Here is a 72,089-nt window from a genome sequence, read left to right on the forward strand (position 1 = left end):
TCCTTTTGAAAGCATTTGTCAACCACATTGACTTTTTATTGTACCTTTTGCCTCATTTTATGCTTGTCACTTGATGGTCACTTTTAATATAAAATTTCAAGTTCTGTTCTAGTAAACATTTTTTGGGGTAATATATCTTTGATAATTTACTTCCTGAAATTGCTGGGTTTTTTTTTTCATGAGACCCATTAGCTAGACAGTGGATCTCATGTACCAACTCTCTAATTTTCTTATTTTTCCTCTGTTATTGCTGATCATTTTTAATTTTTGTTCTACTATCTGACACTTGACTCAGAATTATCTTCCTATCCAACTATGTTTTTTTTAAAGTGTAGCTTTCATCTTTTTAGTTGCAAAAACTGTTTTTATTTATTTCTTACATTCTGTTCTTGTGTATAAATTCAATATTTTATATTCTCTTGTTGACTTAAGTTTATAAGGGGCATTTTCAAAGTTTTATTCTAATGCCCTTGAGTTTTTTGTCCAGTTATTTCTTTTCTTTTTTTTAGATTTTATTTATTTATTCATGAGAGACAAAGATAGAGATAGAGATAAAGAGGCAGAGACACAGGCAGAGGGAGAGGGAGAAGCAGGCTCCATGCAGGGAGCCCGATGTGGGACTCGATCCCAGGCCTCCAGGATCACACCCTGAGCCAAAGGCAGGCGCTAAACTGCTGAGCCATCCAGGGATCCCTTTTGTTTTTATTTTAATTCCAGTTAGTTAACATACAGTGAAATACTAGTTTCAGGTGTACAATATAGTGATTCGACACTTCCACACATCGCCCCGTGCATTACTCCTTAATCCCCATCAACTCCATTATTCCCCCTGACTCCTTCCTCCCCTCTTCCAGTTATTATTTTTTTTTAATCTTTCTGTTTCAGGTATTCAGGCTTTCTTCCAATGTCTGATGAAAAATGACTTCCCATTTATGTTTAGGGATGAAACATCAAAAAGCTGATTGGAGGTTCAATGTTTGTGACGGGGACTTATATCAACTACGGGTTTTATTTTGTGGTAACTGGTAGAGTTCTGCTGTTTTGTTGGAGGACTCCAAACAATCGAAACTTTATGTATTTCTCTATCTCTCTTTCTCTATCTCTTTCTCTCTCTCTCTCTCTCTCTCTGTGTGTGTGTGTGTGTGTGTGTGTGTGTGTGTGTGTGTGTTTTCCTGAAAAGAATCAAACAGACTCTTGCCTGTATTTGCAAGTAGATTGCCCTGGATAGAGTCAGAAGGAGGCTGATGGTCTCCTGAGCTTATGCATGAATTTTCACCTAAACCTCCTGTTTTCAGATCAGCATCCTCCACCTACCATCTATCAGGGCTGTTCCCACAGTCTGGAGCTCTCTTGGTTTGCTTTCTCCAAAGAATAGATATTCTTTCTCTTTTAGGGAGCAGATATAATATTGAGGTATGATTGTTTCTTGTATATACTTGCACCTAATTCTTCTGTTTTTATTCCCTTGTCCTACTGTCACTTTCTTTGATATTTTGTGACTCCAATTCCTGAGTCTTTACAAAGTTCTATGGCATGAGTTGGGTTGCTCTTCATTGGCATCTTCTCCTGCAAACATCCACATCCTTCTTCATTTCTTTAACAACTGGTGAATATACTCATGATCTCTTTCTCATTGCAGATGTCTACATTAGCTATTTAGTGTCATGTAACAAATTACCCAAAGCTCAACTGATGAAAACAACAAATATTTATTATATCTCAGAGATTCCGAGGCTCGGGTATCTGGGTGTGGCTTAGTTGGGTAGTAGCAGCCTAGGGGTTTTCCTGAGATTACTATCAAGCTTTCTGCTGGGGCTGCCACCAGCGAAAGGCTCAAATGGGGATGGAAAACCCATTTCAAAATCACTCATATGGTTGGAGGCAGACCCCTTTCTCACTGTTGAGCAGAAGTTTCAGATTCCCCCCGTGTGGATATGGATCTCTCCACCAGGATGCTCACAATATAATAGTTTGTTTCTCCTGCAATCAGAGGTAAGAGAGAGAGAAAAAGAAACCTTATCTTTTTATAACCTAATTTCAGAAGTAACACCTCTGCCCTATGATATTGGTCAAACAGACCAACCTTGGTAAAATATGCAGAGACTACAGAAGTTGTGAATGTCAAGAGGCAGGGATCATCGTAAGCCATGTAAGGTAGCCTCCACAGTTTATTTCTTTTTTATGCATTTACTTTGATTTGTGGAGTTTGAGAAGAAGAAAATATAAATGTGTGTGTTCAATTCATCATATGTAACCAGAAATATACCATAGTTTTTAAAAGCAGGACTTGTTGAGGGAGACACGGGGCTTAGGTCATCAGTGGGAGAAAATTGCCACACTAAATGGTTCTTAGATTCAGGGCCATCTACACAATGGGAAGAAAAAAAAAAGAAACTTGAAATACCAAGCAGTCAAAAATATAACCAAATTTATCCAATGCCAATTAAATTACTCATAGAAATTTGACAGTTAGATCCACATCCTACCTGCTATTCTAAAACCCTGACTAATACAGATGAAATTCTACCTGCAATTTCTGTTAAAGGAATGCTGAGCATTTAAACTGAATTTTCTGGGACTAGCTGTTTTCTGCATTTTTTACTTTTTATGTTGTTAAGAAGAAAGCTTTGGCCAGGGGCAATGTTCTGGAATGAGAACATGATATACAGATGCTTTTTTTCAATGGTATGAAGAGAATATGTTCTTAATAATGCAAAAATTGCAAATTGATTGGTTAAGTCAGCCTTTTTTAAGGTTGGGACAAGGGCTAACAGGAGGTATAATATTTGATGAAGCCCATTTGCAACCACTTCATTTTAGCAGTGGGATGGGTGACTAATGTAATAAATGCAAAATAGATGCATGGATTTTATATAATCTTACCACAGTGACAAACATTATGTTACCAAACTATCAACTCTTGAACCTTTAGTTTTTTTATGCATCACATTTCCATCGGTTTCCAAGAATTCAAGTCACATTCAATGTGTACCTCTAGCTAGCAAACTACCTATAATAGTGTTCTACAGTGTTTATTTTATGCTGCAAATAGAAGAATACATTTATAGAAAAACTGCCCAATTGACATAGTTTCTAGTGAAACTGATTTATATGGTTATCATTTGAAAATTTGTATTATTTAAAATATTGACATGCATCACTGCATGACTCTGCCAGGGTCTTCCAAGGCTGAAAACACAGATGTAATTGTATGGGGTATATTTCTACCAACAAGTTTATTATTATACTACTGTTCTTAATAGAACAATTCTATTATTATACTACTGTTCTTAATAAATTAGGAATCCGTTCACTGGTCGTACACATACATAATTCATGCACATGTGGATGTTATGTTAACATAAATGTAGACATATGTGAAGTAGACATGGTCACAGACTTATGTAGGAATAGAGAGGATATCTTGATTAATAACTAATGCATTTGTTCCAGGTAATTCTCAATGGTTCTCAGTGGCTCATGATTCACTAATATGATGGCTTTAATAGCTTTAAGAAAAAGGAAAATAATGCCTAGAATAAAAATTCTTTCTCAGTTTTAAATTTCAAAATATAATTTTAACAATGTCCATAAGGTAAAAAGGAGACTGAGTTGTATGATCTTGACAGAGCAAAACATCTTCTAGTTATTCTATACATTTTGAGAGCAAAAGCTAGTGTTGTACTTACCTTTAAAATTAAAAAAAGAAAAGTATGACAGCATGTCCCTACAAAAGAAAACTCTGATCATGCATTGAAGAGGATCTAAGAGAATATGGTTGGTTTCTATGCAGTGATGCTCTGAAAAGTGTCCCATCACCCTCAATCTCGTTGGATTGAAATTCAGATTAAAAATCTGTGGTTGAGAACAAATAAAATCATAAAATAAAAATAAAATAAAATCTTGCTTTCTAAGATCTTTCTGAAAAGACCTTTCACCCTGGAGCGAAGTTTGTAATCTGGCCAGAGTAGAATGGTGAGCACCTAGGTAGATGTGGTGAGGGAAACTCATAGCTAAAATTCCTACATATCAAAGGATCACAGACATATTTGAGAATGCCAACAGATAATAAAAGGTGTGTGAGGCCAGCATGAGGAGGACATAGTAAACATATTGACAACCTGAGTTATAGGTAACCTGTAACATTAGGAGCGAATACCAGCTAATGACAAAGGAATCAGTTGGTGCTCTGACGGGCAACAGCTGTCAATGGCTTAATTTTTGTAAGATTCAATTTGCTCATTTGTACTGTGAATCTAATAATAAATACTTGCTAGAGTTGAGAAAAAGATTGCATACATTTACATAAATTACATAATGCTTAAGTGACTCATACAGTGGTTGTCATGTGGGAAATACTCAATAATTGTCAGTTCTTCCTTTTCATTCCTGCCTGCATGTAATACTCAAAAACATGATTATAGTGTTATGCTGCCGCTTTTTGTGGCTCTTCCCTTTCCAACAGATTTGCTAGAAATCGAGATGCTGAAACTTCGGTGGAAGCCTTCAAAATGTGCTCCAGTCTCCACCATCCTGTATGAAATAGTCCTACTAACACTGAACACAGTTTCAATTATTAACTAATTTCCCAAAAAAGCTTCCCGGAACATTTCTTCTATTTATTTATTTATTTATTTATTTATTTATTTATTTATTTATTTATTTTACATTTAATCCTTAGTGATAAATTTTTTGGGGGGGTTTTAAATAGAATTCTATTTTAAGAAAGAGTATGTGTGCATGAGTAGAGGGGAGGGGCAGAGGGAGAAGAAGAGAATCTTAAGCAAGCTCCACACTCAGTGCAGAACCCGATGTGAGACTTGATCCCATGATCCTGAGATCATGACCTGAGCTGAAACCAACAGTCTGAGTTAACCAACTGGGCAAACCAGCGCCCCAGTGATAAATTGTTGAAAGCAAATTAGTTTTGTGTATGCTTGTAAATCTGCAGTAATATATCATCAAGGGGTGAAAAGTCTTTCAGGCAGATTCTCACAGGAAGCGAAAATCTCAATTAAGTGAAGAAATATTAAAGAAATATCTATTGCTGGATCATAGGGAATTTCTATTTTTTATTTTTAGAGGAATCACCATACTGTTTGCCATCATGGCTGTACCAATTCACATTCTTACCAATGGTACACAAGAATTATCTTTTCCCCACATCCTTGGCAACACTGCCGTATGATCCAACAATCTCACTTTTTGGGTGTATACACAAAGGAAATGACATCAATATCTCAAAGAGACGTCTGCACTCACTCCCATATTCACTGCAGCATTATTCATAATAGCTAAGTATGGAAAAAAACCTAAGTGTCCATCAGTGGATGAAAAATGTGGCATATATACAAAATGGAATACTATTAAACCCCGAAAAAGAAGAAAATCCCACCATACATAACAATATGGATGAACTGGAGGAGATTATGCTAAGTGAAATAAACCAGAGACAGAAAGACAAATACTGTTATGATCTCATTTATCTGTGGAATCTAAAAATATCAAAGTCTCACAGGCAGAGAATATTAACAGTGGCTGTAAGGGGTTGTAGGATGAGGGAAATGGAGAAATGTTGGTCAAAGGGTGCAAACTTTCAGTTATAAGATACATATGTTTTGAGGATCTAATGTAAACCATGGTAACCATAGGTAATAAGACTATCATATAATTGAAATTTACTAAAACAGTAGATCTTAAGTGTTCTCACCATTTCAAAAAAAGGTAACTATCTAAGATGATAATATTTTCATAAAATTGATGGTTTTACAATCACTTCACAATATATACATATGTCACATCATCATGTTGCACATCTTAAATATGTACAATTTTGTCAATTATACCTCAATAAATCTGGGAAGAAAAAGAATCACCTATTTACAGAGATGTGGGTAGACCCAGAGGAGTCTTCAAGGAATGGTGAAATGCTCATTGACGAGCAACACTATGTAGCCCTAGCAAGGGGCCGTCCCTTAGAAGCTGTGGCCATAGGTAAAGGGACATATGCACCACCAATATGGCAGCCCAACTGTGAAGAGCCAGAGAAATAAATATCTCTGTCTCTTTCTTTCTGTCGTCTTTCCTGTCAGTGCTTCCCCTTGACCAAGCCCAACCGGAAGCTAAAGATCCAAGGAGCCCAGGTAAAGCAGTATTTATTGCAAGAGAAGCATCCAATGCAGAAAGAAGGAAAAGACAGGGAATGGAATCTAGTCACAGAGAGAAGAACCAGCACGGTAACCAGGTTGTGGGTGTGGAAATTCACTCCCTATTTTAAGAGTCAGAGCATCTGAGACACAGAATAGCTCATTCACAAAACCAGAAATAGACGATTCATCTAATAATTTCTAGGACATGGCTGTATCCACTCTGACTGGGATGTGCTGCTTGGCATTTTGCTTTGTGGCCTTTTAATGGATGGGTGTATCTTAGAAGATTTGTATAAATGCCTTTGGTCTGGGTGGTCAATGAAACATTTAACCAAAGACTCACAAAACTCATCATATTTGTTTCTGGAAAATGGACATACTTTAAAATTGTGCTTATTCACACCAAGGCTTGAAAATTTTTGTTAGGTTTTCAAGTGTGTCTCCAAAGACACAAAAATGTTGACACAATCTCTTTTTCTATGACCCCACCTCACCCACCCCCCCAAAAAAACTGTTTATTTAGTACTTAAGAATGAATGGAAGCATCGTACTTAAATATAAGCATTTATTAGAGTATGCATTCTTATTTATTCACTTTTGCACTTTTATAGACTGACATGGAGTAATTTTAATATTATCAGAAAAATAAGAGAGTTCAATTTCATATTATTAGTAAAACCAAATTTAAAAAATAGAGGCCACACTTATTTGGCGTATCTTACCAATGCTTAGATAGTTTTATTGCCTGAATATGTGAAGGAAAGAATTAATAGCTCAAGAAGACAACCTGAAAGTATATTATTTTTCTGCTGGATGTCTTGAGTGATACAATGTATCACTTTCAGTACAGTCCTCCTGTTAAAAAAAAAAAAATCAACATTGGGGTAGCCAGGTTATATAAAGATAGTGATTATATAGCGGAAAGCAATTGCAGATATATCAACCCATTACCTTATACATATGATGCAGGATTTCTTTTACTTCTATCAGAGACAAGTTTGGTACCTTTCTAACAGACCAAGCCATGGTATATCAAATATTTATATTGTCTATAGATTGAGGAATGTGATTTGAGCCATACAAAGTTTTAATGTATGTGGAAACAAAATTGGTTATGTGACTAGGTACGATATAATTTTATCATTCCCCAAGAATTTTTCTGAGCTACGTAGTAGTTAAAATATTAGAAGATTAAACTACCTGCTGGCATTGATTAGTAAGAGTCTACGGGATTTTAGACCATGCTTTTCACTTTGATCTTAAGGATTTCCAGTCTATTTTAATTCCTCATCAAGAGTTCTAATTCGTATCCACAGCTAGAGAGAAAGCATCCCAAATCCTCCTATCATTTAACCTTTCTGTACTGTGTTTCTGGTGAGAGATGATGACTACATGAACTGCTTATATGTGTCTACTAGTGATTTTTCTCTCATGATTTCAATCAGTTTAACATCTTTTGTGGTGTGTGAAATAGCTAACTCAACACTGATTCTACACTAAAATATACCTCCTATGACAGTTCTGAAAAATATTTGAATTCCACCGAGATTTGTTTAAAACCCTACAAAAATAATTACCTCTTATTAAAAACACTGGAGGAGTTGGGCTTTGGGGCAGAGATGAAGCGGAGACTGAAATTCTGTAATAGGGTGAGGATTCAATAAAATGTTATCTCAAACTAACAGGCTCTGGCAACTTTTCTTTTTTCTGCAAATTCTGTCTGTGGCATTACTGCAATTAGGCCAAATAGGTGTCCTCTGCAATAATGATCATGATGGTACAATGACAGATGGCACACCACTGGGACCCAGGGCACTGTCTGGAAAGGAGCATGAAATTTCAACTCAGTCTCCCTTTGTCTGCTATGGCCTCAGTAGTCTTGACTTTCCTCCTCCTCCACCTCCTCTTTTTTTTTTTTTTTTTTTTTTTTAAACATATGCCACAATCGTCTAGGTCAGAAGGTGGCAAACTTTTTCTGGATAGCACCAGACAGTAAATATTTTTGGCTCTGCAGCCAGTCTCTGTTGAAACTACTCAACTCTGCTGTTGCGCACTGAAAGCAGCCGTGGACGACTGCTAAATGAATGAGCCTAGCTGTTTTCCAATAAAACTTTATTTACAAAAGCAGACAAGGGGCCAATCTGGCCTGCGGTCTGCAGTCGCCAGCTCCTAGACAATGTCATTCTTATCTAAAGTATTGAGAATGCAGAGAAAAAACTTGTGTGTGTGTGTGTGTGTGTATGTGTGAAGTTAAAACCTCTTTTATTTGTCATTAAAAAGTAAAGCAATTGGATTATGACTGCACAGAAGCATATAAGCACCTGGAAAGAGACCTAAAAATGCTCTTCATGTAGCATCTGCATAGTGGAAGAAATTGTAGAGACCTTTCTGGGTGTATTCATTTGGGCTACCGCTAAGCTTTGCCATCATCTTACACATTTGAAAGATCCACTAGTAGATTCTGGGAGTCTTGGATTTTTATCTCCTCTGATAGTGTTAGTTACCAGTATCTTTGGATCGAGTCCCAAATCCCACACCTGTTTCCATCATAGCAAAATCTGAAGCCATTTTAAATTGGGAGTTATTTAGGATTTTGTATTTGGCCTTCATGGAGATGAATGAAAAGAGTTTGCAACAATGGAATCGGTTTGTTGTTTTATGTTGAGAAATAATTAACCCCTATACTAGCTTCACTTTTTCCTGATGTGTCTGTTTTTCACGCATTGGAAAAGAGAATGGAAATCCTAGCCCAGCCCATGACAAATTTCACTGTCTTGTGCTATTTACTTATTGTCCTTGAACCTTAGTCTTCTCAGCTGGCACGCGAGGATAATAAATTATTTTACAACGTGTAAATGAAGTTTATATATGTAAAATGCTTGGAAGAGTTCCTTGCATGCAGTGTGTTAAATAAACAGCTGCTAATATGTTTAATTGGCTAGAAAAAAAAAAAAAAGATCTATCACTGGATGACATTATCATGGGATAGCATCCTGTTTCATGATTAGAAGATTTAAAAGTAAGAAATTTGTGGCATCATGGCCCCTGAAGAATCTAATTAAATAGAACTCCTTTCCCTATCAATGATGAGCAAGATTAGAGACGCAAATTAGGTGTGGGATTTTTGACTTCTGGTATTTAGGTGTTCATGGTCTCTCTATGTTGATGGTGACTTTGACCCTAATATTGGGGAAGGTGTTCTAAGCCCTGCTGTGAGTCACTTATCAATTAACTCACAAAGTCACCTGAAAGTAAAGCTTTGCCTATGGAGGCAAAGTGCTTTCCCAGTAAACAGTCACTTACGCGTACATTCTCACGGGCTTGTTCCAGATCTCCTCGCCACCACCACCCACAAGAAATAAACAGACGCAGGTGACTCCAGTGTACCTCGCAGCAGCGTGTGGGAATCATTACTTCTTCTCTTCCCCAGAGTAGACGAGGGACACCGACAGTTTGTATTAAAGGCAGGGCAATGACTGCCTATGCCACGAAGTGTCCCATTCACAATTTTGACAAGGAATTTCCTCAAGGGTTACTGGTTGTTTTGTCCATAATGCATTGCAGTTTACCTTTTTTTGGCATTTATGTTTTGTAGGTAATTTTGAGCTGGAGAGTCTTGAAACCATTTGACTTGTGGAAGAAAATTGCTTGGAGCACTATGAAAATATCATTGAGACCATGTGGTTTTTAAACTCTTTTGCACTGGACTCTGTTTCCCAATTATTTCCAGCTGTGTCTAGCCACTAAGCATACCTTCACAGTCTGACTTTTTTTTTTTTTAAATAGTTGTGAAGTGCCATTATTCGTTTATTTGTTCAAGTGAATGTCTAACGTCGGGTAGAGGTGGATTCAGTTCTATGCAGAGCTATCACCACTCTTTCTCCTGGAGCTTCATGCCTCTCTGTTTTCCCTGATTTTCTATTTCTGACAAGAGTAGGAAGTAAAAATAGAATGAAGTCTCATTAATTCTTACTCCACTCGTTTTACTCTTTGGAAATATTGATGGCGATAAAATGTCTCTTACGCTACCTATGGAAAGGAAGGATGCATTTTACAAAGGAAAGGTCATAGCTAAATAAGTATATTAACCTCCTGTTGGGATCATTAGTTTCCTAAGTCACTAACAGCATCAACTTGCCCATGAGTCATATGCATGGATTCTTCACCTGACCTACTTATAAGATTGCTAATCAGTAATTTCTGTGGCTTGCCATTCTATTTTTCCTTAAAAGTATTCTGAAACCTATACCCCTCACCTATTTTGCAGTGCTTTGAACCATTGCCCACCCCACCCCCCATCCTTGAATTGACTAGACAGACCTTCACTCATTCAAATTCCGACAAAGATAACCTTCTTCGGTACATGAGCCAAATGTACAAGTATCAAGAGTACAGCTCGGTTACCTATTCCCAGGGCTGATGTTGAAGATACATAATGACTGGGAGAGCATGGGCAACAACCAATCAGAAACAGATGCCCTGTCCAATCAAAAGGAACACCAGCCATAACCACCAGCACAACCCAACAGGTGCTTACCAGCTGCCAGTCAGCGTTGCCTGTTCCCAGGGGAGGTCCACAGCTGCTTTCAGACCAAGGAGATTAGCAAGGGACAGAGAATACAAGTAATAATGTGCCTTCTCTACGACTCGATTTTGTCAACATCTCTTTATACTTCACTTGGTCCTGTTTTAACCAACTATGGCATTCCCATAAAACCAAGACCTTTTTTTATTAACTTCCTAATCCTAAAAAGAATTTGAGTCATTATTTGATGCTGTGTAATATTTCCAAGGGAAAAAGGGTTCTCCCCATTCCCAACTTAGAGCATGCTGAGATATTTAGAGGCAGGGTGCGGGGAGTTTTACCTGTATTAGCCTTACCTGGATGGAATGATGTCCTCAGTGTGACTTCAGCACTCTGTTTAAAGTTGGTTTCAGAAGTAACACAAACATATAAAAACAAAGGCTTAAAAATGCATTCCAAAGAACATCATGGATTGTTTTTTTTAAGATTATTTATTTATTTATTCATGAGAGACACAGAGAGAAAGGCAGAGACACAGGCAGAGGGAGACACAGGCAGAGGCTCCGTGTGGGGAGCCCGATGTGGGACTCAATGCCAGGACCCCAGGATCACGATCTGGGATGAACAGATGCTCAACCACTGAACCACGCAGGGATCCCCTCATGGATAGTTTTTAAATTATCTCTGCTTCTGCTCCATTAGTGAAAATAATAGAAGTCTATCCACATAAAAAAATATCTGATATTAAGTACGTGACTATATGCACACAGGATATTTATTTTTATACCCATATGAGTGAAGCCTACGCATAATCTGTATGTTATTTGTCTAAATTTAGTTTCAGTTCTCACAGAAAATTCTATATGGTGCAGAAAATAACATTTATCCCTTATGATAAATTTAGTAACCAAAAGTTGGCAGACTATTAATAGATGCTAGAGGTCATTGCTCTCTTGCAACCACTAAAAACATGTTCTCTGTTATAAACATTTGAACAAGGTTTAAATTTGGTAGATTATTTATAAAATGAGAGCTTTACAGACATTCCTCTCCGACATCCTAGGAGAACGGTCATCTCTTCCATCTTCTGTATTCTAAGAGATGTACGATGTGCTAGAAGCATGTCTCTCAAATGCCACATATGCTGGGAAAGCATAAGCAAATCTCCTTCCTAGTCAGGCATTCTGCAAGCCCACGCATTCCACAAATCACAGTGAAATGACCCATTTATTCATTCTTTTGCTTATTCATTCCACATAATTTTATTGGGTGTCTTCCCAAATAAAATTTGGGATCCTGATGCTGTTTTGATGAATACAACCTCACCTCTGTCTTCTAGAAGCATATACTCTAGACGCAAAGGCAAGACACATGTAAGTAGAAATTAATCTGCATGGAAATGTATGCTAGGATCGCAATAAGGACTAGATGCTATTCAAGGACAAAGAAAGAAAAGTTAAATGTTTTAGGGAGATGGGGAGGACTGCAGTTGTCTGCTGAGGGCTCCTGAACAGGACATTCTGAAATAATAAAAAATAGCCAGGAGTGCCCAGGGGGCTTCAATTGGTTAAGCCTCTGATTCTTGGTTTCGGTCGTGAGGTCGTGATCTCAGGGTCATGGGATGGAACTGCACATCCAGCTCCCTGCTGAGTGGGGAGTCTGCTTGAGATCTTCTCTCTTCCTCTCCCTCTGCCCCTCCCCTCTCAAATAAATAAATAAATCTCTGATAAAGTGGCCAAGCCATTGGATGAGTGAGAGCCTGCAATGCACCTCAAACTGACAGAATTTCATATTTTGTTATCCTCTAAGGTGACAATAAAGCTTCTCTGAAGTGATTATGTACGTGAAGAAAAAGAGGATTTAATTCACAAAAAAAGTTAGCTTCAGGTCCAGGGATACATTATGTCCTGATACAGGATTCCATCAGTCGCTTAGGTGGGACCAGCGCCCGCCAACATGTGCAGTCCATGGAGATTGTCCCTGGCTTTTGTGCCCTACCGTACCCACCCTTTGGTCCTTTTCTCCTTCCTAACCTTCTCTTTCCTCTTCTTCAGCTTCCATCTTAGTCTTAGACGTGAAGATGCAAATTTAATCCATGGAGTTTTCTTCCTTTATATTTAGTTTGCATGAAAATATGCTCCAGGGAAAGCTTCACATTTATCACTTCAATATTTTCATAAGAATCTGATGGCCTGGGAGTGCCTGGGTGGCTCAGTGGTTGAGCGTCTGCCTTTGGCTCAGGTCATGATCCCAGGGTCCTGGGATCGAGTCCCACCTCGGGTCCCTTGTAGGAAGCCTGCTTCTCCCTCTGCCTGTGTCTCTGCCTCTCTCTCTCTTTGTCTCTCATGAATAAATACATAAAATCTTAAAAAAAAAAAAAAAAGAATCTGATGGATAAAAAATGTATTCCCACTTCCTGGGATTCCAGGTGCTAATAGCATGGCTTTTAAGGAAAGAAGTAAGAAAAATTGTTATGATAGTTTAGTTATTATCAATGAACGTGTTTGTGCTCAGGCACGTAATATGTATATAAGGTACATATAAGGTGTATATAAGGCATAGAACACACCTCTGTATATGATCGACTAATAGAAGGCTGCTGTTTTAATTATTACACCCCTCAGAACTTAACATCATGCAAAGTGACTTGCAAGTGATTGTTTTTCACATAGAAAAAGTCCATTTCTTCCATTTTCTTTCAGAGCTCCCCACTGTTTAAAAGAAAATTAAACACAGCAAAAATTTCTGTCAAATACTCCAGAGGGGCCTCCAATTCTTTTCTCTTCTGGCTATGCTGCACAATTTCAGCGAGCACTTTTTGGAAAATGGTGTGTGTGTTGGGGGGGGGGGGCGGGTGGGAGCGGAAACTTTGAACTCAGTGGAAGACAGACACAAAATGTCTCAAGCACTCTAATTGTTTTTCTGGGAAATTTAGTAATTATAGAGAAGTTCTGTTTATTTTAATGGCTTCTTATCACCACATGCAACTCACTTAATGACCACATTTTCTCAAGGGACCTCCATGACATCATCGAGTAGCTCCCGAGCTTTCTGATTCTTTAAAATACTGTCACAGCCAATTTTCAGCTTTGCAGAGGATTGTGGGATTCCTGGAAAGGCTCACAAAGCTCCCTTACAGACATACATGTACATGCATGTCCATACCTGCACCATGTATGGTATTTCATAACACCCCATGCAACCGGTAAAAATAAAGCATTTAATTGGTTCACAATTCACAGGGCAGGGAGATGAAGACTGGGATCCCTTTAAATCACTGCTGTATCTGGAGGGCCTGAGGGGGTGGCTGCAGACCAGGCCCTGAATGAGAATCTTGCGCAGAGAAATGATACCAGCCACGTGCTTTGTCCTGTGCATGGCACAAGTTTGGCACACGAGAGTGAGTACGTGAATGGAGGCCTGATTGAGTGAGGGTTGATTTATCAGAGGATGGGGAGTGGGGAAGATGTACAAAGAGCATCCCAATCTCTGGGGCTGCCCTGCTTGAGGACTGCTCTTCATAATGGTTCATCATATTACTCTGGAGGTGGTTCCACTTTTCACCAATCATCTCTGCCATTCAAAGTTTTATGCCAAGAGCGTGGCATCTCTCACGATGGCCTTCTAGCACTGGGACACCATGGCTTGGAGAGATTAGATGGTTCGGGGGAAGGAAAAAAAGAAAACATTTCACCACATTTAAATCACATAACACCTTTGGCCTCTTATTTCTCAGCTTTGAAAGAAGGACCCTAGATTCTCTCTAAGTAGATGACAATTACTCTGTGCAAAGCAAATCAATTCCCTTTCCCACGGAGATCTCAGTCTCCCTGTGGCTCTTCATTGGCTCTCCCTGGGCTCATGCCTGCAAGTGTGTGCTTTCCATAAAACGAGGAGATAAGGGACCCAGCCAGAGGCAGCCTGGGGCGGGGTGGGGGTGGGGGGGCTGTTGGGCTGAGGGGTCAGTGAAGGTTGTGGCTTTGGAACCCTGACCCCCCGCACAATGTACAGCATAGCCTTAGTGATTTTCTCATTTCCACTGAAAGCACTGGCCCGCTTGCGACGGGAATATCAAGTGTTACCACGGGTTGCTGCAGCTGTGAGCCATTATTTCCAGTGGCAGTGGAAATCCATTGAGAGATCTCCTGGGAGATTGTGCAAAATGGTGTGGTGGGTTTAATATTAACCCTTGCCACCGCTGTAGCTAAGACTTCCGGCAAAGCCCGAATTTTACTGGTCAGCTGCTGCCAAGTTTTAGAAAAAACAGACTTCATCACATGCACGCTTGAGTTTGAGATGGAAAGCAAGTGCCTTCTAATGCAACACTAGCCCCTTGGAAGCCTTTTGTCTCCGTTTGACAGTTTCACACCCCACAATGTCTGTTTCAGAGAGGTCTAGAAAGCTCTCGAGGAGGGGAGAGCCTGTGATGAGGAATACATTCGGACGAACCCAATGCCTTTTTCTTTTATAGTTCAATATGTGCCTTACAAAAATACAACACTTTATTACATTACCAGGCACACTTACTTTTTTTATTTCTACAGCTTTTTTTTCTTGTTTCTTTTTTTTTCTCCTCCCTTACTTAATTTGAAAGGTCCCTATTATTTCGTTTCATTGATTGTTTAGGGCCATTTGCATTCTAGACCCTCTAGATGACAGTTTTCTCTTTGAGGCGCACATTTAAGTGAATAATAAAATCGTGAAAACCACACGAATATGACCAACGCAAGAATCGGTGTGCCACTACAGCATGTTGATGGGAGGCCACGTAGTTCCATTTAGACGTAATTTTTATGATCGATTAGCTGCAATTCATTAGTAGACACGGTCATATGATCTGATGTCAAAAGACAGCAGTCCTGTGATCTACAGCAGGATTTCTCAACTTTGGTACAGTGACATTTGGGGTGGGATAATTCTTTGTCACGAAGTTGCTGTCCCGTTCATTGCAGGTTGCTTTGGAGCAATCCTTTTGGCCTCCGCCCTCTAGATACCAGGAGCATCCTTTCTCCTGGATGTGATGACCAAAACGTCTCCCAACATTTCCAGCTGTCACTTGGGAGCAAACTCACCTCGGTTTGAGAACCACTGCTTTAGAACCAATGCTCAGAAGGAAAGAACATAACACATTTGTTTAAACTATAAACAACATCCTCATAGTGTAGGATATTTTATACCAGGGATCTAAATCCCTGATCACAAATCCTTAATTGTTCTGATCCCTATCCAGTCTTCACGCTCTTTTTGGTCTCCCTTTGGTGGACTTCAAAGAAAAACATCCTGAGCTCTTTCCTTACCCATGGACTGTTGAAATCTTCAGGTGGTTCCCAGCTTGGCTTTTCATTTTCACTTAGAATTAAAGCCTTCAACACTGTAACTTAGCTCCCAGCTGCGGGCTGACTCTATCTCAGCCCGGGACTCTCTCTTACTCGCTGCTATCCAGGGAAGCACCAGGTGGGGGCAGATGGAGAGCCCAGGCTACCCAGAAGTCACCAGAACGTTTTGCTGCCTCTTCCTCAGCATGGAAAGAGGCCTTGAGCACCAGCTGGTGTACCCCACGATCAGCAGTAGGAGACCTGGTCCCTGTCACTGTCCACCAGAAAAGCATTTCCCATACACCAATTCTTATTCTTGAGAGATCTTCATTCCAGTGTATCCTTGGGTCTTTAAACATCGATGGCCCTTCAAGTTGGAGGTCCTGCCACCAGCTACCATTGCTCCTACCCAGGTTGAGATTTAGATTGCTCTGGGCCTAGAGTTCCTCAACACTGCTTTTTGTAAGATCCTGTATTCCCACAAGGACATAACATTGTTAAACAGCAATTTCAGCTGAAAGTTAACAAGGTTTTAAGGTAGTTAAAAAACTGTGAAAGCCTGACTCCCAGTGTGAAATACAAAACCTGCGAAATTCAAACATGCAGGAACGCTTTCATTTACTCGGAGTATGATTAAGGCTGAAAATGTTTCTTTGTTTAAAAAAATAAAAATAAAAATAAAAATCCATAGGCCGGAGTGTAAAGAAATGTAGGATTCTTCAAGTTGCTATTTCTTTTTTCCTTTTCGAATTATGAGCTGAAAAATAGTTCAGTGCATATATAATCAGGTGTTTTTATTTGTATACACTCTCTGTATACTCTCCTTGTACTCTAAATCTCTCTCTAAATGTATGTATATGTATATATTACACTTTTATATTAAGCATAGTTATGCAATTGCGCATATGAGAAGACCTCAGCAGGTTAAAGGAACACATTATTTTTTTTAAGAGAACATATGATTATGTTCTGATGGAATGGATATTCGAATTTGCATCAAAAAACAGGATTCGGTTCTCAGCTTGCTCTGGAATAGAATAACTACATTATTTTATCAGCATTTCAGCTAATTCTAAGTTTTCTCATACCTAATGCTAGAATCCAAATTCCCTCAACATTCTCTGCATGCTCCCCAAATCATAAAAGGCCTCTTAAAACTGCAAGGTATAGAAAACATACAGAAAATAGATCTTTATATAGATATACACCTCCATGAACTAAGTATCCTAAAAATTTGTAACGGCAACTACTACATGAAATGAATTCTGTATTCATTCTGCATGGGGTGAAGTATACAGTTATTTTACAAGCGGTACAAAAGTTTTTATATTATTGTGATAAAGTGATCCAGCACACAGTTTTTTGAAAACTAGGATTTCTGGAAAGTGAGGTGGGGGGGAAACAGCTCTTTTCACCAACAACACTTTCTCTTAATATGAGCTTCCCCCAAGTTCATTAAGATTTTAAGTATTGTGTACATAGCATTCGAATTTAGTTATTAGGAGTATGATTTTGAATAACATAATGAAATATCTGATCTATCACTTGAGCTTTGTACCGTCACAGAAATAGTAATTCAGGATAGTTGTGGGTAATGAATATTGATAAAAATGGCATGTATTCTATCTTTCCTTAACAAAAAGGGTCAAAATAATTTCATTATGCACAAAAATGTATTCATCTGTAGAAAATATTTATATGAAGGGAAAGATACAAACTTCACTTTTCTTTATTCGTGTTTTTAAAATAGTCTTCAAAATATTTATTTCATCCCTAAAAACATGCAAATTTTTCTTTATCTTTTATAGTTTTTATTGCAGTCACTATTTATTTGGACTAGTAATGAATCTAATTTAAAAGATACAGAACTAAAAAAAAAAGGATACAAAACTTTCGATTTAAAAGACTTGGAATTGTAAAATCGTTTTTGACTTTGGAATCAATATACTGAAGTGTCAGATAAATCAATGATCTACAAAGAAAAGGAGGTAAATAAGCTAAGTCCATATGATGTGACAGTAGTTATTTAAAATCACAGCCAGAAAGTAAAGATCTGGGGAAGTCTTCGAAGCATATTAGGTGAGGTAGGAAACTTAAAAAACTCTATGGTTGGTATAATCCAATGTTATTAAATATATTTCTACAGATGATAGTTCGAAACGTAAAAGCACATGTATGTGTGTATATATGCACATACGTATGTGAAATATATATTGATATATATGTGAAAAATACACATCACATCATGTGAAATGTGTATTTTAGGTCCACGTGTGTGAAAAAAATGGGATAGGAAAACATTATCACTCTGATGGCATATCCCTGGGAGATAGAAGTATGGGCAATTTTAATTTGATTTTATATTGGTGTCTATATTCTCTAAATGCTCTGCAATTATTGTTGACTATTTTATAATCAGAACTTAATGGATGTTTTAGGTAAAATGCTATAATCTTAAAAATTATGAAGAAAAAAAAAACCCCAATCTATTTATAACAGAATTAAAACCTGGAAAAATCTAGATTTGAGATGTTAATTCAGGAACAAATTGAAATGTTAAAGTAATATGTGCTTCTACCTCTAAGCGTGTGTGCTTTGAAGAGTATAAAGTAAAAACTCAATTTGATCACGAAGAAAAGTGATCTGACGAAGAGACTAGAGAAAAGGAAGTCTTAAAAATGCTTTTGAAAATCGGATGCTTTGGTATATTCTCTGTTTTCAAAGAGTTTAAGTTGGATTAATTTTTAAATTGGTGTCCAAGTCATAACAAAAAGGTTTCATTTTCAACAGTAATGACTGTATTCTTCTCAAAGATCAAGGAATTTCAGGTATACGGAGAATCAGACAGGTAAAATGGTTATGTCTATTTCTATTTACATGGAGTAGAATATTCAAATTTTTATATTCAGTATATGGGCAAAAATACTGGGAGCTTTTCTGTGTTTTGAAATTGTTTAATATATTACAGAAGAACATACAAATGGTCATTAAAAGAGCAATATTTTAAAAGCAGCCCAATGAAGTTTCTCCGAGTTACAGAGATAATGAACATAAATTGTCTCATCTGAAAGGCTTCTGTTTGCTAACTAGCTTTTTGTTTAAGCCTAATTTTTATAGGATTAATGTTTTAGGGGTTAAGTCACAGACGCTGCAGGAATACTGGCCTTACTAGGGTCTGATTTTTTTTTTTTTTTAATCATTAATGAATCCAAAAAGTAGAGGTGGAGAGGTGGGGCCACATATGGTGTCAATACACTTTAATTAAGTGCAATAATTCCCCTTTTCCTGAGGTAGCTGTGTTAAAACAGATTTCTCTTCAGAGATTTACATTCTGGGGATCTATTTTTCAGCACAGGGCCATCAGATTCTTCTGTGGAATTCCACTGCCCTCTGTTGGATCACTGTGAAACTTCAAATGCCTTCCCATCCTGAGAATCAGAAATTTGGGGTTCAGTTTCTTCGTTTTTGGTATTTTCAGCTCTTGCTCTAAATCCTCTGAGGACAACATAGTGTCAAGAATCTTGAGGTTCAAGGAAGGCCGCCTCACCTCCTAACAGGCAAATTTCATTCAGAAACACACCTTTATGTCTTGAAAATAAGCTTAGACTTGTATCACCATCTATTTATATGCAAATAAAATTGATAAAATTTATCAAAAGCTTTTGCTTGCTGAGACAGAATGAAAGACTATTAAACAAATGCTGTTGAAGTGTGGCAACATCACTTTCTTTTTTCCTCTCTGAGGAACCAGATAGAAAATATGGTAATCTAGGCAGATTGATTATAATCGCAGGGTATTACTGTATTTTCCTTTCCTTAGCTAACTATCCTAGAGACCAGATTCTTTTAAGAATTAAAACTCATTAGTGTCTGCAATTCATTTTTTGAGTGGCTTTCAGGGAATGAAGTTTCGCAACATTGACCCTTGTTTCGATGAGGAACTTTGGAGATGGATGCCTTTGATCTGCGGAGCAGACGGTGGTCTGCACGCTTCTAGCACAAATCCTCCACAAATATACAATAAGAAGTGACCTGGAAAAGTCACCTCACTGAGGAGAAAAGAAGTGACCAGAGGTGGACTCTGAAGGCTCAACGCTATCTGGCTGGAGGCATTGTTACCGATTGGCTGTCAGTTTTTAATTCTTTGGATGGTGCTTTTCGGCTAGAATTTGAAAATCTCTCCTCCCTGCTCAACATCTGGTTTAGCAATTCTTTGAGAGACAAAACAGCCCTTTCTCTCTCATCCCATCTATTAAAATGTACCTAGGTCCTGAGACAGGAATGAATGACCATGTCAGAACTGAATAGTTCTCCTCCAGCATTCTGCTAGAAATAAGTCCTAATGCCCTAAAACCAAAATATTACAGTAGGACAATCTTCGACAGTGCAATTGATGGGAAATTAGCTTGGTTTCCTGCTTGATCCCATGAAGTCATTTGTTACATCAAAACACATGAAATATTATAATCAGTTCAATTCTATTTCTTTATTTAAAGAACAGTGTGATCATGTAAGTCCCTATATTGGATCCCTTAGTGGCTGTTAATATTTTAATTTATAATCAACTCTTCGAAACAGTTTTTTTATAAAGTGTTTCTAAATGGTACTTAGCGTATTAAATATGCAGGAAGACCTGAACCTGGATGTATTCGTCATGCTTCAATGTTACAACACAGGGGTGGCCATTTATGAGGACACTTGTATTTTAACTGTAAAGAATTTTAAAAGTTAGTTATAATGTGCCTCTTGCATCAGTGCAAAATTTCCTAAACTAATCCAAACTCTTTCAGTAATATGAAATCTTGGGCTGAGGGACTAATTTTTACATCTCTTTTTATTTTTTGACCCCCCTCCCCCACTTAACCGACATGCAACGAAACAGAACAAACTGAGAATAACAAAAATCTATTTATGCCTGTAAGTTGTTTATCTGCCATATGATCAATGTTTACTCATGTTTCTTTCATTTACCAAGACTGATATGCTTGAAGCTATACATAATTACCATATCATATATAAGTATCATCATTGTTAGAGGAAAGAGATACTGATATATTTAGGGTTTTTATTTTAAGACTAAAAAATCGGTTGCGAATTACGATGTAGATTATTTCTTGGGTCTCCACAAGCATAAGTCAAAAATGTGGATTGAGATGTTGTCAATAGTCTTATATAAGTCATAAAAATTTAAACCCTATGTGCAATTTTAAGTAAAGTTATTGCTATTATAGAGATTAATCATTACTGTAAAGGTGATCAAATTGTTTTAAATACAAAAGTGTTATTGTTGAAAAACGCGTGAGATCAGAATTCATGAATACTCTAAAAAAATTTTTTATGCAGACCCTGAAATTTATCTAAATCTTCTTTGTTTAAAATCAAACTTACTGCCATCTGTAGTTGAAGCATATCATTTGGTGATCTATGAAGCCGAGTAGGAAAAATGCATTCATACAAGGTTTATAAGATCTCTTACAGTTATTGAGGAGAGAAGAATAATCATGTATTTCTTTAATCTAAAGGTTGTCTTGCTAAATTGTCTTGGCAAGGGGTATTCTCCATATAAAAAATAGTATTCTCTTACAACTGTATAGTCAAGATTTATGGGACCAGAGTGGAGCAGAGATGCCTGTCTAACTGTTCACCATCTTTTAAGACATATGCTTCATGTAACAATTAATTCAATGTAACAATTCATTTTTTTTAAGATTTTATTTATTTATTCATGGGAGACACACACACACACACACACACACATATACACGGGGTGTGGGGGGGCAGAGAGAGAAGCAGGCTCCATGCAGGGAACCTGACACGGGACTCGATCACGGGTCTCCAGGATCATGCCCTGGGTTGAAGGTGGCTTCAACTGCTGAGCCACCTGGGATGCCCTCGTTCATGGAAAGTTTTGATCAATGTTAAATGCAGAAAGCTAGATCCCATTCTAAGAGTTTTACCTATGTCCCCACCCTCTCGTTCTTCTGTTCGAAAGAACCGTCTAAACATCTTCCTATTGCTATGACCTCCATCCTATGTACTGAAGGCGCTGGATAATAACTCATCGACTAGAGTGCTTATTTGTTCCTTTGACTGGATTTACAGATGCAGAGTGCCACCAGTTCTTGCAAACTCTGGGAATTTCCAATGGCAGGAAGATTGTAGTCTCTCTAGAGCTGATCTGGGCCATTTTCTGTTTCCCCTTCTTTGTTCTTCTTAGTCTTTTGAGCACAGAATTCCTGATATCACAACTACATTACAGCCACCTAAGTCCATGCTGTTTCCTACTTAAATTTTAACCAAAATACACAGTGAGAAAGTAATGCAAAGATTCCTCTTCCTTCATTTTATTCCAGACAGATGGGGAGTTTTCTGAAGGAACTTTATGGAACAAATTTTTCAGTTTACTGTGCTCCAGACATTGCGTTTGGCCCTTTAGAGACATTATCTCCTATGATCCTGTCAATAGTTCTATGAGTCATTATCATTCCTTCCATCTCATACGTGAGATGCAATTCACATAGAGGAAGTGATCTGCCAAAAAAAATCATGTAGCACTCTTCAGACATAGAGTTTCCACAAAAACTTCTCACTGCATTGTCTTCTACTTTCCATACCTTCCTAGCAAAACCTCTTCTCCCCTCCAAATCAGAAACACCTAACATCTGTTAGGCAAACTTTTGAAGGAAGGAATATATCCCTCCTATATAGAAGGGATATATTTCCTTAGGAGGAAACTAGTTTTTATAAGTAGAATTTCAAGAAAGAATTTCTGTCTAGCCAGGTTGAACATGGCACCTTCCAACTTTACGTCTTACCTCAGCTCTGTATATTGACACCAATGTCTCTGGACTATAAAGAAGTTATCCTGAGTCTTGATACCTTTCCTACCTCATGACTAGTCTGCTCTTCTGTTTCAAAAGATCTTACAAGTCACCATATTCACCTTTATAGCTCTGGCATCCTTAGAAATCTTAACATTGCCCGGAATCATATCTGGTGGAGCATGGAGATGAGTTACATTACTACTCCATTTTGTATGAGCTACATTTAACCGCTAGTGAATTCATGACTCATTCTGCTAGCTTTTACTAGAACCCTGGGTAGAGTGAGGCTGTGGACACAGAAATCTGATGAAAGGCATCCTCTTGAACCGGTTGGTTTGGAAACAATTCTGCTTTCTGTTTCTAAGACAACCTCTCTTGTTCTTTTATGCTACCTGATAAAATTTCTGTTTCCTGTTGGAGAGATAATGCTAATAGTTCAATGGAAGAACAGCCATGACTTGGGTTCACTAAGCAATTAAATGCCTTCGTTCCAATCCTAACTACTTCCCTCAGCTCTTTGATACCTTCTCCTGAGGCAGAGCTGAAGGATGACGCTTTCCCCCAGGTTCATTCATGACACACTCTATTTAAACAATTAAAATATGCATAACAGGTAATTGTAATTACCCACAGTAGCAGGATATTATTTTACAGACTTTAAGGTAATTTCATAGTTGGTTGGTGTCAGAAGGGACAAACAACTATGTTTACAGGGGCTGATTTCAAACAACAAATTTACTCCAATTTTCAAGAGGTCGATATAGCTACTCCTAATATTCTCACCTCCATTTTTTTTACATTGGATAATATTAGAGGCCTTTTAAAAACTTTTTAACTTAAAAATTATTACAAAATATCTCCTTACCTGGACTCAGCCCTCTGAGTGTCACATGAGGGGTTCGAAGCTACCTTTTCTGATTCGCGATAGCCTTTTTTAAATTGTCTTATTGCTTATAAATACTCCTATTGCTTATATGAATCCATATAAAGAAAAGATAAAAATCCATATAAATAAAAGATAAAAACATAGTTTTCAGGTTCATAATTGAAGCAAAAAAAAAAATAGCTATTCTAACGTTACCATAAACGTTAATGAAACACATACGTGTATTGCTAATAGATTTTTCAGGCAAATATATCTTATGCCTAATATTACTGAGTCAAGGTTCAGTAGACAAATTCCCATGATGGCAGACTCTGTCCTTTGCTGAGAGATTTCTTATTAATTTATATCATTGGTCATACATAGGATAAAGAAATGAGCAGAGAGAGAAGGATATGGTATCAGTCCTTACAAACAGGAGAGGTTGCTACTTGTTAAAAAGCTCTCCTATTGTACTGACAACTTATTTTACGTGTTCTAACATTGGCAGCTCAGTAGCAGCACACTTGGGGACAAGATATAGTCAATTATAGTAAATACAAAAAATATTGAGGTGATTTTATGAACTCTCAGGGAAATCAGGAAGACTGCCAGCTAGCAGGAGCAGCATGCTTAATAAAAGATAGCTGTTTATTTCCTCACGATTGCCAAGTGTGCGTTAGTACTTACAAGAGAGATTTTTTTTAAAGGTGGGGGGATCTCATTTTCTAAATGGTTTCCATGGTTGTATTTTGTTTGCTTTATATTTTCTTGGTACATAAAGGAAATTATCTGAGAGTAGAGAAAATGAAGATGTAACAATACAATAATCCTCTTCCAGGGAAGAGTATTTTAAATTCAGAAACCATCTAAGTTTAATTTGTCTCTCATTAGAACCAGGAGAGCAGAGAGATGGGGCAAGGGGGGCTGATTTAGGAACGTTGCAGCTCATTCTTAAACATCGTGGTATTTTTCTTGAAACAGAAGGTAGTAATCAATGAGAAGTTTTTCAATGTGGTTCAGCTCATATAATACTTTCCTGGTGTTAGTCTAACCACTATTGCTTTGCACCTTTTTTTTTTTTTAAACCTTAGTAGACTCTTCAAGGTCACATCTGTTAGGGCACATAATGGTTTTTAATCACACTTTTCTAAATGACTAGAACACAAGTATGTGAGGGGAGCAGCACTTAAACCGAAGCCTGATCCCTGTTGTAGGATATTTGGGTGGTGATTTTCTGGAGGATTGAATGCAGAATGGCAGAGACCCCTGCTGAACCCACGCCAGTTGATATACAGCTGAACAATCAAATGCAGGCAAACTCCCACTCTGAATAAGTCTCCTTTCCCTAAGGAGGATCATGGAGAACGCACTTTCAATTTTCGGGAAGCAATGAAGGCTAGAATAATATATTATCTTTACAGACTCTTGTCTTCGATTCCAAACACCTCTAATGCACCTTAAGTCCACATCAGATCAGTTTCAACCAAATTATAATAAGTATTCACAGTGCAGTGCTTTTTTTCTTAAATTTGAATTAGGTGCTAAAAACAAATTTTTCCTCTTTTTCAACCTATATTTAAACAGATCATTGATGATGTGCTACTGACTTCTGCAGTCTAACTTGGAACAAAATCATATACTATATTACACATCGTATACTATAGACATACGTAATACCTGAGTGTACCACATACATTCTCAGTAGTCACTTATATCCTAGAGGCATAGACAAAAAGAACTGACACTTATTTGAAAATCCATTTCATTCAATAAATTAACACTGTTTCAGGCAGTGAGAAAACCACAGCTGCACAGAATAAGGACCCTGTTCTCAAAGACCCTCTTATCTATCGATCTATCGCCTATCATCTATCTATCATCTATCTATCATCTATCTAGCTAGCTAGCTAGCTATCATCTATCTATCATCTATTCCATTGGACCAGAAAACAAAAACAAACTAGATAATTTTTTGGATGGTAAGTGTGATGAGACAGGTAACACTGAGTGATGGAATAGAGCAAGACAGAAGGAAGCTACTTATGTTTATCATTAGGGAAGATATTTTGAAGACACATTCACACTGGGAGTTGGATGACAGGAAACCAAATCAACTTTGAGAAGGTTTGACAGCAAAAGTAAGAACAAAAACTTTAGGGCAGAAACAACCATGCTAGAGAAACTATGCAAAAGGCTACTGGGGCTGCACCCTGTTGAATAAGAGAAAGGATATTAACTGGTGAACTATAATATTTTGCAAAGAGTCTTGAAGGCCAGAGTGAGTTTTTCACATGGGCCGCTAGCACGGTTAAACAGGGCTTTACTTACTATTCAATATTCTAGATTGTAATAGTAGTTTCTGTTTTAACCAAGACAACTTGACGTCCCTACAGCCAAACCCATTCTTAGTTGACAGTATATCACATATCTAAATAATCCAGTACCCAGGAGCACCAGATCCACCAACTACGGGGTGGCTCAGTGGTTGAGGATCTGCCTTTGGCTCAGATCATTGTGATCCCGGGGTCCTATGATTGAGACCTGCATCAGGCTCCCTATAGGGAGCCTGCTTCTCCTTCTGCCTATGTCTCTGCCTCTCTCTCTCTGTTTCTCATGAATAAATAAATAAAATAAAATAAAATAAATAATAATCCAGATCCCAGTTTCAAAGAGGCAGGAAGATCTGCTTCTAATGAAGAAATACATCACTAGTGACAGTAGTAATCTTGAAAAGTCATGCTACTTGCTTATTAATTCAATACGGATTTCCATCACAGTAACAGTGCACTGCCACTAGAATACAGAAATGAAGAAAATGTTTTCAGTCCTTAACGGAGTTTATAATAAACATATGTTATTTTCACTATGTAATGTCAAGGTCAAAAGAATATAAAACTTGGTTTGATCTTTTTATTTCCTCATTCTCAAGATGAGGCCTTTGAATTACTGACTGGACAAATGACCACAATTATAACATGTGACATTTGAAGCTCTGAGAAGGAAACACTGATTTCCTGGCTGCATGTGTCTATGGCAACTACACCAAGAGTATCCATAGGCCAACCTAGCCATGCCAAGGAAAGAAAGTCTGGATTGCTATAGCCATAAACTCAGATTTAAATTTTGAAAGATTGTCCAAATGATTGGGTACCAATTCAATGCAATGAGTATTTATTTATGATCTATCACATGAAAGTCAGATAGTATTCTGGGTGGAATGATTCTAAGATAAAAAGTATTCTTAAGAACTTTCTCAGGGGAGAAAGACAAGTTAGCTGTTAGAAAGCAGTGTTAAAAATGCTTTTAGTAAAATAAGAGTATATGAGGCTAAATAAATTAACAGAACGAGAAGAAGGAATTTATTTTTCTTTTATTTTTTTCGAAGATTTTATTTATCTATTTGAGAGAGAGAGCAGAAGGAGAGGGAGAAACAGACTCCCTGCCAAGCAGGGAACCCCTCCAGGGACTCAATCTCAGGACCCCAGGATCGTGACCTGAGCTGAAGGCAGACGCTTAACCCACTGAGCCACCCAGGCACCGCTCAGAAAAGGAATTTCTAACATCCTGGCAGGAGGTGGAAAGAATGCAGGAAGGCATCCCTGGAAGGAATTGACTTGAGCCTTAGACCAGAGAACTGTGTGAGTCAGAAAGGCAGGCTTGGTGAGAACAGAGTGAACATGGGTAGCAAAAAAGTATCACAGGCAGACGGAACAGCAGGTACAGTCATAAAGATAAGATGGTAGAGCATTCAAGGGAATGTATATAGATTAATATGAGTTTAGATATTTCCATTTTTACCTATTTTTTTTCCATTTTTACCTATTAAAGCAACAAATGGGACAATTTGTTATTCTCTTTGAATGCACATACTCAAAATCAATCATTTTTCAAGACTTTATACATATGTAGTATATATGTAGACGTTTATTTATTTATTTTAGAGAGACAGAGAGGTTGAGTGAACACGTGAGCAGAGGGAGAATGAGAATTTCAAACAGACTCCTTGTTGAGTGTGAAGCCCCACAAGGGGCTCGATCTCACAACCCCAAGATCATGACCTGAGCTGAAAACAAGAGTTGGATGCTCAACCGACTGAGCCACCCAGATGCTCCCAAGATAATGTATTTTCCCACTTGGGTCTGCTTTTTCCACAGTGCCAAGATGTATGGCTATGGCAAGATCCTCTTACCATTATTTACTTCAGTGTCCATTTGCACTTGCAGCAAACGTTAAACAGGAGAAACAAAGGAAATGAAACTTAGATCCATTTTCCTGATTCCTAGTTAATAGATTGACCTGGTGGGGATTTTGATCATCAGTTTAAATCTTATTATAAAGTAGCATGATAGATGTTCAAATCCCCTAAAAGACTAAAGGTCCTAAACAATCTTTTAAAAAATTCTCTAAAGAGTAGTTTAGTAGTTTAGTAGAGAAATAGTAAGTTACCCAGCCAGAAAATGCAAAAACTCATATTCATTACCACGAAAGAACTTATTTTTGAAGGCTTAATATTTTACTAGTTGTGTGGACATTAGTAAAGTCTCATCCTTAGTTTTAATACTTCTTGTCTTCAAGGCAAATGCCTACTAGTTTTGGCGCCAAACTCATTCAATTGATCTGAAATACATACACTAATCCTTATTGTTTTATATAAATCGACTGCAAAAGTCCTTCCTTTGAGGGGCATCTTCAGTAACTAGCTGGCAGATCCTGGACCACCTATACAATGGGAACTTTACAATATATATATTTTTTTAACTTTGAAGATAAAAATCACTAATAAAAGGAAGAGCCTGATCTCAACCATCAGTCAGTAAGGGGTTCTGTTTCTCATAAGATATGCAGTCTATTTGATTTGGCACTATGGACTAGTCTGGGCATATTCAAAAAAATCGTGCATTTCACTTAATACATGGAAATATCTGCAAGAATCTAATTTATAAAAATCTAAAAAGGGAGAAATGGGATATATTTGTTTAAAAACGTGATTTGATTTTTGAGATGAAGCCACATCATTTGTATGAAGGAAGCAGAAAAAAAGACACGGTGCTTCTTACCCAGGAAATCAAAAGGTAGGTCTACTTGAATGGAGTTGCTTCAAGGGAAGGCAAGTGACAGATTAATGATTCTAGGAGCTGCCCTGGGAGCAGGATTTATTTCCAAAATCTTATGGGTGCCTTTTTCAACTGATACCCTTTAAATAACCTTTAATTTTTCTGTGTTAAAATCTCTATTATAACAAGGAAAATTGAGGAAGACACTTATTAAAAAGAAGCAGCAACACATGTGGTATTATTTTTACAGCCATTTGGTGTGTTGATATAAAGTAATGCATTTGAGTCAAACATCATCTGTGTGAGTAGTTAAAGTGAAAACCGATCTGACTTTGCACTGTGGCTCAACTGGCTGTCCAATTAGCAAAATGATTAGCCAGGCTAATATCAACAGACCCGTTCCTGTGTCGATGTGACAGTTATATCACCACACAGATTTCAGCTTTCCCTGGGGTCTCCGACCATGATCCATATATCCTTTAAAGAAGCACCATTCATTGGATTTCTATCAGAGGCACGAGTGTTTTCTCTACAACTCAAAAATACTTCAACATTTTTCCCCTGAAAGTTGCAACGTTTTGCTTTTAAAATATATCATTAATTCAGCCCATTTCCAAATTATCCTGGAAGAGTTTGTAATAGAAGAGTTGGTTGTATAACAAATGACTTTGAACATGAAGTATGTCTAACTTGCAGCTATAGTGAATTAGAATAGTTTAAATATAAACCGTTTAAATACTGCTGTTTGAATATACACCCTCACTTAAAACTCTTAAATCCCATAAATGTATTTTAAAATAAATACTTGCGAATCATTTCCATATTGATGTGATTGCCAAAGGTGAATTTCTTGACAAGAGTATTCTCTTGATTGTCCGCATATTTTCCAGACAATTGATTGGCTCAGAGGCCACAAAGTTAGATAAAAACCCTCCTTTATTTTGCCAAAGAAAGTAGAATTAAAATATTCACGTGAGAAAAAAAAAAAAGATCCCTAAACGCTGTTAATATACAGTAGACATTCTTAACCTGGATCTTTGGATAGGCTCAAGCAGTTTCCTAAGGCTTGCTAGAAGTGCAAACCCCATTGTGGTGTCTTTGTGTGTGTGTGTGTGTGTGCACATGTGCATGTGTATGTGTGTGCATGCTCATCTGTGTTTACAGGTATATTTGAGGGTATTGAGAGATTATAGTCTTCCTCAAGTTCTCAAAATTGTCTGAGGCTCACAGAAGTTTAAACAATTGCTTTAGAGTGTTTAGCAGACAAAAGTCAAATCTCAAAGGAGAGAGTGCTGGACATCATCCATTTGGTCCTACAGATCCTTTATCTGCTCTCCCCCTGCACTACCCCTGTGCCGGGGAAGCTGGCCTGTAGGGACTACGTTAGCTGGCTTTCTTTCGGACTTATGTTATGTTATATTAGAGGAAGAGAGGAGAGTGTATCCAGGTACAGGTCTAACCATCCACTTGCTTACGGTAAGTGTGCCATCTCTTCCTTTCCATAATTGCAACTGATAAATATACGATAATTACAATCCCCTCCTTTTTTTATTGTGAGGTGGCTGGAGTGAGCAAGGAGAAAAGCAATGTGATAGGTGAGAAAAGATTATCATGTTGGAGGAATAGATGACTGTTACCTGAGGTGAAACACAGAAGTAGGTCTCAATGGACAGAACTTACTCCCTAAATTTAAAGGAGAAAAAAATATAGACCAATTTTCTCATGGCACAGAAGGACATAAACAAACTAATATTAATAAAGTGAAAATGATTATTAACTCCAAAGAACCCCCCAAAAAGAATTTGCATGTCCTACAAAATTGCATTGATTTAACATTTTTTTTTACAATATTGAGACCTTGAATAATAATAATGAATGGGAAAATGTACATTACAATGGATCCATCTGGCTGTCCAACTCTAACCAAGTTTCCTCAATTGTAGGCAACTTAACATTATATGGGTCCTAACTGGATGTGATAAGAGATATACAAAAAAACATGCTTTGTTAGGGTACTTAACCATTCCATAAGCCTGCTTCCCAGTATACCATCAGCATGTCTATATGAGAGAATATTTAAAAAGCAGAAAAATGAAAGGAAAAAAATAAATATTTCCTAATAGCATGCTATTTAGAAATAAACACTTTTAATTCTATATCTATATACCTACACATATGCATATATACACAACCATATAAATATGTGAATGCATAAATTTGGAAAATAATAGTTTTTCAACACACAAATTGCTATATCTAACTCTTGTTAAATCGATGTGTGCATGAATTACATTTGATATTTAGTGAAGTAAAAAAAAATTTAAAAAAAAAGATAGTGAAGTTCTTCTAAATAATATGAAACTCACTAGAGTATTTCAAAATCATATTTTAATATAGAACCTGCTCTTAAAATGTTCTTTTTTATATCTTTAAAGAATCCTTTTATTAGGAATCTTCATTGAGTTGTATTGGCAAAACTTATTCTGGATTTTAGGGTTCTGAGGTATATACAGGTGAAAATGACAATCATATTTTTTTTAAAGATTTTATTCTTAAGGGGTGTCTAGGTAGCTCAGTTACTTAAACTTCTGCCTTCGGCTCAGGTCATGATCCCAGAGTCACTGGGTTGAGCCCCACGTAGGGCTCGCTGCTCAGCGGGGAGTCTGCTTCTACCTCTCCTTCTCTATTCCTTCCACTCATGCTCTCTCTTGCTCGCTTGCTTGCTCAAATAAATAAATAAATAAATAAATAAATAAATAAATAAATAAAAATTTTGAAAAAGATTTTATTTTATATTTTTATTTGTTTATGATAGTCAGCGAGAGATAGAGAGAGGCAGAGACACAGGCAGAGGGAGAAGCAGGCTCCAAGCACCGGGAGCCCGACGTGGGATTCGATCCCGGGTCTCCAGGATCGCGCCCTGGGCCAAAGGCAGGCGCCAAACCGCTGCGCCACCCAGGGATCCCCAAAAAAGATTTTATTTTTAAATAATCTCTATACCCAAAGTGGGTCTCAAACTCAACCCTGAGATCAAGAGTCACATGTTCTACCAACTGAGCCAGCCAGGCATCCCCAACCCATATATTCTTGCATTGGTTCCTCATTGAGCCTGATAAATTAAACAGATTATATTTGGGGGGCTGGGGGGCTTAAAAGAACACATATTTAGGATCTCACAGTTCTATGGATCAGGAGTCCAGTAAGGATCTCACCAGACTAAAATTGAGACGTCACCAGGGCTACCTTCCCTTCTGTGGAGTTTGAGAAACAAAATAGGGTCTTTAATAAGGATTTCTGCAAAGTGATTTATAAAATGTCTTCTAAGAAGAGTTTAAATCATAAGGATTTGGATATGTGAAGCAATTACTTTGAAAAATTGACCTTGTTCAACGAGAATTTATTATTATGGATCCATCAAGCCTATTTTTAGTGTCAGTTACTATTTTTTTCTTCCTAAGATTTTCTTAAGATGGAGATATATAGTTAACCACTTTGGTATCTGCATAATATTGATCCCAGCCAGCTTTTATTTCTAGAATTGCTTTTATGTCCTTGTTTTGTAATTGCTATTTGTTTTACATAATGAACATCCCACGAGATAGGTACTGTGAAGTATTTTTGCCCTTTGAGTTGATATATTACCTTTTCATGTTACTTTAAGAAATATCAAGAGTACATTTCTATATAGCATTTTGTCCCGACATTACACTTGATTGTTCCTTTCTACAAAATTTGCTGCCAAGTATATCTAAATTCAAGCTAAATAAGTAAGATGCTCCCTTGTTAAGCAAATAGAAAGGACAAGAGTTGTGATCTGTTCTGGTACAAATTCTATTGGTAATATCAGCCACTGGGTGGTCAGTAGCTGATTTTCTGTTAACGATCTGTGTGCAAACACACGGGCTCCTGTAAAGTTAGATATCCTATTAGATGCATATCAGTCCTTTTTAAATAATACTTCCCCCTAAAGTAGTCTTCCTTGGGCTAGGTCAGCAAAGGTGATTCCTTATGCCTTGGCTTCCTAAGACAGGAATCAAAATGTACTCGAAGACAATGCACAGGATAGAAATTGTCCATAATTCACAGCCTTGGTCTTATTTGGAAAGCAGCACGATATAATTCATTGTTGGGTAACAAAAACCTGTATTGCTTAAAATGTCTGTGATTTGAGTCCCCTCCCCCCACGACCCCCACCCACCCAACAAAGTGACATTGACTGAATCTCTCCATAAAGAGAATTAGGCTGTTGCTTCTAGTTCAAATGCAAACCCCGTCATTTCCTCTAATTTTATACAATGTAAATAAATACTCTGTGGTATTCAGAGGCTACTGGAAAACTCTGAATGCCTATCATGTGTTCTAAATAAGGCCCTCTTGAATAAAGAATTACCTTTGAGCTAAGGAAAGTAATAGTTGCTAAGCAGAAAGGTCAACAAGAGCAAGTGGGCTTTTTCCTGTATTTGTCTGTGAGAATAAACATATGGAGGGAAATGTCCTTCTATAAAAGAATTCAAACAAAGCAAAAGTCTTCAGAAAATAGATTGCCATGGAAAGTTTATTTAAACTTAAGACTCCCGCATGGAATTAGCCATGTTAGACTGCATTGAAGTGAATGAGTAATTCCATTCCAATATGGTCTACCTTCCTTTAATTTCGGTGAGTAATGTTTGGAATATTTGTGCCCAGTAGAAAATGAGACATTTCAACATCAGCACATCGAGCACAAGAAATAAGACCCCAGAGGAATGGCCTCACAACTTCAGTGCTGGTACCTTCAGACAGGTACAAACTCCCATCAGTACAGAAGGTGAGTGATATCTGAGGTTAGGAAACAATCACAACAGCTAGATTTCAAATGTATAGCATCCATTAGAATCAAATGAATTCTATAATTTAAATTCACAGTTCAAGATTTGCTTCTGTAGGGAAACATTTTACCCAATTCCCACAGTATTTCACAGGTACGTGGAAAATAACACAGAAGAGCTACGTTATTAATCGGTTGGGAATATCTAGATGTTTACCTCCAGGAGAGAATAGACAATTTCATTCCCGAAAGAGCAAGCTTTACCCTTCCTTCTATTGATCCATTCTCAACCATCTGTCTTACATCTTTGTTCCTAACATATGATATGGTCCTTTGTGAGTTTTGACCAATCATTATAAAAAGCCAGGCAGGGCTCTCTGGGTAAATTTTCTCAATTTACCCCTAACAAATTAACCATAATTTACAAATGTTGAAGACTTCAAGCACTACTAAAAATTAAAACCAAAAGGTAACCTATTGCCAGAATCTGTATTGATTTTCATGTTTTTAGAAGAGTTGAGTTTTTTAAAGTGATATGCAGACACCGTACCTAATTAGAGACATTGGGAAGGAAAGAAGGCAATTTAATGTTTTCCCTTCTCTTTTTCCAATCCTCTCTTTTCTTTAAAGACTGGGAATCTGGACTAGCTAGGATATGGGGAGCCATCACTCACTTCTGTAGCCATGAAGAATCTTCTGGGAAGTAGGGGTGACAAACCAATAACAACACATCTAAAAAGTGTAGTGACCACAGTTACAAAGGGAGAGAGACCTATCAGAGGAGATATTAAAGCATATTATTAAACTATATTAATTTTTAATGGGTGCTCCTCACACCCGAATGTATGGACTGATCAATCATGCAGAAGAGAGATCTCATAAATAATTCATGTGGACATTTGAATTTACTTAATTTTTGGAGGTGGAGTAACAAAATCTATAGTGAAGGAAATGATTAGCCATCATTATATTGGATTTGTAATATTTTGAACATGCTGTCAGAGCATCACCAGGTACCATATACCAAAATAAATTAAGCATTGATTCCACAATCAAATATATGAAAGAAGAAGAACAACAACCAAAAAGAACCTCAAAAATATATAGCTAAATATCTACTTGCTGTTAGAATGAAGGAAGCTTTTGTCAGCATTAAAACAAAAGGGAAAACATAGTGAAGATATTTGCACACATGAAAGTTAAGGGTAGATGGTACAACTATCTTTTTTATTTAAAGATTTTATTTATTCCTGAGAGACACACACACACACACAGAGAGAGAGAGAGAGAGAGAGAGAGGTAGAGACACAGGCAGAGGGAGAAGCAGGCTCCATCCAGGGAGCCCGATGTGGAACTTGATCCCAGGACCCTGGGATCCCAGGACCCTGGGATCCTGACCCTGGGATCCTGAACTTGATCCCAAAGGCAGATGCTCAGCCACTCACTGGGCCACCTAGGCGTCCCGAGATGGTACAACTATCTTAATTAAATCAGAGAGTCAAACATAGACTGGGGAAATATGTGCAATCTATAAAGCTTGCTAATAACTAAATAAGGGGAAATTACACCTCAATGGAATGAATAATGTGAAAAAGACATACACAGATATTTACAGATAAAAATTCTCATTTGGAAAAAAGAAAGCATGAGGCACTAATGCCTCACACAATGCATTTCTTATCAATAAAATTGACAAATATTGAAAATAATTGAGATGAGAGGTACATTCTCCTATAATTTTGGAAATACACATTTAGGTTACCATTTTCTAAGTAATTAGGTAAATACTCAGATTTAAAGTTGACTAATCAACTCTTTTCCTAGGAACCCATCCTAAAAAAAAATGAAGAGAGATGTTGTCGAATACAAAGGGATGCTAGTAACACAACCTTCTTTGTGACAGTAATATGTGAAAATAAAAATTAAAAACCTGGTTAAGCTTCAAAGAAACATTCGGTGAAAAATTATGTAGCTATTGTAATGAAATATCGGAGAATATTTGAATGCAAAGATTCAGGGGAGAGTTACTTTTTTACAATCTATATTGAACATCAGGCATTTTGAATATGATCAAGGCATCTTCTGTCCTCCCCTCCCTTGCATTTGGAATTATTGGCTTATTACAACAAGGCAGAAGGTGAACTTCCCAGGGACAGGGTCTTGCCTTATTTATTTCTGTCGTTATTTTTGTTTGTTTTGTTCTTTACTGTCCTCTCACCCTCCCCCCACCTTCCTCCACACAGAAACACAATATATTAACTCCAGCACCAGGGACTGGCATGTGGTAGGCACTTGATAATATCTGAGGATGAATGAAAAAAATATATTCAGCAGTAGAGGCAACATTTTGCACTTTAGTGGTGACATCAGATGATTTCAGTGTGCAAGATCAGACTTATGAGTGCTTGTATTTGACAGTTAAAAAAGAAAAACATCTTTCCAGGAAAATGCTTTTTAGAAAAATAATGATAGGCTTTTGTGTGCATGTTTGTTTATGGAACTGGGTTTATCTAATGAAATATATTTTCTACTGTCGTCTTATAAAACATCTTTTTTCTTTTAGCATAAAAAATGGAGACACACTTAAAAGTATGCTATTCCTATTACTTTCCCCACCTCTAGTGCTTCACTTTTTTTTAAAATAAGAGACCACAATACATTTTATTTCTCTGTTTTATCTAATTCTAAAATATTTAAGAGGATGTAGTGGCGTCCTTTCCCAGATACTTATTCTGTGCAAATTCTGGCCTTTTCTTTTTCTCTTTTTAAAGTTTTATCCATTTATTTTAGAGAGGGGGGAAGGGCAGGGGAAGAGGGAAAGAAAAGTGAAGCCTCAAAGAGACTCCCTGGTGAGCATGGAGCCTGACACAGGGCTTGGTCCCAGAACCCTGAGATCATGACCTCAGCTGAAATCAAGAGTCAACTGCCCAACCAACTGAGCCACCCAGGTGCCACTCTGGCCTTCTCTCAGTACAATCTTTTGTCAATCAACTGTGAGAATGATTTTTAATCTTAAACAAGCAAGCAAACAAAGAAACAAAAAGGTCACCTAAGTATACAGTTGCATGGATTAATCTAGCCAAAAGATCCCAGTTCATTTTAGTCTAATAAATATGACTCATCAACTATGAATGTGAATTTTATAAGACATTATACAGCAAAATAAAATAAATAAAAACACACTACTTCTGCCCACTAGGATTTTCAAGTCTAATAATAGCTCAACATTATTCATCATCAGGGAAATATAAATCAAAACCACAATGAGATACTACCTCACACTTGTCAGAATGGCTAAAATTAACAACACAGGAAACAACAGGTGTTGGTGAGAAAGATGGAGAAAGGTGAACCCTTTTACACTGTTGGTGGGAATGTCAACAGGTGCAGTGCTGTGGAAAACAAGATGGAGGTTCCTCAAAAAGTTAAAAATATAACAACTGAATGATCCGGCAACGGCACTACTAGGTATTCACCCAAAGAATACAAGAATATTAATTCAAGGATCCCTGTGTGGCTCAGCAGTTTGGCACCTGCCTTCAGCCCAGGGCATGATCCTGGAGTCCTGGGATCAAGTCCTGTATTGGGCTCCCTGCATGGAGCCTGCTTCTCCCTCTGCCTGTGTCTCTGCCCCTCTCCCTCTGTGTGTGTGTGTGTAGTGTGTGTGTGTCTTTCATGAAGAAATAAAATATTTAAAAAAGAATATTAATTCAAAGAAATATATGCACCCTGACGTTCATAGCAGCATTATCAACAATAGCCAAATTATGGAAAGAGCCCAAATGTCCATCAACTGAAGAATGGATAAAGAAAATGTGGTATATATTACAATGGAAGATTACTCGGCCATCAAAAAGAATGAAATCTTGCTATTTGCAATGACATGGGTGGAGCTAGAGTGTATTATGCTAAGTGAAATAAGTCAATCAGGGAAAGACAAATACCATATGATTTAACTTATGTATAGAATTCTTTAAAAGATTTTATTTATTTATTCATGAGAGATACAGAGAGGCAGAGACATAGGCAGAAGGAGAAGCAGGCTCCTTGTGGGGTGCCCAATGCAGGCCTTGATCCCAGGACCCTGGGATCATGCCCTGAGCTGAAGGCAGATGCTCAACCACTGAGCCACCCAGGCATCCCTCCATATATAGAATTTAAGAAACAAAACAAATAAACCTTGGAAAGAAAAAAAAAAAAGACTCTTAACTATGGAAACAAACTGATGGTTACCAGAGGAGAGGTGAGTGGGGAAATGGATAAAATAGGTGATGGGGATTAAGGAAGGCACTTGTGATGAGCACCGGCTGCATGTAAGTGACAAATCATAAAATTCTAACTCCTGAATCTAACATTACACTGTATATTAACTAAGTAGAATTTAAATAAAAACTGGAAAGAAAAAGAAATAACAGTAGAACTCAAACCTGAAAATGCACTACAATAACGAAAAGAGTGAAGGATAAATCAATACAATAATAAAGTGCAGTTAAGGTGCCAAAGAATTCTAGAGGAGAGAGTAAAGTAGAATGAGACAAATGAGGAGTGTCATGAAATCATGTATGTGCCCAACTGTCTTACTCTTGAACCATATCTGTTACCCAAACATACAAAGGGGGCAGGTTGTTGAGGCAGGGGAACATAATTATTCTTAACCCAGGTGGGAAGAAGAGTCAGCGGCGAAGACAAGTAGGTATCACATGAGTTTGTTGTCTGTAAGCAACCACAAGCAGTTTGGTGTTGTGAGATCATGGCATGCAGGGATCCGGGGAAGGTAAATAGTACATGATAAAATTGGAAATCAGCAAAGCCATGTCCGTAAAGCCAAGATCTTAGATCCGACTTTATACTCCATGGGCTAGGAGGATCTATTAAGTTTTCAGCTGAGGACTGACATGTTCACGTCTGACTTGTTTAAAGATATTAGTGGTAGGAATGTAGCTGAAGTTCTTTTCAGAGGTGCTACTAGGGGCAGGGGATGAGTTAGGAGGCAGTTGTCTCTAGGAGTGGATCCCTACAATCTGAACTAAGGATGCAAATAGAATGAAGGAAGTGGCCATCTCTAGGATAAGAGATGTGCTCATGAAATTTTTTGATCCTTCGTTTATATCCATCATACACTTTAGAGCTTACACAACCCTCAAATATGATTTTATATTACAAAGCAATTTGCCACATCCTTAAGGCATTAAACTTTTTCTAGAACTCCTCTTGTTGAAAGGAAAAGTCAGTATCATTGAATAACTTTCTTTTTAAAGTGAAAATGACTTCAAGTTTTATACAAAGCATATTCGTTTGCACCTAGTGTGTTTTACCTTGTTTCCTAGGAGGGTGCATCTTTTTGACTAGAACATCTATACACTTTCGGTTATAAAAGTAAAAGCATTTGAAGCATCATTTATCATGGCTGAGTCTTTGGAGAGAGTTTTGCCCTGCTTATTAAGTTAGATATAAATCTATGGTGTGGATTATTTCTCGGTGCCTTCCTTATGTGGTTTTGCCTATTAGTGTAAAACCAGGCTCAGCGTTGGTTATCTTAAATCCCTTCTTAATTTTTTCATGGTGTTGGATACCAGAGAGATTCCCATTGGCTTGAGGTATTGATGTTCCAAGTTGAAAATCAGAATCTTCAATAAATTTATCATTTCTTAATTTGATTGGGAGGTGATAGCCCTAATCTCTCCAGTGAAAATGAAAAACACTGAAATAATGTAGGTAACAGAGATAGGGCCCAAGAGTATTTGCCATTTATCTAAACTAGAACAGGATCTCTGTGTAGCTGGTAGAGGCTTCAGTAGCAATAGTTTTTTCTAAATTCTGTTTCTGTCCTAGGGCACCGGCCATGCAGCACTCCAACGATTGAAATAGAAAAGGCAATTAACTTAAGGTAGTTGCTTTTATAATAAGGAAAGAGTGTGAGTGCTCCAGAATTTTGCAGACATGTCACTTACAATGACCTGCATGGTAATTGGATGTGCATCGAAAGATATTTAGAGTTAGTTTTGATAAAATACACAGTTGTCTGAACGTTTGCCCAGACCTAGAAACCAAATAGGACATATGCCTTCCTTTGGAGAGCTCATTTATGCATTTCTGAATTTGAACTTTCCCCCGTACTAATGGAACATTAAGGACTGTGGTTAACTCGAGATGAAAATTTGGAGGGGCTACTGCTTGGATAAAATGATTTTCTTGTGTTTTCATATAATCACTTAATGAGCTGTATCCCATGAGATCATATGTAAACCAAACATAAATAGCCACTTGAAGCCTATGCTTTTATCAAGAACATTATTATTATTATTATTATTATTATTATTATTATTATTATTTTAAAATGCTGCATTTGCTCGGTTTGCTTTCCCACCCACCCCAACTTGTTAGGGTAACATATTTGGCTCTAGGTTTGAAACCAGAAATGGAAAGTTGTTTTGGTTTTCCTTAATAAAATCTTCACAAATTTGATTTTTAACATACAGAAGAGAGTTTTCCATTAAGCTCTTTTTCCATTTAAGGAAGGCAGTGAAGTTGGCTACACAGAAATCTATAATTGAAAACAAAGCTTCTCTAGTTTCCCACTTGCTCATATACATGTTATGCTTCTTGATTCTTGTATTTTAAAGCTTTTCTCGATGAGTTGTACTTGTTGTAACGTGATACAATTAGGGGGATTGGCATGAAGGGGAAGTGCTTTCTGAAAAGTGGAGGCAGAGACATTTAAATGTGATGTGAGGTGTCTGCTAATTTATAGAATTATGAGTCTTGGACTTGGAAATAAAACATCACATCTTTAATAAATTTTTCCTCCATTGTTGTTCTGTTTTCCTTCATCTATCTATAGAGGCAGATTTTGATGAGGAGTGAGTGGGATTTAGGAGAAAGCACTGGATTTGGGTTCAGAAATTATATGCCACAGCTCACTGAAGCCTTCTATACAAATTTGAACTCCTTTAATATATTATTTCATTTAATCATTGACAAATATCCTCTATGGCACTTAATATTACCTCCATTTTATGAGTAGGAAAGTTGAGGTGTAGAGAAGTAGCCGACTGCAAGATCTTAGAACTTGCCAGTGGAGGACTGGCCAACCTCAGTGTGACCTCAGAGTCCATGCTCTTTGCCACTTACATAGAGTGGGGAAACTCCAACTGGCCTTGTCCAACTCTGCACACTTGGTTGATTTTTTTTTTAATTTCTCTGAGCCCTCTATTATTATTATATGCAAACTAGCAACAATGATCTTCCTTTCTCAGGTTGCTTCGCACATTGAATGACTTGACATGTGTGAAAATACTGCTATGGACTGAATGCTTACCCCATCCCACCCCCACCCAGTTTCTGTGTTGACACCTAATCCCGGATATGATGATATTTGGAGGTGGGGCCTTTGGAGGTGGTAGGATCATGAAGGCTGAGGGATTCATGCCCTGTAAGAGACCCCCGCAATGCCCCTTGCTTCTTCAGTCATGTGAGGTTATAGTAAGACCACCATCGACAAGGAAGCTCTCATCACACCCTGAGTCTATGCCACGATCTCACACTTCCCAGCCTCCAGGACTGTGAGAATCCGCCTTTGCTATTTATGAGCTGCCCTTTTTACAGTATTTTTGTCATAGCAGCCTGAGAAGATTAAGACAAGCGTGTAACAAAATGTTTTATAACACATGTAGGAAGTTAAGAAATGTTTGTTTAAGTTAAAGAAATATGTAACGTATCTATGACTTGAAAAGATTAAAACTTGCTGAAGGGAGACTATGAGTTTTACTGAATAGCTTAGGCAATTAATGGTGGGTCAATAAATAAAGGTACTTTGGGCCAGAAAATCTGAGAAATAAGAAGAATGTGTATTCTCTTTCTTTTTGGCCCAAGAAAGTGTTGATGTACCCTGCAGAGACGGGAAAAAGAAAAAAAAAAGAGGTCAACTGTTTTTCACAATATTCATTGATTTACTGGATGAGAAGGTGTCTTTCAACATACAAAATGAATAGTGTCAGCCTTTAAAATGTATTAGTGGCCCAGGAATTCAACAACTCGACACTATTTCATTCTGAAGAAGAAAATTAGAAATTCCCATTAATATACTCTTTGCAGACAGAAGAATATATAAAGAATACACACAGTAGAGTTTCGTAATGAATTTATGATGTTTTCCTTTGCTGTGCATTTTGGCCCTCTCTGAAAGCCACAAATGTGAATGTGGGGTATAATGGAGCTTAGAAAAAGATGAAGCAGAAGGAACAGGGGAGGAGCGGAGAAAAATGATGCCAGCAAAATATGATACCATTGTAAAAGTAGATCATTTTAATGGCCAGACAGGGAAAATAGAATCCAATAGCAAACTTTTTTTTTTAAGATTTTATTTATTTATTCATGAGAGACACACAGAGAGAGAGAGAGAGGCAGAGACACAGGCAGAGGGAGAAGCAGGCTCCATGCAGGGAGCCCAATGTGGGACTCCAACCCGGGACTCCAGGATCACGCCTTGAGCTGAAGGCAGATGCTCAACCCCTGAGCCACCCGGGGATCCCAATAGCAAACTATTATACAAAACATCTAAAAACAAGTTAAGGAAGTTAAAAACATTAAAAAATAACTATGGAAATTGGTATTTGCACGCCAAGAATGATTTTTTGTTAGGAATAAATTTTACATCACAATACTGGCAGAAGGAGGACTCTGTGTGTACATATGTATGTGTATATGTAAGGTTGTGTAATTATTAATTCTCATTAATTTTTATGCTAGAAAGGAACATCTTTTTTATTTTATTATTTTATTTTATTTTATTCAGATTTGTCTTTAAATTCTGGTTAGTTAATGCAGAGTGTAATATTGGTTTCAGGAGTAGAATTTAGTGATTCATCACTTAAATACAACGCCCAATGCTCATCATAACCAGTGCCCTCCTTAATGTCCATCCCCCACCCACCTCCAGCCTTCAACCCTCAGTTTGTTCTCTATTCTTAAGAGTCTCATGGTTAGCTTCTCTCTCTCTCTCTCTCTTCTCTCTCTGTCTCTCTGTCTCTCTTTCTCTATTCTTTCTTCCCCAAAAGGAACATCTTTCTAAATAATTGAATGACTCATCTAAGCTATTATTCCTATTTGCTCTTATGCCTTGAGAATGTACTTGGGTTTCTTTTGTATCCTAAACTTAATATTGGAATCATTATCTCCTAATGCTTGGATATTATTAGATTGCTCATTTTCATGCCATTATTTGGGTTTAAAATATATTGCATTACCTCTTTCAAGATTTAAAATAAATAGCTGTATTACTTTTCACTGTGTAGTCCAAAAGTTAAAGTAATATGTAAAATTTAGGTTACTTCCCAGCATCTTTTGGAATATAGAGAGCAAAATCTCTTCATCTCCCCCTAGAACTACCTTTTAGTCCATATTTTATGAAGCACATCACTGATTACTGCTTAACACAAATTGTTAGGTGGAAATTGAGTCTCCGCTGGAGGGGAGTATGAGCTTAGCAACACTAACCTTTCACCGGGGGCACAGCAGCCAGATTCTAGGCCAACGTGAGGGGATCACAATTGGGCATCTAGCTAAGCTAAAGTGTTAAAGAAGATTCTGCACACCTTAGCGAGTCACAGAATTCACCTCAGCCAAGAGGAGATGTGGAGGAAGAGGTAAGTTCTAGTCAGGCAGAGAGAGAGGGGGGACCCAAGACGGCTGCCACCTGCCTTGTTTCTTATCTCTGTGTTGTAGATGATTCTGTGTCTACAATTGTGAATGATTGCACTAGGGTGCTGGACGACTCTATGTAAGCTTTTGGTCCAATTTGTGCAAATGGCACACAATTATAAATTTATAAAATGTCTTACAAACAGAGACAGATTTAGGTTTTGTAAAGCCTGAAGCTCACACACTTTTGCGGACTCTTTGTAAAAATATAATAAAAAAAGACGAGTACAAAACGAGCTGTGAATATTAATGTGTAGCTAGAATGACAGGATCCACAAATGACAAATTTTAAAAGGCTCAGAAACATTACAAAAACACGAGAAAATGAACATAAATATAGTTCTAAAATATTTTCACATACATTTTCAGCTATCTACTCTTTGATAACCTGTTCATAACACACCAAAAATTTTTAAAATATTTTCTGTATGGAGAATAAAAAGATAATTCAGTCAGCTATCTAGTATGGCTGCCTTATTTTTCTGACAAGTGATAAAAGTTTCTTTAAGTGTTATAACTTTTTGGTGACATCCTGTAATTTTTAGGAATGCTGTCAAATTGTGGAAATGAGGCTTCTTTCATATAAGGACCATGCACTGTAGAAGAATTTTCCATATATTAGCTTCTGTGGAAATAAGAAATATCATTTCTCTTCTATAAACATTGTTCTCCCATTGCTGGGCACCATAGGATGCATGCATATCTTCATGGACTGCTGGCTCTGCACTTTGTCACTGCCCCTGATGAGGTGGCACAATGGGTAATAGATACTTTTGTGGAGGATTTTCAGGCCCCAGCACCTAGAAACTTGTAAAAATACATAAAAGTTATATGCACTACAGAAATATATCCAATACACTAAAATTAAATGCATATGCATCTCAAATTCCCCTTCCCTTTAGCCAGGTCTCTGACATGCTCTCTTGGTCACTCCAATGCTACTCATTAGGGGATCAGAATCTGTAATGGAAGGGATGTCGGAGTAGAGAGAGATGATTGTCAAAAGCAAGTGCAGTTCAAGTAACTTATTTCTGAAAATTTTATAAATGCATATGACCATGCAAGGCCCCATGTAAATAAGACCTAAACCCAAGCTTTAGCTTTAGCTCCAGGGTAAACCACCCATGGCACCAACAATGTTGAAGAGAAACGATGGGAAGGTGAATGAGAAAATGTTTGGGGAGGGCGGGCACTGGGGTCGCTCAGTGGTTGAGCGTCTGTCTTTGGCTCAGGTTGTGATCCTGGGGTCCTGGGTCCCGCATTAGGCTCCCTGCATGGAGCCTGCTTCCCCCTCTGCCTGTGTCTCTGCCCCTCTCTCTCTCTCTCTCTGTGTGTGTTTCTCGTGAATGAAAAAATAAATAAAAATCTAAAAAAAGAAAAGAAAAGAAAATGTTTGGGGATAATAAATTCACAGTGACACCTACACTGTTATAAGGAATGAAAATTTTATTCTGATTATTTTATTGGGCAACAGTTGAAAGGTGTTACTTTGAGACGTGACATGACTGGCACAGACAGATTATGGACCCATTTATCAATAGTTCTCTATTCCTTCTTATTGTTACATAAGAATGTAATTTTTTTTTTGTTTTTTTGTTTTTTTGGGGTTTTTTTTGTTTTTTTGTTTTTGTTTTTGTTTTTGTTTTTTTTTACAATAGTCACGCAGAGAGAGAGAGAGAGAGAGGCAGAGACACAGGCAGAGGGAGAAGCAGGCTCCATACCGGGAGCCTGATGTGGGACTTGATGCCGGTTCTCCAGGATCGCGCCCTGGGCCAAAGGCAGGTGCCAAACCGCTGGGCCACCCAGGGATCCCAAGAATGTAATTTTTTAAAAAATGTTCACTTCCTATTTTACATATTATCATTCACTAACCCTAACTTAAAAATACTCTTGGTTTTATTTTTTATCTATTTATTTGAAAGTAAGCTCCATGCCCAGTGTGGAGCCCAATGTTGGGCTTGAACTCATGACCCTGAGATCAGTACCTAAGCTGAGATCAAGAGTCAGTCACTCAATCAACTGAGCTTGCTCAGGTGCCCCAAAATATCCTTAGTTTTAAAAGTATGACTTGAACCGTAGGGGTTCCATCAGTCTTCTACTGTATCTACTGATAAATTGTATTTTCACGTTTTGGTGACCATATATAGAAATTTTTTTATAGAAATTAACAGAAAAAGGAGCTCTGGGTTGAATGAATAACCAAATAAACTTCCATTCACATTGGGTGATTTCCAAGAAGTGCCTCTGCCATAACAGTCTCAGTAATTTTTTTTAGGTCATAATAATTTAGATATCAAAAGATGAGAGAAGAGCAAGTGACTAGTGTATCACCTGGAGATATCCTCTTCTTTTTCTTCTCCTTCTTCTTCTTCCTCTTTTTTTTTTTTTTTTGGTAAAACTGTCCATGAAAGAGAAACATTAATTTTCTTGTATTCCATGTTCGAAGAGCTTTTGTTACCATTGTAAGTCTTCGGTAAACTTTTCTTTTTGGAGTAATTTTAGATTTACGGTATATTTGCAAGGATGATACAGAGTTCCAGTATACCCATGGCCTACTTCAGACTCTCCTAATGTTAGCATCCCAGGCTGCCATTGCATATTTACCCAAATTCAGAAACCAACACTGGTATGTTGCTATTCACTAAGCCCAAGACTTTATTTGGAATTCACTCCTGCTTCCATAAGCATCATTTTTCTGTTCCAGAATCCAATTCACGGTATCACATGCATTTAGTTGCTGTCTCTCTCTTGTTTCCTTTGACGCTTGCTCAGTCTTTCTTCATTTTCCATGACCTTGATATTTCAAGGAGTACTGATGAGAATTTATTTAGGTTGCCCAAAGACTTTGTTTTTAACCAGATCAAAAATTAGGGTGTAAGAAAATGGCTGCTGAGAAAACGGCCTATGATCTATACATTCACCTACTTGAGATATTTGTGCAAAATAAATTCAGTGGATACAAGGCTGGGTGAAAGTCCTCAAGCCAATTTAGGACCCTCTGGAGGGAGAGTTATTGGCAATGTTAAATGCTCCATAGAATCAGGGGATTTTGGATGATATTTATAACCAGAATACCAGGTACCTTGATGATGGTGTAGGTAAAATTTTACATTTGAACTCCCTGTTTTAGTTTCTTATATAATTTGTTTCTAAGCTGTAAGCTCTTGAATCTTTTCCAGTAGATTTCCCATTGTCTTGACACTGAGAGGGCTAAGTGTGAACACAAAAACACAATGAGCCCGGTAGAAAACTGAAAGTGTACGACTTGAAGTTGCATTGCTTGCAAAACTTCAGGAGTCCATGCTTGCCAAGAAAAGAATTTGAAGCATTGCACTTCCATTTCTAAAGAGAAGGGAAGCCAATACCTATAAGATATGTCTTTATTTACTCAAACATAAATCAAATGCTCCAGGAACTTGTGCAAGTAAATCGGATTCCATTTGTATGTTTTTCCTGACACATAAATCTAGCTGCATGCAGAATGGCATGAATAATGCAGGAACTGAGGTCCCAGAGTGAATAATCTTTCATTGAAAACCTGAGAGTGATGGCTTACCTTACAGAAATGGACCTGGCACCATGGAGATAAATGCAAGAAAATGCATAAGCAATCTGTGTGCATCTATTTTTCTCCTATTGGATTTTAATGTTCATGAAAGGAGTGGTATTATTACTGACTGTTTTGTGCTGGGCACAGTCCTCACAATAATCTAGAGAGATGGACATTATTATTATTGCCATATTAAGATGATGATGATGAAGAAGAAGAAGGGATTTTTGTAACTTATCTCAGATCATACTCTTGGTCAAGTGCAGAGTCAGCTCTAGTGGGTCTGGCTCCTGCGGCATGACCATTACTAAACACCATTCCTATCTTAAACTCAGGATAGTCTTTGATTGCTTATGGTGGTAAGATGAAATACTCTGACAGAAGGAAAAAAGAATAAAGAAAAAAAAAAACTTACCACAAAACCCTGAGTATAATAAAAAGAACATATCTTGTGCTCAGGCTACAAAGCCTAAAGTACACCATGGGATCATTATCCCAGCAGCTTGAAGAGCAAATCTACGTAAACCAGTATTCAGATACCATTTATCACCTACTTGTTTGAACAGTTCAGGGGAGGGAGAGACTTGACTTGAAATCATAACTGAAGTTATGAAAGCCTTCATTCATTTATTAAAAAATCTACCCACTGATTAGCTCAGAACTAGGCAAATAGTAGGTTCTCAGCAGACTGTATTGAAGACAAGCATCCATACATACGGCCAAAAATAGTTGGGGGCCATTTGGTATGTATATTGTGCTCCAATTGATGGAGATTGATTATTACCAAACCTTCTCTCTTCTGGAACTTAATGCAAGTTCAGAGAGAAAAACCTAACTTAATTTTTTATTGATGAGATTCATATTCTCTCAGAGAGCCAAATGAGAGTTTGAAATAACAACCAGAATGACTGACATAAATATATTTTATTATCTATTATTATTTGTAAACAGTCCTGTGAAACTTACACCTGCATATAAATTTTATGTTCTGATATCACAGATCAGATATGAATAAGGAAAGCTCCTAGACTCAAGGAACTCATTTTCTACCAAAGAATTACCATACACTTGGATTAGACGGTTAGACAAAAGTAGTGGGAATTATCTAGAAAATTATGCAGAAACCCAATAATTGAGACTAGCTGAAAAAAAAAAAATTGGTGATCTACATCAAGTGATCACCTGGCCTCCTTTCACTAAAAATCAGAGATACTTTTGAAAAATCTATGTCTTGCATAAAAGTGAACAGTAGAGATTTGATCTGGAAAAGGTGAATAGGATTTCTCACCAGGAGATGTAAGAAAAGCACCAGGAACAGTTAGGGTGATGGGATTAATCCTCCTGAATGGTACTGAGAGTCTGAGACTGGCTGGTAAGGGGTGGGGGTGGTGGTGGGAGGAAGATAAGGAGATGCGGTGCATACAACCCACAGTGTGTGTAATGTGATGTAAGCTTGAAGCATCTTAGCACTGTGTCAGTTCCTGGGAAAAATGCAGAGAGAAAATGGGATACGCACACACATATACACGTAACGGAGTATAATGCAGCCCTAAAAAAGAAGGAAATCTTGTCACTTGTGACAACATGGATGTGCCCTTAGACGTTATGCCAAGTGAAATAAGTCAGAGAGGGAAGAAACCATTTGCTTTCACTTACATGTGGAATCTAAAACAAAACAAAACAAAACAAAACAAAACAAAACAAAACAAAACAAAAAAACAAACATGTGGTATTTGTCTTTTTATTTCTGTTTATATGTTCGTATTAATGGAGTAATATAGAAATATATGCACATAAATTATGAATAAATAAATATCATCAGGTATGTGTGGTGTGTACTCATTTTTTAAAATCTGATACGGGTATAACAGCGAAGATGGGTGACACTAATTTGCACCATCCGGTAGTCACGATACTTACCAGTGACCACCTACTTTCATTTGTTTTTTTTTTTTTTCTTTTAAGATTTTATTTATTTATTCATGAGAGACACAGAGAGAGGCAGAGACACAGGCAGAGGGAGAAGCAGGCTCCTTGTGGGGAGCCCGATGCAGGACTCGAGCCCAGGGCCCTGGGGTCACAAACTGAGCCGAACGCAGATGCTCAATCACGGAGCCACCCAGGTGCCCCTACTTCGATGACTTTAAAAACGATCACTTGTCATTGTGTCTCTAAAGTATCTTTTGCTCCCTCAGAATCTTTGTTATTATGCCAACCAGACCGTTATTTGTGGTGCTTTTTGCAAGACACTACAAAATAAATGTGTACTCAATAAATGCAAAACTGTGCGGAGAAACGCTGAAGTGTCCTTTGGCTGCAACCTCTTTGTAGGAGCAGAAATGCACAGAGATAACCTATTTTAATATTTCAACATCTGGTTGGTTATCTCTGTAAACCAAGTTAAATTAGCGCAGCAAGGGAATAAAATTAGTGTGCTAAAACCATCCTGGGATGATGTCACACTAAAAAGCCAATTCTCTTTATAGAGTTTAAGAGGTAATTAAAAGGTTATTTTGGGAGGCTTTAGTAACATTTTATCTAATGTGAAGCCAATGTGCTCCAGGTCATAGGCAGGCCAGGCTCCAATGAAGTCACAGAGACGAAAATGAAGATGGAGGTGAAGATTAAGTTAATTAGGATTTCTTAAGATAATATTTAATTTAATGAAGGATTTTAAGGCTGTAAGATTGTTTCCTCACATCACAAGCTACATCAAACATGCACATTTTCAGATTCTGCACAGGCGCTGTTGGCCAACGGGATCTTAGAGAATTCACAACATCCCAAAGACAGAATTAAGACCAGTTACAATAAGAATCTAGAGAATATTAGTGGCATGCAAATGGATTTGATTAATGATGAAATGCGGGGTGGTATTTCTGTAAGTATACAAGCCAGTGATTTTTGGAAAAGTCTCTGGTCTTGATCTCATTTTGCCTGGAAATTGTGATTTGGTGCCGAACTGCATTTGATAAGAAACTAATACTTAAGGCGTAGAAGAAAAGAAGCGTGTGTCTTGGTGTGTGGGCATGTGAGAACTTGGAGGAAGAAAAATAAGGATTAGGGAACCAATCTCTGCAACAATATAGGCCACAGTGCACATAAAAGTAGGATTTATTTATGACTTTGAAATATTGAAAAAAAGAAAAGTGAACGTTCTGGAAGCTGGTAGCTTACTGCGCGAGATCTGGGGATTTTCTTTCAGGCTGTTATAAATATTTTGAAATGCAATGTTACATTTTTAAAGGGTAGTTGTGAGCAGCAGGGATAGTTCTAGCATGGAAGGAACCAGGTTTTAGATGTGAAGGGTCCTTGCGAACCTCTTTCAGAATTTATTGTTGTCCCATTCGCACAATGGTAAAACTGAGACACAGGGCAGGCTGCCTGCCTGTTACACAGCTATCCGTGGCAGAAACAGAATTCAAATCCCATTTAATCGAATTCCAAGATCAACACCAGACTATTGCCCAATTTCAGGCCGCAGTACACTTTTTATTGTACTTTGCCTTGAATTTGTTGCTTATTGAGGGCTGAGCAAGTGAAGAGAGCAGTAGCGTGCATTGCCCTTGGGTAAAACTCCACCCCTCCACTGTCCCTGCACACCCATGCACCCTGTTTTTCTGCCCTGTCCTATGGCCTGGGAGGCTTGTGCCCTAGGTGACGAATCCCCAGCAACTCCTCGCCTTCTGGCTTCTGATTTGGTGGGTCAGGAATTACCTGAGCATTTCTTCCCTGCTGCATCTGTACATCAGCACCCATGACTCTGTTTCCCTAAACGCTGGTTCTTGTTGGCTGGCTTCTCTTTCACCTCTCCTTCCCACTATTTTCACTAGATCCTGCTGAACCCCTTTACCCTATGGTCTTTGAGACCCCAGGAGTTGTAAACCAACCCAATGTCGCTAGTTCTGGAAGTCTCAGCATCACTCAAGAGTTAACTTATCCTTACCCACACTTCTGGAAATAACTCTCATTAAAATTCCCCCTCAAAATCCCCATTGTGTGCACCTGCTCATTCCTTTTGGAACCCTGAATGATATAAGAACTATCAGAAGATTTAAAATCTCCATAAATACTGGCCCTCATATGTGATCCTTTGTTTTAGTCATTGATTAAATTAGTACCATCAGACACCTATGCATATCTAATTTTCTTAAATCTGAGGATCTGCTGAGTGGTTCTTTGAGTCTGGGTTGGTTTGCCTGGGGCCGGTCTGGGAGGCCCTCCCTAATACTCAGATGCTTAGCTCAAGGCCAAATGATGTGATGAGTGACTAGGTCACGTATCTCTCATCTTCTAGCAGGATGGCCAAGACTCTGTCACATGATAGTGGTCATAGGCTTCCTGGATCTGAAGGTACAAAAGCTTTTCATGTCTCAAGTACATCAAGTTTATTATTCTTCCTTTGTCTAAATCCAGAGTCATTGTGAGAGGGAACAAACCCATGGTGCGAACATAGGGAGAACCATGATCTTGGCCACTTTTGCAAACAATCTACCATGGACATCTAGATTTGCAATCATTGCCTATTTTAAAAACCATTTCATTTTCAATTTTCTTTCAGGCTTTGACTATAGGTTCTGTCTCCCTGTGTGAGTCTGTGAAACTTCCCTGCTGTATAATGCTCTTAGAAGTCTCAGATGAAAGGTGAGGTATTTATTTATTATTTTTTTCTTAACTCTAATTAATAGCATATTTTACCAATGTAGAAATATTAGATTTTGGAATCTGAAACCTTTTCACAACAGGAAAGGATGTTATTTTTCTTTCCTTCTTTCTTGAGAAGAAATATTTTAAATTAGTAAGAATGTTCTGTGAGGAGAAATTCTCAGCCCCCGAACTTCAGAGCCAGTCTAGGAAATTTGCAATCTGTTTCTGTAGTCCTCTAAGAGGCCTGACAAGAGTTAACATTTAATAAAACTTTTAAAAAAGAAAGATTCTTCCCAAATCGGGTATCTCGGAAAACCTAGATTGGGACCCAGCAGCACAAAATGTCTCCAGTAGGAAAATCCTTTATGTTTTACTTACAAGTGGTGACAAACATCTTTTTCTTTTTATGAGATAAATCATTTTTAATAAATTAATTTTTTATTGGTGTTCAATTTACCAACATCTTGAAAACAAATATCTTTCCAAGAAATCTGATGAAACAAAAAGTATTTTGTTTCAACTATATAGAATAAATCTTACACATTTTAAGTGGTTTCCTGAACAAGAAGAGTATGCAAAATGCCAAAGATGGTTTTTCTAGGCATTTCCTTCAAGAGCAAACTTTTAAAGACTTGAAAGATTTTATTCTGATTTTATTTTACTTTTTAAACTACTAGCTCAAATATTGATGACAGGTATTTTTTTCTTAGTCACCTTGAGGTGTATTGAGGATGCATTATGTTAGCATCCCTGGCTACATTTACAGATACAGTACATAGGAAGATGATTATTCAGTGCATGCATGCACACGCGAATGCACACCCACAGATTCTTTGCTCCAAGATAGCTAGAATTGTGAATATTTTTTTCTTTCAGAACTGTCTTTAGTCTTAAGTCCATTTTGTGCTTCATATGAGGATTTCTGAATGATAGGACTACAAAACCAAGGCTGCTTTCTTTTTTTTTTTTTTTTTTTTTGCTGCTTTCTGATAGAAGAATGATGATACATTCATGGATTATAATCATTAACATGTACAACATTTTTTAAAAATTATTTATTCTTATTGGTTGTGAGTGAGTGGTTTAATCGTGAGCCTCCCATTCCTTAAGGAGCAGTAGCCTGGTGCCGTTAATTGGTGACAAATGCCTGAACTTGAATACTGGCCCCATCATTTCCAGGAGAATAGCTTTAGGGAAATCTGGTTGTTTTTTTTGTTTTTTTTTTTTTGAGTTTCTGTTTTCTAATCTGTGCAATAGGAATATCTAACAATACTTATCTCTGTTTTCCAGGTTGGAATTTTGAATACTAGAGCTCAGTTATTTTGTTTTTTTTTTTAATATTAAAAGGAAATGCATTTTTATCTGTTTATTCATTTGTAATTTACACTACCCATGAAAATGTGTGGAAAATTGTATGGATATTCAAGTGAGACCATTGTAGACATCAGAAACCTTTAGTTGGATAGAAATCCAGAAAAAAGGGATTGAGCCCAATCTTTATGGTTAAATCTAAAATTGATAAATTAACTGCTGGATATATCATTTTAGCATTCAATTCAATTCTACAAATCAGTTAATTACTAACCAAAGGAGTTTTAACTAATTGGTATATGAGTTAGATGCTCTGCTGTAGGCATTCACAGAAGGTAAATATTGAGTTTGCAGATGAATTCACGACACGCATATCCACATTTCTCCATTGCTACTGGACAGTGCCACTTCTTTCCACAGTTTAACTAGTCTTTTTTTTTTTTAACTAGTCTTTGTTTCATGGTTGCACCAATTAATCCAGTCATTGGCTTTCCACAATACAGGCAGACTTATTATTTTGATTTTAAACCTAAACCAGGTCTTACCAATTCCCAGTTAAAACCCTTCCATGTCTTTGTATTGCTCTTAGAATAAAGAAAAAAAAAACAGATCCCTGGGTGGTCTGATCCATATTAAACTCTTAACCTCTACACTGCTGAGAGGTTCAAACCCTCAGCTCCAGCAGTGGAACCCCCCCTCCCCTTACTCTGCCAGTTACTAGCTGAGAGTAGACCCTGTGTAAGTTAATCTTTCTGAACCTGGATAGCCTCATCTATAAAACTGCATTATGGATGGTATCTACCTCACAGGAATCTTTGAGGAACAACATGAAGTGGCATATTTAGAAAGTGGAAACCAAACACTTATGTACTGTGGAAATGACTACCGCTTCCTATGTGCTCCTTCTCCCTCTGCCCTCTGGTCCCATGACCTTCGTTCAGTTTCCAGCTTTGTTCATGCCACATGCTCCACTTGCAGGAGCCATGAGTGCTGTTACCTATCTGTGATGCACTATCCCCACCTCTGAACCCTGATTCCATCTGCAGCACCCAGTCCACACATTCCCACAGAAACTTTTATACCTGACATCGCTTACCTGTGCTCCATGTCAGTCACCAAAACAGCCCATTTTCAATCATGTGTGTAGTTTGTACTAGCATGTGAATGGCATCTGGTTCCCCTGGTACACCTCAGGCTTCTTGAGAGCAGAGACTAAATGCTATTGGTTGTCTTTGTATCTCTAGTAGCCAGCACTGTGCTCAAAAATATTTGTTGAATGAATAAATAAAAGAATTAATAGGGGCCCCTGGGTGGTGCAGTTGGCTAAGCCTCAGACTCTTGATCTAGGCTGGCATTGTCATCTCGGGGTGGTGGGATAGAGCCCCTCCTTGGACTCCTGCTGAGCATGGAGACTGCTGGGATTCTCTCTCTCCCTCTGCTCATCCACTGCCTCTAAAATAAATAAATAAATCTTTAAAAAAGTAATGAAATGGGACACCTTGGTTGCTCAGTGATTGAGTGTCTGCCTTTGGCTTAGATCATGATCCCAGGGTCCTAGGATCAAGTCCCATTTCAGGGTCTCCTCAGGGAGCCTGCTTCTCCCTCTGCCTCTCTGCCTCTCTTTCTGTCTCTCATGGATAAATAAATAAAATCTTTAAAAATAATAAAAATTTTTAAAAAATCCTCCAGTCAAGTGATTTTAAATGGCTAAATTTGGAGATTTTTTTAAAAAACAAAATGTATCTCTATGCCTTGGTTAATATTTTAAAAATGAGACTAAGGTAAAAACAAAAACAAAAACAAAAACGTGGTCAAGATCAGAGTTAATCATGACATAGTTGGTGGGCTATCGGTCAAGATCTTCACTCTGGAAGTCCAGAGATATTGCCCTTTTGTCTCAACTAAGGAGACACTTAAGGAAATGAAGAGAGAGAAATAAGGAGAAGAAAATTGCAACGTAATCCTTTTACGGGGATCCCAGTACTTCTATATAACCTTTTTCTTTTGAGGGGACACCTAGGTTCTATATAGTCTTTTTAACTCAGCAGAGTACATCTTAGCCTGGTTAGAAAATTATCTTTACAATCTAGTCAAGGAAATTAGATAAAATTGCTCTTCAGTCTCTAGGTTTTCAAGGATATAATGGGGGAATCTGAAGAAAAAAGTGAGCACAGTAATCTGAATGATATCTTGGCAGTCATTTGTTTGCTTGCTGTTAAGCAGAAACATTTTTAAATGTGAAGTATCTCAACCAGATGATTGACTAGGAGAATTATGTGGATCTTCAATTAGGTATTTTCATTCTTTGTATTTGTTATCTGTTGCATTGGAAGGCTGAGGATATATATGTGTGTGTGTGTTATATATATTATATATATGTATTTGTATTTAAGTATATATGTATGTATGTAAGTATATTTACACACACACACACACACACACACACACACACACACATATTCCCAAGCCAAAATGTTCAAAGAGAACTAAGTGAGCTCACAGTTTCTACAAGCTAAATTAAAACAGTATTTCTTGAATCATGGCATTTATAATTGTGCCCTAAATTTCTATATGTAATATATTGTAATTATATTTAATGAATGTGATCTAAAACATATGAAAACTTAAAAGCATATCAGAAAACTGTTTTTCTGAAGTAAAAAGTTCGTTGTGATAAGTTGAATTGAATATAATTAAACCCAAGCCATAATTTCATTTGAATTGATCTTATGGGAATGGGAATCCATTTTTGTCATCAGGTCATTTGAGGGGAAGAGCTTGAGAATGTTTTCAAGATTTCTCTGTCTCGATCTTGTTATTTTAGGCGAGATTATTTATTGTTGTGAGGTCTGTCTTGTGCATTGTAGAATATTTAGCAATATCCCTGGATTCTGTCCACTTGATGCCAGTGGCACCTGCGCTCCCTTTCCCATTGTGATAACCAAAAATGTCTCCAGACGTTGCCAAATATCTCCTGAAAAGCTAAGTACCCCTCAGTAGGGAACTGAGGCTTGTCTTATTCATTTGTTTGTTCTGTGACAATTCGTAATAGACTTCAGGCTTTTTTAGCCCCAATATAAACAATGTTGCATAGCATTAGAATGATAACCTTAGAATTTTTGGTTGGAGGAAGAATAAAATACATCATAATTTTATATTTTCTATAACTATATATACATATATATATATATACACACACTCACGTACTGCATGTTTACCATATGGCAGGAACTTTACTGTTATTACATTATTTAATAATTAGACTGTTGCTACTCCATTTTACAAGAGGGTAAATAAAGCATAGCTAGCCCCAAGTCACAAAGCTCGTCAAATGATGTTTGACTTGAATTCTTTCTGACTCTGAAACCCTGGTCTCCAACTATACTAGCTAGAAGAATAAGGATCTTTGGGGTATGAATACAGCTGATAATTTTCCTTTACTCCTTTATAAGTCTATCAGCTTTAAATTAAATGACACTATCCCTGCTGAGCTCTTGAGGAGAACTCAAGATGCCTTGTCCTAACCAGTTCTATTCCTCACTAGCTCGGTGAACAGAGACAATTCACTTAGACTACATTACTTGCAAAGTCTCAGTGATCTCAAAAGAGATAAATCAGAGCCATTACCTATTCTATAAAACAAAAAATCATGATGATACCTTGATATATAAGTAAATAAATATACATTTTGACAGTCCAACCACATAGTTTAGTTTATGGAGAATAAAAGACATAAACAAACCCCCCACAAATGCAAACAACATCCGAATCCAAACTGAATATGGGTGGGAGACTTAGTAGCAATCACCAAGCTGTCCTTAAAAGGCTATCCTTAATTTTGCAAAAATATTTTCAGGGTAAATATTGGGCCAGCATGGCATTGTCTGTATATTTCCAAAACCAATAAAATTATAACCTTAGGAATATTTTTTAAAATATTTATTTATTAATTTTAGAGAAAGAGAGGGAGAGGGAGAGAGAAACTGAAGCAGACTCTGTACTGAGCTCAAGCCTAATGTTGGACTCAATTCCATGACCCTAAGATCATGACCTGAGCTCACCACCTGAGTTGAAACCAAGAGTCAAATGCTCAACCTACTGGGCCACCAGTTGCCCCTAACAATAAGAATGTTAAATGTCTATAACAACTTAGTGGTTTGGGAAATCAAACTATGTAATTAAAAATTCCAAAGAAAGTAGTTTTTTTTTCCTAATTAAAAAATATATTGGAGTTGAGCAATATGTGTTTTTCCCCAAATACTAGATCTATTTACAAAAAGAAAAAAAGTAGGCTTGAGGATAGAGTGTGAAACTCATATTAAAAATAACAGGCCAGAGAGGTGACTCTGTTTACAGATATACTTCACTGATTTGGAATAGAACGTAGACAGCCCTACAACTTTAGAAACTTTTTACTTCTACTTGAAAGTATAAAATAATCTACCATCACCATAAAAGGCTTATTATGGAGATATTTAAAAGTGAAAAACAAAATACCTGCCTCTTTATTCATTAATCAACAAATCAGGTAGAGGCAAGAACATCCGGATTCTTCCATAATTCTCTACATAATTCCAGAAGAATTCCTTCATTTCTCCATATTCCTCAGAGTAAGTGATGGTCGTGATTGAGCTCACGCACTTTTGGCTTTGTTGTAAAGGCACTCATATAAGCCATAGGATGTGTTTGTAAGTTCTGAACATAAAACATAGAACATTGGCTTGTTTGAGATTCTGTTGTGATCATCCAACCAGTACCACTTAGGAACACGCTTGGCTTTGAAGGCAAGGAAAAAAAAATGAATCTAAAAGATGGATTTGGAGCCAAATCATCAAGAATAAATGTGAGGAAGTCATCTGAGGGCTATATGTAAACCTATAAACAATGTGCATGTGTACAGTCTTATGTTCCTTGGGTTTAAATAAAATAATAAACAGATGTTGGTAAAACATTCTGATCCTGGGTTGGCATTCAATGGAAAGATAAAAGAAAAGAAACAAACAACAAAAAAAGAATATTAAGGATTGAACAATGCAATCTTTAGTCTAAAATGGGGCTAGGCTAAAAGAACATTGTGCAGCCTATTCCAATTTCCCACTAAACACTTAAGAAAATAGTCAAACCAACAACAACAAAAAAGTAAATAAAAGTGCCTATCATTAAAAATTAAGACTGACGGCAAGACTATTATGAGGATTTAAGAGGAATTTCCATGAAATTCAAAATCTGTGTTGCTACATGGAGAATTACAACCAAGTCTAACAAAACAGTGCAAATCTGTAGGCTTGAAAGGATGGAATCGACTTTGTCCCCCCACACTGTTCTTTTTGATTCAGATATCTTCAATTCATGAATAAGTAATTACACTAATATTTTTTAACAAAGTTTTATGTAGAGATGTCATCATTACTAAAGAGTTTGTTATTTCAAGCAAAAGAAAATGTTATAGAGAAAGTATTTTTCTTAGATTTGTGGTTAATATTTGGAGTAGAAATCCAAATGTCTTGCAAGGATTTGTGTGATAGAGAAGGATATGTGTATGTCGCTATTATAGCTGGCGGCCAAGTATTCACTGAGGGTTTACAAAAACATTTATCTGAGTATACCCATGGAGTCCTTCAGTTTTGTCATGCCCAACTGTACTCAATTAGAAGATGGTGGATGAAAAAAAAAAGGTAATAAGCTATCCTGAGTTGGAATACCCTCAATGTAGCCTGTAATGTATTAAAAGATCCGTGGGCAAGTTTCAAGATCATTTTGTACAACACTGTCTTCTACCAGGTGAGCAGGAAAATCATCACTTGCAGCCGAGTGGGAATAATCAGACAGCACCATCAGAGAAGAGTTTGAGCATTCTCAACTTCTACCCCTTTATCCCTCCATAAGAAATTAATAATATTAATAATAATAATAATTAATAATAAATAACAAAGCAAAGAAAGAGGAAATCCGGCATTCCATTGGAGTTGTCAGCATGAATGAGCTAGACAAAGAAAGGAGACTCCAAATAAGAAAGAGAAAAGAAGCAACATTAACAACTATGTTGCACACAGGCACGCGTGCACATGCACATGAGAACACACACACCCACACTCACACCTACATCCCCAGAAGAACACATTTCGCAGGAAGTACAATGGAGACATAGAAAACTTCAGAGCATAGGAGTTGTTCCTGGAGTAAGTGTGAAAGAGATTTTAAGCCTAGACAGACAAAAAAATTTCCTTGCTCCTTTGACTTATGTAGACAAAACTTTATCTCGACGACAAACATGGCTTCTGAAAACTAGAGACAGCTAATTAGGCTTCGCCACCAGAATTTACTATTGGCAATTGGAAACATTTGACTACTTACTCCCTTCTCCTTCCCACTTTCCACTTTGGACATAGCTTTTGCAATTCTATTTATTTCTTTCCTTCTGATTGTCTCTTCTCCATTCACAGGTCTCTTAATAGAAAATGTAGATTTTCTTCTATAAAATGAAGACTCCCAGTTCTTGGTATTTCTCTGCTGTGTTTACAATGGCTTGGTAATTTGAGTCACTACTTCCTAATGTAATATTAGATCTTTCAATAGTAGTTTAAAAATCCTCAGGAACTTTTTTATGAGCTTCCTTTCTGGATTGTAATATTCTTGGAACTGTGCTTTATATGAAATTATATCTGTATTGGAAGCTTCTCCACAGTAGAATTTACACTCTATTGATTTCAGTTGTCTATGTTTCTTACCAAACACAACAGTTCTCATTGGTTGTGATTAAAACACAATCTAAGTACTTTTGGCTTCTTTTTCCAACTTTTTCAGATAGTTGGAATGTTTGTTCTTGTTAAGAATCATTTCAGGTTGTGACTCTGTGGTACAGCTGGTAATTTTCAGCAGAGATGCTTCTTTTTGTTTGTGTTTTTTTGTTGAACGTAGAGAAATCCTTCCTGCTATTAGAATACACATGGAAGTAACAGCTCTTTTCTTTCTCAAATTCAGTGTTATGTTTCCAATTTTCTCTAAACATAGAGTTACTTAATTTGGTGCACAGTAATCTGATACAAATAACTGGTATACTAAAATCTTCTTCAGAAAAGCTAGTTGTTCTATCAAGTCAACACAACTCAAGTTGCTATGGATACTTGGTTATGTGGAGGAGAATATGCTGGTGTTCCTTGAGATGAAGTATGTTACTGACTTTCTGATTGAAATTCTCCACATGAACTAGGCAGTTATCCAGAAAGTTGTTCTATTTATGGTCCCACTTTACATTAAAATACCACATATCTATTTGTATACCCATGTTATCCATATTAAACACAATAATTTCCATAGCTCAGAATTCTTTAAGGAGCTATAAGACATGCCGTGAAGAAACGTGTTTAACACCTTAGAATAATAGTGTCCCAAAGGAAGTCCACCTTGATGTCACTCTCAGTGGTTTAGGCAGCACACGGTTTCCCTTAAAATTGGGTCAACACCATATTTAACATATGGGTATGGAATTGCACTAAGGACTCTTCATATGAATGTTGTTGAGATATTGCTGTTGCATTCAAGATGCTACCCCACATTAAACTACCTTTTCAATTTTCTTTGCCACTCTCCTTCTTCACACAGCCTTTTTTCGGACTCACCACATTGTCCTATTTTTATGTTTCTGCTGAGCTATCCTGGCTACCTAAAATATCTTCATTCATTCAAAAAATATTTGCTCAGGTTCCAGGGTGGGCTAGGCAGTGTTCTAGTTTTGAGAACAAACTGTGAAGAAGATAATCAATGTTCCTGCTCGTAAGGATTTTTCTTTTGAGGAAAGGATATCAAAGAGCTATATGCACTGCCATGATTATTAAAACATTATTCATAGTAGCCAAGATACGAAAACAACCTAAGTGCCATCAACAGATGAACGGATAAAGGAGATATTATATCTATCTATCTATGTATCAATCTATCTATCTCTATCCACTCATGTGCATAGACAGATGTGGATATAGATGTATAATATATATATATGACTTCTATATATATACCATGTAAGCATATAAATAGATAGATATGGATATACATATATAATATATATAGCTATACACACACAATGGCCACAATGGCTTTCTCAGCCATGAGAAAGAAGGAAAACCTCCCAGTTGTAACAACATGGATGGACTTCAAGGACATTGTGCTAAGTGAGATAGGTCAGAGAAAGACAATTATTGTTTGATATCACTCATATGTGGACTATTAAAAAAAAAAACAAACTCATAAAAAAGGAGAAAAAAATGGTGCTTCCCAGGGCTGGTGGGGTGGGGGATAGGAGAGATGTTGTTTAAGGCTACAAATTTGCCACTGGAGATGTAATGGAGATGTAATGCACAGTAGAGAAAATATAGACAACATTGTATTATGTCTTCAAACTTGCTAAGAGACTAGATCTTAATTATTCCTGAGACAAAAGAAAATGGTAATTAGGTGATATGATGGAGGTGCTAACTATGGCTACAATTATAATCATATTATAAATACATAAATGTGTCAATCAACGTGTTGTATGATTTAAATTTATACAACGTTATATGTCAAATATATTTCAATTAAAAAGAAATCGGATTCATCATGTCCTGGAGAGTTCCTAAAAGGAAAATTCTGGACCCCAAAGCATGAAGGTATTCATATACATCACAAATTTGCATCCTGCTCCTGCTCCCCTCTCTCTTCTCTCTTGAATTCCTAGGTTTCTTTTGTGGCAGCTGAAGAGAGGAAAGTGTAAATTTGCATAAGTGTGGTTTTCTTCTCAATTTGATGATTCCCAGAACTGTCTGTCTCTTCACTGACATTCTCTTGCCATCCTAATCCATTTTACCCCAACATGATGTGTTTTTTGTTTTGTTCTTGAAATGTATGCAAATCTTAAACCAATTTAAAACATCTTTCCTGTCATTCAGTGAAGAACATTTAGCATTTTAGTGTTCTACAGCTTACCAAGTCATTTTTTATGTGATCTAATTTAAGCCTCCTAAGCAGGCTTTACAAGAAGATTAAGATGGTAATTGTTCACATCTTCACAAGGCAAAGAAGAGAGATAGGTTCAAATCCTTCCTTCTGGTTCTAAAACTGATACATAACACAAGTCAGACTTTGGAGCTCTACCTTTTGTCTTCATTTTCTCTCTCTGTCTCTCTCACTCTCTGCAATTGCAAGACACAGTAGTTCATGGAAAATCAAGTTGTTTAGCTTCTGTAATAAAATGCAACTCTGGTCCTTGCATTCAAAAGAGATACTGACATTACATCAGAAGGCATGATTTAAATGTAATAAAATTTGCTTGACTTGTAAGGCAGGAGCAATGTGGTACATTTTCTACTGGCTTTCTGCTTCTAAAAGCTAACCTACACTAGCTTCTTCTTGCACTGTGTCTGTGATTCCCGAGGAAAATTTGGAATCAGCATCCCCCCACGCACCCCCCCCCCCACTGCTGAGTGCTTTTTTCTTCATGTTCTAGAGATTTTCTTTTAAATTGTGAAAAGAAAATCCTTTTAACATAACTATAAACAAAACTTGCTTTTGTCACTAGCACCCCGTAGAAACCAAAGATGAACATTAAATTACTCTGGGCACATGGCTACTTGCCAGTAATTATTCACTATGAGGTTTAACCAAGTTTATCTAGAAGACGAGGACCATGTATACACAGCTAAAGGGAAAGATATGGTTAAAGTAATTATCTGGCCTATTCCCACAGTGTAGACAGTCAGTCTGGCTCATTTGGACCAAAGAGTAATAACCCAGCACACTCTTTTTGCCAAAAAGAGTTATTTGGCAGGTCACCTCAATGTGCCTCAACGGATGAACGTGAAATCTACAAGATGCCAAAAGAGAAAGAAAACAGAACCACCCTTGGGTATCAGAAAACCTACAGACAGGAAGGCACAAGGGAAGCTTCGAAGAGGATGGGCTGGGAATGGAGACAAATGCCTCAAAATTCTATGACCCTTCCTGGGGCTTGTGAGGTACTGAGTCTAGAATTTCTTCATCTTCATTATCCATGCACAATGATTGCTTCATTAGTTCTTCCCGTGAAACTTCTTATCTTTTCTTAGATGTCTTTTCTTTTCCCCCCTAGGATATGAAGATCAGACTTCTTCCTATAATCCAAGCCCTATAGGTTTATTTGGTGATTAATCCAATGCACCAGTTAATCTCACTCTGAACTTTTCTTCTGTGTTGAATATCGGGTTAGGAAGAAAAAGAGACATTGGTTGAGAAGCACCAGCCTTGTTCCCTTGTTAAGCATAGTTGAGATCTCACTCTCCTATGCAGATAGTCGATGCCCTTTTTTGTTTTCCCCTTTGCTTTAATTTCTCTGTGGTGGTTTCTTAAATGAAATGACCTTGACCTACTACCACATTGAGGTCCCCTGTATAGAGAATATAGAATTATTCATTCTAAACATTTGAGTTTTTAATTTCTAATACCGAAGTAGAAGTGATGAATATTCTTTTCTCTTTTTTGCCTTACTGACGTAGACAAAATTTCTGAAAAATTCAATTAGGTTTTCTTATGCTGTTTATTCTGGTGTAGCAGATTGAACAAGGTCACAGAGTCTGGAAGCAGTTTGACCAAGTTCAAATATCTCCTTTGCTTCTTACTAGCTGCGTGACCTCACTTAACTGTCTTGGCCTCAATATCCTCATTTTCACAGAGGGGTAATAACACCCTTTACTATGTAGGATTCCCATGAGGAATAAATGAGGATGATGTACACAAAAGCGAATTGAGCCTTATTGCATGGAAATCTGTCAATTTTTATTAACCATTAGAGACAGTGGCATGCGGTGGTCAAATATGCATATCCCTTGGACTTAGATTTATTGTGAAGCCTTAGGCAAATTACTTACTTACTTGAGATGTAGTACTGACCTCATAGGTAGTTAGGTATCATAAAGATTGAATGAGTTGATTCACGTAAGGTGTGATTAGAACATTGTGTGGCCTAGGATATGCGCTTAATAAAATTAACTATTAAATATATTACTTATCCACACAAGATGAAAGGATTAAGATGTAAGGAACATGAAATTCTACATTTGAAAGAGTCGTTTAATTATAGATGATTTAAAACCAGTAGTGCACTTGAGTGTATAGTAAAATAAAACATAAATATAAACATTTCAACAAGGAAAACATTATCAGTAAACATATCGTGGGGCTCCTCTCTGGAGTGAAATGTAGAAGGCTATAGATGCTGATTAGCCACAGTCTGCACATTCTACTCCCAGAAGCCAATTTTCTCTTGGGGATGTAGAAATACACAAATGTAGAAATTCGCCAAAGCCCATTTTTCTCATTTACATTAACAGAGAAGTACGTGCCAACCCATATCCTGAAACATAGGGTTTGTGTTTGTATCAGATGAATTGGAACCCAGGAACCCAAAATTGCTTGGTTCAAAACCTAAACTTGCCGAGCATGCATTCTTCTTTCTTCAAAATAATTGTTTTCTGAATTTCCTTAACTGTCTACTCATCTTTGCTTATTAACCATAGATACTGTTGGAGCCTGGAACACACATAACATAAAAAATTAAAATGGACTGTTGAGAAAATTCAAGCAGAAAGATCATCTAGCAATGTTTGTTACACAGTAAGCACTTAATAAATGTTGAACAAAAGAATGAATGCAAGCAGGCTTTCAACTGTTCTTGAGAAAGTAGGGAAACATGGCAGGTTGGATGAATAAAAGTGGGTTGATGTGATTAATATGCTGATAAACAAGATCTCCAATTTCCTCTTTTGCTATAGACCAAGCCACGGAATGAATGTTATTAGCATTTCACAAACCAGGGCAAAGAAGAGCAACAGCTAATTTCAGTTTCTGAGTTAAGGAAGCAAAGAGCCTTTAATTAAAGTTACCAAAAGTGTATGGGGAATAAACACGCGTGTCTTAAATAAAACAAACATTGAAGAATGTACTAACACATATGTTCCCTCTTTTGGAGGTTATTACTATGTCTAATAAAAATGTGTCTCTCCAGTTGGGTCAATACATTTGGGTATGGGTGAATGTTGACTAGAAAATATTCTGTTAGGGGCGGCTGGGTGGCTAAGTGGTTAAGTGTCTGCTTTTGGCTCAGGCCATGATCTCAGAGTCCTGGGATGGAGCCCCACATGGGGCTCCCTGCTTCTTCTTCTCCTGCTGCCCCCCACTCATGCTTGCTCTGTCCCTCTAGTGCTCTCTCTCTCACATGTAAACAAACAAAATCTTAAAAAAAAAAGAAGAGAAAAGAAAAGAAAAGAAAAGAAAAGAAAAGGAAAGAAAAGAAAATGTTCTGTCCCTTCAACTCTCTACTAACTTTCACAAGTATAAAGATCATCCTGCATGGATGGGCTAGCATCTATCCAATTATTTGACATATGAGCTTCACATTTTTAATACTATTTTAGTTTTCTTTTAAAATTTGTCAAAAAAAAAATTGTCTTAGAAGATTTCTTTCTGCTGCTTTGTAGCCACCACGAAAGGTTAGTTAGCACTGTATAAACAAAAGTCAACCAACTTACCCTGTTGAAATTCTGCTGATTCCCTTAGCTGTACCTTTGGTCAGTGGTGTGGGCGTGAGGACATCCAGTGGCGGCCTGCCATAGCCACACACCCAGAACCCTCAGTTCTTTTTAAGCACATGGGTAGAACTAGTCAGTTTTATATTCTTGGCATCACTATGATATGACTATCTACCTAAATGCTTAAGCAAGCCTACTATACACAAAGTCCTTTTAAAAAAAAAAAAAAAAAAGGAATTATTCTAGCTTTAAAAAAAAATTTGTTTGTGGGGTGCCTGAGTGGCTCAGTTGGTTGGTTGAGCACTGTCCTTTCCTCTGTAGTTTGATTCCCAGCGCCTGGTCCCCTCTGCCATTTGAAAGCATTTGATGATTTTTCCCCCTTTTTTTCTCCTCTTGCCCACGATGCCCCAACATTCTCCTCAGCTTGGCTGAACTTTAGACAACTTTCTTCCTGACCACAGATCTCTGACCTTCTTTTTTCTTAGAGCATTAACTTTGGAAAACTTGTGATTACAAATTCTTTGTTCTGCCCCTCTGAGATGGAATTCTTCTCCAGATCTCTTGCCAATTTTGCAACTCAGGAATGTCTTTCTCAAGGACCTGGGATCCATCCTTGGTGATGTAACCAACAAGGATGTAACCAACAAGGAAGTTAGTCCCTCTCAGTCTCTGTCTCTGTTGGAGGCTGGGAGACTAACCTGGGTTAAGTGACAATTTAGCAAGCATGGATGGCCTGATGACATTGACCGATGTCCCTGTAAGGTTCTCCAGCACTCTTCCCTAGCTCACTCTAGCACTTAGAAACTCTCCCACCTTTTGGCTGCTGTGGAGCTGTGCTCACTTCTGACCCAAAGCCTCTCTCCCCTATCGCAGCAATCCAAATAAAATCTGCCTCGCCAATTTTAACAAGTGTCTGGTGTGATTTTACTTCCACCACATTTTCTCATACTGTTACCGCAATGCTCCCCATTTTCCCTTTTGAGCTCCCAATCCCTCTTAATCTATTCCTTCTATTAAACCCTCCCATTGGAATAATCAATTTTCCTGATTGTAACCTGTTTGACATACTGTGCCATCTCTTTCAGTGTGACCAAAAAGCACTCGGTACTTTTCACTTATTTCTACAGAAGTCAAAGGACCCCTCTCCCCCCAGAAATAGAAAACCAAACTGATACAGAAAGGCATTTATTATTTATGTTATATTATATTACATTATATCATATTGGCTTTTGAAATAATTAGGTAAAGAGATTTATATCATAGTGATGCTAAGAATATAAAATTCAGTGGTTCTACCTCTGTGCTTTCAAAATCCCATGACCATTTCAACAAACCTGAGCTCCAGAATCTAATGAGGACGCCCAGCTTGTTCCTCCTCTCCTCTTAGGAGGACAACTGAACATACAGATCACATTGCAGTTCAACTCTTGGATTTGTTCTGTCCCTCACTTTCTATGTTTCCACACCAAAATGACTAACTGCTCTATTTGACTAAAGGAAGACAGATGCCTTAGAGGAACTTGGGTACCAGCTTTTAAGACTATGAACCCACACAATAAATTCTCACTAACAAATTCACAGAACTGTTTTTTATTTTATTTTATTTTATTTTATTTTATTTCATTTCATTTCATTTCATTTCATTTCATTTCATTTCATTTCAGTTTACTTCATTTCATTTCATTTGCTTCACTGTGATTTCACTATCTTTACTTTCCAGCCATCTGTAACCGGAGTGATGGACCAACCATTGTAGTTCTAGGGGGAGATGTGGGGGAGGGCGTTCATATATATATACGAGTGTAGATGATACCTAGCATTATATTTCTAAATTTTGCCACAGCAGAGTTTTGAAGCAGTTGGTGTACCACAAAGATTTAAATGTTTAAAAAACAACCCGTAATCTTTTTTTAATGTAATTTATGTATTTTTTAGCTCCTCTGATTCTTTGCTGTGATTTGAAACCTATATAATTGACTTGGAATCATCCTGGTGCACTTGAAAAGCAACACTCTGCAGTTACAGAATACAAAAAGAAAGAAAGAGGGATTGAAAAGGAGTGTATTTCTAACCTTGGTCATAGGTATCCTCAGAGTGTTTCTGTTTTAATAATTAATTAGCTTATCAGTTCAGAAATGTTGAAATGACTTTTGGAATCCCGTGCTCTAAGGCTGTTGGCACCATACGTGTTTCCTGAGTGCAGTTTCCTTAACTTTCCATTTAATTTTTTTCCCCCTTGAAACTAAAATCGTTTAATGAAATCGGACACTTCAAGGCCACTGACTGATCTTCTGAGCAGAAGGTATGCAAAGGTGGCCAATTCCATTAAATTACAGCCCCCGCCCAGGTGGTAAGACATCACTTTAAGGCAGAGAAGGGCAATGAAGTCAGGAATGCTAAGAGACATAACTAATAACAAGAGAAAAAAAAGAATAATATGAAAAAATCTGAAGGAAAAATAAGTTCAATGCGCAGAAGAGAGAAGATTAGGAGTTAGGGGAAGGGAAATGGCACATGTGCAATTTTTTTCCCACTTATTCTATTTCCTTTATGTTCTCTAGTTCAGGGCCGCTAGTAGAAGATTGATACATTTATTAATTCTCCATGCAGAAAGACAAACAGTGGACTCAGTCCAGTGGGATACAAACGTCTGGCCCCAGGTGTCCCTATGGAATCTTCCAAAGTTGCCTAATGGTCTTTGACCACACAGATCCAGTTAAGGAATACGGTATCCTTTCTCTAAAATCTCATTTAGACTCATACATAAAATAAAATCATCCTGTCATCTTGCACTGGTTTTCTCTGGTTCTTCTTTTAATTTCTCTTGGTTAATTTAAAATGCAGGGCTAAAGGGGAAAAAAAAAACAATTTAAAGGATGTCCAAGATAGTCTCTGTAATATGAATTTTCTTTTTAAATTGCAAGAGCATAGTAAAATAAACCATTTCTTTCTGCATAAAGTGATATTTAGAAACTACTTAAGCAAATATCCATGGAGAGACATTTTCGTCTAATTTACATGTTTATTGACTTAAGATTTGACTTTGAGGAAATGACAGATTATGAGATCTATTTTATTAGGGTTGATACTGCATTTTTTTAAAAGCAGAGTTCAAATTATTGTTTATTGGTATAATCTGTTCTTTCTCTTTTTTCTCTCCTTTATTTTGGAGTGGAGCCTTGCTGTTTTCCATTTTTAGGACACATGCTGGATCTTAGATGCTTAACAAATATGAACAACTTTCTACATATTAGGTTAAGTGTAAGTGGAATCATATTCGTATAGCAGAATTTCTCTTCTCTCTCCTTCCTAGTATGCTGCAAACAGCAGCAGCTGAAAAAAGAAAAATCATATGATCTAAGGTTGTTTCGATTTTAATTTTGGTTTTCAAGGTAAGTAAACTTGGGTTGATTTGAGGCTCCTTTACATCTATTTCTGAAATTTTCTCAGCACAAGATGAAATTAACTGTCATCTTTGTATTAAAGAGCACCCACAAAAATTTTTTTTTTAAAAAAAAAGAGCACCCAGGTTTTTTGAAAGTAAATATATTAGGAAATTATTAGAAATGAAAAAAAAAGTCACCACTTGAAAATCAAATTACATATAAACTGACTCAAGTTTGTGTTCTGGATAATGAACTGGAAAGGGTATTATTTTACAAAAGTCTTCAGTTATGTCTGTTTATGTTATTAAGTAGGATGAGATAAAGTATATATTCAAATTTTTTTAAAGGACAGAATACATCATTTTAAGTAATTAGGTCCATTTATCTTAAGTTTATATTTCTTAGGGTTGCTTCCTGAAACAGACCGTAAAAGCAGCCTATTTGAAAGATTTGTTAAAAAAAATAAATAAATTTTCAGAATTTGTTGAACTCAGAATATCTAACATAAGTTTTCAGTGAACCACATTAAATACAAAATTATAAAACTCTAATTTAATGTGTAAATTTATTTTACTGTTTGTAATATTCTAAGATTCGTATTTTGGTAAAAAAAAAAACAGTTCAAGGCAAATTAAAATATTTGGTGGACAGATAAGATTATTTTTACATATATACATAATCTTAATATTAGATATAATTATGTGTATGCTCATACATATATACTTTTGTATGTATAGTTTTATGTGTATATACATTTACCTACATAGTTATATTTGCTAGATGTGAAATACTTATTCATAAAAATGTTTCGTGATGTTATCCACCCTAAAATACAGCTCTGTGAGAGACTACTGTACCGGTTGTAAGCCCTTAGACTTTAAGGATAACTATTTTTAAAGTAAATAAATACAAAAATGTTTTAAAGTTTGAATTCCAACCTTGCTCTATGTACCAAGTAGTTAAATGTAAATATAGAGATTTTAATGGAATAAAAGCAAATATAGGTAATGTTTTAAAATAAACTGTAAGTGGAAAGTTCTTTTTAAGGATATCATTAAGTCAAATAACAGAAAAAAGAATATTTGTTATTCTAATTGAATTAAAACTTAACATTTTGTGTAACAAAAAACAAGCAAATAAACAAAGACCAAAAGTCAGGATGACTCTTGAAAGAGAAGCCAGCAAAAATATTTCCAACAGATGTGGTAATAAATTAATGCCTGTAAGTGTATAAAAATCAACCAGAAAGACATTTAGAAATCAGTCTGCATTCCGATAATAAAATTACATTAAGATATGAATGGGCAATTCACAGAAAAATACAAATTTCTAATACAGTCTTTCAAAAGAATCAAACTTGCAGTAAGGGATATATTTGCACTTAACAATGAGATGCTTTCTTTATCCAAATGGAAAGATCAAAGAGTCATACCCCAGTTGGACAATTAAAAAAAACAACAACAACTGTCATCTACTTTTAACTATCAGTAGAAATTTAAAGCATCACAATTTTGGTGAACAACCAACCTATATCTATCTAATTATATAATGCACCTACAAAGCAGTTCTTTCTAACTCTAATAACATTTAGAAATATAAAAACAAAAAGATATTGTCTACAAATGTTTATTCCACCTTTTTTTGGAAACAGTAACCTTGAAATGTTGCAGAGATAACTAAATAATACAGCACAAGGCAGTCATTAAAAAGAATGAGCTAGGGATCCCTGGGTGGCGCAGCGGTTTGGCGCCTGCCTTTGGCCCAGGGCGCGATCCTGGAGACCCGGGATCGAATCCCACATCGGGCTCCCGGTGCATGGAGCCTGCTTCTCCCTCTGCCTGTGTCTCTGCCTCTCTCTCTCTCTGTGACTATCATAAATAAATAAAAAATTAAAAAAAAAAAAAAAAAAAAGAATGAGCTAGTTCCATCTATGATAAAATAGAAAGTTGTATACAGTATGTTATAACATGCAATATGGTAAGCCGAAATGCATTATATATGTTATATTTTTCAAATGTAGGATTTAAAATTTTGGTAAAACATGTGTTAAGTTGTTTACATATGTTACTTATTATTGATGGGCTTATGGATGTAAATTCTGTATATTTTTTTAAATATTTATTTTAAAATATTTATTTTACAGAGAGAGACAGAGACAGAGACAGGGACAGGGACAGGGACAGAGCATGTGCTGGGGGAGGGGCAGAGTCAGAGAAAGAGAAAATCTCCATCAGAAACTCCCCACTGAGCTGGGACCCTGACAATGTGGGGCTGGATCCCAGGGCCCTGAGATCACGACCTGAGCTCTAAGAGTCCTATGTTTAACCAACTGAGGCACTCAGGGGTCCCTAGAATGTCTGTATATTTTTAATAGTATGCAATTAGCATGTTTTGCATTTATAATGATATTCATAGATGAAAACAAATTTTGCATAGAGATTTTAACGTATATTCTCTTCTTGGTAATATGGGATGGCCACAAATGCTGAGAAGGTGCCCTGTGTGAACCAATCCATCTGCCAGTGTCCCCAGAGTCTTGCAGAAGTCACTGGGCTTCTCAGTTCAATTGTTATTCACAGTTCAACCCTGTTCAAAGGGCAGGGGATGGGATTGAGGTCTATGAGTGACACTGAATATCTAATTCACTTTTTAATTTTTGTTTTTTTCTGTGTGTATCTCTTTAAGTCTGCATACTCATAAAATGGGGATACCTCTGTAAATAATTTGATACATTCTGCTCTTACCTTTACTGCAGGTGGTAATTAGGTTCTGTGGCATTAGATGCTGAGATGCTCCAACTATACTGCTTAAGAATGCCAACCTGGGCGCTGGGTGGGTCAGTCGGTTAAGCATCTGCCTTCTGCTCAGGTAATGATCCCAGGGTCCTGGGATAGAGCCCCATGACAGCCTCCTTGCTCAGTGGGGATCCTGCTTCTCCCTCTGCAGTTCCCCCTGTTTGAGCTCTCCTTTCTCTCTCAAATAAATAAATAAATAAATAAATAAAATCTTAAATAAAAAAGACACCCCACCCAGGACTCCCAGCCATATTCAAAAAGAATATGCTCTGCTATCAGAGAGCTTTGTCTGTTGCAATTAATAACATTACAAATGTCAAACTTTTTGGAAAAGTGGGAGAATCTAGACAGAAAAATAATGTAAGAAAGATAGTAACAGTGAAAAAGTAGATTTCAAAGACTTGGAGGACATATGGACAGCTGTCCAATCTCAGCTCTGCTAATTATCAGCTCTAACACAACTAAATGAAGAGATGTTATTACCTCTTGTCCTTAAAAATAATTTATGAAGATCACCATGTTATTTAATATGCAAGTTTGTAAAGGTGACCTAGTGTGGTGGATATAAGGTACCTAGCATAGCCTACATCTGAGTGGGAGGAATTGAGCCCATCTCAGTGTCCCAC

This window comes from Vulpes vulpes, chromosome 2, assembly GCF_048418805.1.
Source record: "Vulpes vulpes isolate BD-2025 chromosome 2, VulVul3, whole genome shotgun sequence".
Lineage (NCBI taxonomy): Eukaryota > Metazoa > Chordata > Mammalia > Carnivora > Canidae > Vulpes > Vulpes vulpes.